The sequence below is a fragment of the Antechinus flavipes genome, chromosome 4 (assembly GCF_016432865.1).
Source record: "Antechinus flavipes isolate AdamAnt ecotype Samford, QLD, Australia chromosome 4, AdamAnt_v2, whole genome shotgun sequence".
Classification (NCBI taxonomy): Eukaryota; Metazoa; Chordata; class Mammalia; order Dasyuromorphia; family Dasyuridae; genus Antechinus; species Antechinus flavipes.
The window spans coordinates 377570105-377632804 of NC_067401.1; the positions used below are offsets into that span (position 1 = coordinate 377570105).

General features: G+C 37.0%; 2 protein-coding genes across 2 annotated transcripts; one reads left to right on the forward strand and one right to left on the reverse strand.

Annotated features, from left to right (window-relative positions):
• The first annotated feature begins 11223 nt into the window (after window positions 1-11223).
• On the forward strand, window positions 11224-16542 carry C4H1orf74 (chromosome 4 C1orf74 homolog). Its single transcript, XM_051998457.1, has 2 exons — window positions 11224-11274; window positions 14950-16542. The coding sequence occupies exon 2, from the start codon at window positions 15046-15048 to the stop codon at window positions 15841-15843; it is 798 nt and encodes a 265-aa protein (XP_051854417.1). The 5' UTR covers window positions 11224-11274; window positions 14950-15045; the 3' UTR covers window positions 15844-16542.
• Window positions 16543-17144: 602 nt separating this feature from the next.
• Window positions 17145-53887, reverse strand: TRAF3IP3 (TRAF3 interacting protein 3). The gene is made up of 16 exons (XM_051998453.1): window positions 53666-53887; window positions 49244-49641; window positions 46364-46505; window positions 46102-46165; window positions 45720-45744; window positions 45146-45175; window positions 44963-45058; window positions 33106-33177; window positions 30525-30665; window positions 30298-30435; window positions 28814-28949; window positions 27400-27462; window positions 22083-22142; window positions 20386-20522; window positions 18770-18883; window positions 17145-17415 (listed from the first exon to the last, which is right to left on the reverse strand). Exons 2-16 carry the CDS (start codon window positions 49583-49585, stop codon window positions 17323-17325), a joined length of 1653 nt encoding a protein of 550 aa, XP_051854413.1. The 5' UTR covers window positions 49586-49641; window positions 53666-53887; the 3' UTR covers window positions 17145-17322.
• Between the last annotated feature and the right edge of the window lie 8813 nt (window positions 53888-62700).

Genomic DNA, 62700 nt, shown 5'->3' on the forward strand with positions numbered 1-62700 from the left:
TGTGTGAAGAATGGATTGGAATGGAAAGAGATTTAAGGCAGGAAAACCAATTAGGAAACTGTTGCCCTAGTAAAGATGAGGGATAAGAGCCTGAATGAGTGTGGTGGCTTTGTGAATAGCCTCAGGGACTTTAGAGATCATCTAATCCAACTGCTTCATTTTATTTTCTTTCTTTTTTTTTAATTTGAAGCATAAGACTTTAATCAAATAGAATAGCAAATTCCGAAATAAGAAAAGATCATCCCCCCCTTTCTCCTATACTTACGGGGTACAGTTTCTCATAGGTTTTTCCCACTACCTGTTGCAACTGTCTGTACACAATAAACACAAGTAAGGACAGCAAGATGGTGCAGTGGTCAGAGTGCCTGATTTGGAGTCAGACAACTCTTCCTGAATACAAATCTGGCCTTAGACACTTACTGGCTTTGTGATCCTGGGTAAATCACTTAACCCAGTTTGCCTCAGTTGCCCCATCTGTAAAATGAGCTGGAGAAGGAAATGGCAAACAACTTTAGTATTCCTGCTAAGAAAACCTCAAATGAATCACAAAAAGTTGGACATGACTAAAAAACGACTGAACAACAACCAAAAAAACACGGATAAAAGGGATAGACAGGGCACAAATGTAAGGAACAAGGGTAGCCAAGAGCACATATCTGTCTGGGGCATTTGCAGAGCTGCTGACTTTCTTTGGTGGTATTAACATGCTGCTCCCTTCTGCATACCAAGCCATTGTATCCCTGTCGGGGCACTACATCCAGGACATTTCCAGTCGCTCTGATCTATGGATGGCCACTGGACCCAGATGGCTCTGGAGGAGAAAGTGAGCAGGTGATCTTGCACAGCCCTCCCTCCCTTAAATCCACTTGCACATCATGGCATCACCTCCCTGAAGTCAAGGTCCTCTTCGAGAAGAAAGGACAAATAATCACTGTTGGGCATCTTGGCTACTCTCTGCTGCCCTCTGCTGTGGTGCAGCTGCTGCTAAGTCACTCCCTTGTGAAGGAGTTTTAATTTCATTTTGTCCATATCGCAGCTGGGCATGTTTGGTAAGTCAACAAAAGCCAAAAGAAGCCTGGAGGCTAATATATATATATATTCTTGACTGCCTCTTCTCTAGCAATTGTTTAATCCCAAGACCACCATCTAATTTGGAGCTCCTTGAATTTAGAATTGAGGAAACTGATGGTGAACATTATTAAATGACTTAATATTACCCAGGTGTTACGGATTTGAAATAGGGTACCAATTCTAAGGTCAATGACCTTTATACTATGTCTCCTGTATTCTCAGTTTCTTAGAATAGATGTTACTTTTTTATTTTTTTGCATCATTGATACAATACAATATAATATTCAATTCAAATATTCCTTGCCCTTACAATTTTAGTAAGATGGAACCTTGCTTCAAATCCCAGAGAGAGGTTTATTTGCTCAAAAAACAATTTTTAAGTACTTATGGTATAAAGAGAATTTCTAGGCACTAGGAAAGGGAATCAGTTATTGCTTCTGGGATAAAATATTAATATTATTGCTTGACACAAAAAAACTTTGTGCAATTTGGCTCCAAACTACTCTTATTATTTTCCTTTATATACTAAGATCCAGCTACATACATGTGATTCCCCAAACACAGTGTAGACCATGTATGAGACTACTCATTCTTAATCTTTGGGCTAGTTCATTCATCTAGCTAAAGTTCATGTCAGCAGGTTTGGGGTTCTCAGAGAAGAAAAAACACGGGACTCAAACTTTCTCAAAGGAACTCTGTTGACCAGAGGTGCAAGAAAAGGGGAAGTGTTGGAATACATTCATACTACCTGCTGCTGTAGCTAGTGAGTCTCTATCAATGCACTTCCATTTTCATAAAATCAGTCATTCACAGTGACACCATTAACCTTTACTTAATGATAAGGTAAAAGCAAGAATAATCATAATATCATAGTTATTCAAGATAAAACAAATATAAGAATAACTAAAACATAACCAATAATCTGGGTCACGCTTTTCTACCCACATGCACAGTGTTCATGGGAGAGACTGGGCACACCCTTATTGGAACCTAAGAGGATGATATATGAATGGAACACACCTGTACCTTGGCACAACTCACAAATTTGCGGTACAAGGCCTTGATTTTCTTGGGCTTTTCAGGAACAATATGCACCAAACATAACTACTCTTCTGCTAACTGCTCCTCCTTTGGTTCTCAACCTCTCTACTTTTGCACAAATCTGAACATTTTTTGCCCTAAAACTGAGGAAGCAGTGTATGGTAGAAGGACTATCCTAACTCTTGCTCTCATCCAAGATAGGCTAGTCTTTCCTTACATGGTATTGAAACAATTATTGCGACTTGATTGGCTCAGGGCACTGACAACTAGCTGCTACAGATGGTCAGAATACTGGATTTGGAGTCAGGAAAAACTGGGTTCTGACTCCTCTATTCTGACTCTTCTTAGCCATATGACTCTGAACAAACCATTTAATCTTTCTCAGCCTCAGCTTCCTCCACTGTAAATAGAGATAATATTATTTGCTTCATGGTGTTGTGAGTGTGAAATGAGATAACATTATCTCAAAATAAGAGCACTTTGCAAACCATAACTCACTATATAAAGGCTAGCCATTATTATTATTATTACTATTCATCATAATTTACCAAAGTACAAAACAGTTATCAGGAGCTTAAGGATTTCTCTCAGATGCTTGGCTAGAGGAAAAAAAAAGACAACTCAGGCAAGCAGCTTCAATCAACTGAGTCAGTTCAATGTCACTCAAGGTTGATTGATACTTGTTCCTAAATATCTTTCTCCTTCTATGGCTAAGGGGATTTCTTTTATTATTATTATTATTAACCACTGAATGACCTATGAGTGTCTCATTTTGTTACAAATATCCAAAATAAAATACCTCTTTTATACCCATCAGGTGTGTCTTCCTGGGTCTTCAAGCTTGATAACTTTGGTCTTTTCCAAGTTCTATTAGAGGTTTGGATTCTCCTTAGAACTTGATTTACTTTCATCGAATTTAGGAGGAATTTAATTTTAATTTTTTTTTTAGAATTTAAAGTAATTTTTCCATAATAGAAAAGGATAAATACAGAAGAATAAATTGTGTGCTGCCTTTGTCTTGTTAATGGTCATCATTTAATTACCTTTAGAAGACTCTGTGGAAAGAATGCCCCTCCCAATTTCAAGGGAGTTTAGTCATCTTTTATGTGTGAATGAGGAAATAACTGTTTGGTTTTGAAAGGCTTTTTGGAAATGACAATACAGAAGAACAAGCAATCTTCAGTCCAATCATCACATACAGACATGTACTGCCTTTGAACAGTGCCATAATGTACCTGACAGGAAAAGAATTCAAACAAAGGCAGATCCCTGGAATTTTGTCTAACTACTGTGCTAAAGGAACTGTTTGAACTTTCTTTCTTTCTTTCTTGAACTCTCTGTCTCTGTCTCTCCCTCTCTCCCCTCCCTGAGCTCAGGCTACTATGGCAGAATTGGGTATTATTTGTATAATGTAATTAGGACTCTAGCAGCGTTTTGCTATTGAGCACTCCCTTGTCCACTATGCCCTCTCTTTTAATCACCTTTCCCCCTTTCCCATATTCTATTCCTCTCCTATTTTCCTGCAGGGTAAGATAAATTTCTATACCCCTATTTATCATGTAGTTCCTATTTGAGCCAGTTCTGATGAGAGTAAGGTTCACTTACTCCCCCTTGTAAAAGCTTTTTCTTGCCTCTTTTTTTAATAGCAGATAATTTGCAGCATTCCATTTCTCCTTTTCCCTTTCTCTCAGTACATTCCTCTCATCCTTTAATTTCATCATTAAAAAAAAAAAAAGATATCACTTCATATTCAACTCACACATGTGCCCTCTGTCTATATATATTTCTAACTACCATAATAATGAGAATGTTCTGAGTTACAAGTATCATTTTCCCATGTAGGAATGTAAACAGATAAACCTTATTAAGTCCCTTATGATATCACTTTCCTAAATCCCTCCTTATGCTTCTCCAGAGTCCTGTATTTGAAAATCAAATTTTCCATTCTGCTCTGGTCTTTTCATCATGAATGCTTGAAAATCCTGTTTAATTGAATGACCACCTTTTCCTCAGAAGAATTATACTCAATTTGGTTGAATAGGTGATTCTTGGTTGAAATTCTAGCTCTATTGCTCTCCGGAATATCCTATTCCAATCCCATTTATCCTTTAATGTAGAAGCTGCTGAATCTTGTGTTATCCTGACTGTGGCTCCATTTTACTTGAATTGCTTCTTTCTGGATGCTTGCAATATCTTCTCCCTGATGGGAGTTCTGGAATTTGGCTATAATATTTCTGAGAGTTTTCATTTTGGGATCTCTTTCAGGAGGTGATCTGTGGGTTCTTGCAGTTTCTATTTTATCCTCTGGTTCTAGAATATCAGGACAGTTTTCCTTGATAATTTCCTGAAAGATGATGTCCAAGATCTTTTCTTTTTTTGATCATGACTTTCATGTAGATCATTAAATTTTAAATTATCTCTCCTGGATCTATTTTCCAGGTCAATTGTTTTTTCAATGAGATGTTTCACATTTTTCCTTTTTTTTTTTTTTTTTTTTTTTTTTTTGGTTTTGCTTTATTGTATCTTGATTTCTCACAAAGTTATTAGCTTTCATTTGCTCAATTCTATTTTTCAAGGAATTATTTTCCTCAGTGAGTTTTTGTACCTCCTTTCCCAATTGGCAAAATTTGCTTTTTAAGGCATTTTTCTCATTAGCTTTTTTGTAATTCTTTTTTCATCTCTCTTAATTCTTTTTCTAATTTTTCTTTTATCTTTCTTACTTGATTTTTTATTATAGCTTTTTATTTACAAGTTATATGCATGAGTAATTTTACAGCATTGACAATTGCCAAACCTTTTGTTCCAATTTTTCCCCTCCTTCCCGCTCCTCCCTCCCCCAGATGGCAGGTTGACCAATACATGTTAAATATGTTAAAGTATAAATTAAATACAATACATGTATACATATCTCATTACTGGAGATGGCCACGTCCATCAGAGTTGATCATCATATAGTATTGTTGTTGAAGTATATAATGATCTCCTGGTCCTGCTCATTTCACTCAGCATCAGTTCATATAAGTCTCTCCAGGCCTTTCTGAAATCCTCCTGCTGGTCATTTCTTACAGAACAATAATATTCTGTAACATTCATATACCACAATTTATTCAGCCATTCTCCAATTGATGGGAATCCATTCAATTTCCAATTTCTGGCCACTACAAAGAGGGCTGCCACAAACATTCTTGCACATACGGGTCCCTTTCCCCTTTTTAAGATCTCTTTGGGTTATAAGCCCAGTAGAAACACTGCTGGGTCAAAGAGTATGCACGGTTTGATAACTTTTTGAGCATTGTTCCAAATTGCTCTCCAGAATGGCTGAATGTGTTCACAATTCCACCAACAATGTATTAGTGTCCCTGTTTTCCCACATCCCCTGCAACATTCCGCATTATCCTTCCCTGTCATTCTAGCCAATCTGACAGGTCTTACTTGATTTTTCAAAGTTCCTTTTGAGCTCTTCCAAGGCCTAAGCCCAATTCTTATTTTTCTTGGAGGCTTTGGATATAGGATCTTTGATTTTATTCTGAGTGTATGTTTTGATCTTCCTTGCCACCATAATAACTTTCAATGATCAGAAACTTTTTTTTTTTCCTGCTCATTTTTTTAGCCTATTACTCTGCTCTTAACATTTTGTTAAAGTAGGGCTCTGTTTCTGGGGTGGAGGGTGCCCTCTTCCAACACTCAAGGGTTTTGTGCTGCTGTTTTCAGAAATCCTTCTAGGAATCTGATTACAAGCACTCTTTTTTTTTTTTTAATATTATTATTATTATTATAGCTTTTTAGTTACAAGACATATACATAAGTAATTTTTCAGCATTGACCCTTGCAAAACCTTCTGTTCCAACTTTTCCCTTCCTTCCCCTCACCCCCTCCCCTAGATGGCAGGTAGACCAATACATGTTAAATATGTTAAAGTATATGTTAAACACTATATATATATATATATATACACACACACACACATATCTATATAGTTATTTTGCTACACAAGAAAAATCAGACTTAGAAATAAGGTAAAAATAACCTGAGAAGGAAAACAAAAAATGCAAGCACACAAAAACGGAAGGGTCAGGGCTGGGGCTGGGCCTGTTCTGGGATGGGCTTCCCTTTTTAGGGTTCTGCTCAGGTTCCAAAGACCTTTTCTGCTGACGTTCCAAATTCTCTTGGATGTCTCTGAGTTGAGAGATCTCAAAGTCACCAGTACTGCTGCTGATTCAGAGGTCAGGCCCAAATCTCTAACTTTTTAAACTAACACTTGTAGTAAAATTTTTTGCTATCCATTTTATTTCCAGTTTCTTTCATTGCTTTAAATAAATGTGAAACCATTACGAATGGCTGCCTATCAGAATATTCTGCTAAGAGTAATGCATATTGAATTGCCTTCAATTTAGATAGTTAAAAGATTGGTCATTTCTATTACTGTAACATGTCCATTCCTTGTAGTTGTTTGCAATCACAAAAAAACGGACACAACTTTTTATTTCATTTATGTATCTTATAATATTGTACCCTAGATTCAGATTCTCTGACATTTCAGTCTACTTTTGAATTAATAATAACAATAATAATAAAAACAGAAACTAGAATTATTTAACAGCTACTATGTGCCAGGTACTGTGCTAATTGCTTTATAAAATATCTCATTTGATCCTTACTGTGTGGGAAAAGATGAAGATCTTACAGATTAAGCACATATTGATCAGAGACTGATAGCTAAAGTAGATCAAGCCTCTAGGCCTCAGTTTCAGCTTCTCTGGAGTAAGATGATTTTAGATAAGGCCTGGACTACATTCCATTGTTCAATGAAGGGATTATGTGGCCAAAGAAGCTGTATATCACCTTGTCTACTATATTCCACTGACCAACTAGGGAAATAGTAGACTTATGTGACTAATCACAATATATAGAAGGTGGGATTTTGGAGGTTCTTTGTCTGAAATGTATAAAAACTGTAAGCATTTTCAAGGCTCTGGCCCTATCCTGCCATGAAATTTGGCTCACAGACCAGGATGGGATCCGCTTCTCGAGATTCTAATAAATAATTCTGCTTTTATGAGTGATCTCTGAGTAGTCAATTTGGGTAGATCTTTTTGTCCCAAACTTTACCATCATTGCAAGTAGGTGCTAATATTAGAGCTGTGGAAATGAAGGTAAGTAGAGACTAAGGGATTTGGCCAAGAACACACAGCTAATTAGTGTGTGAGGTCACATTTGAACTCAGGTCTTCTGGACTTCAGGCTCAGTACTCTATCTACTTCACCACTTAGCAACCCACAGAGTTACTGTGACCATGTTCATGTTTTTCAGTTACAACAGATTTTTATTCTAATGTAATATTTTTTCATTGTGGTATTGTTTCTACCTTAAATATTCTTGCTTTGTTCATTTTGTTTTTATTGTTGTTCACTCATTTAGTCATCTTTGATTTTTGTGATTCCATGCATAGCATACCAGGCCTTCAATCCTATACCATCTCCTGAAGTCTTTCCAAACTCATGTTCCTTCCACGACAGTATCCATCCATCTTATCCTCTGCAGTCTCCTTTTCCCTTTGCCTTCAATATTTACCCAAATCAGAGTCTTTTCTAATGAGTCTTGACTTCTCATTAGGTGGTCAAAGTATTTAAGTTTCAATTTCAGTATTTAACCTTCCAGTAAATGGTTTAATTAATTTCTTTAAATTTTCTCTTTATTGTCCAAGGGAATCTCAAAAGTCTTCTTTAGTGATACAATTTAAAAGCCTCAATTCTGGGGTGCTCAGATTTCTATAGTGCAACTCTCATAGTTATATATAATAAGAATTAGGCTCAGGCCTTGGAAGATAAAAGATAAAAATTATTTTAATCTTTCTTGTCACCAGAAACTTTTTTTGTTTTCTGCTCATTTTCTTACCCTATGCTTTTAACATTTGTGGATATTTCTAGTTTTTAGTATCCAGTCAGTCTCTTAAAAAACATGATACAACTGTTGGTAATATTGTATGCAGGAGCACATCACAATCACACACACAATAAACAAGTGCAGACCTTCAACATAGCATGTTAAAATCTTGACTGTCTTGCATGCTTCACGTTAATTTAATGTTGGCTGTATTAAATGCAACCTGATATCTTCTTATAAATCTACACTAAATCAAATTTCACATTATTGGAACTTACACTGAGACCTCTCAGCAAATCTCCTTTTTTTTTTTTTTTTTAAACTGCTGAGTGACTTATCTTATTTTTTTCAGCGTTAACCCCAAACTACTGAGATATTGGCCTGACTCAGGCATAGTAAGAAAACAGTGACAAGCTCTTTTTCTCATCATTTTTCTGTGTACCAAAATTCTTTTTCTATCCCTTTCAGCAGCTAAACTGTTCATAGAGGAAAATGCTAAAGTTAGTAGTAGCTCATTTCCTGATTCAGTGTCTTTGCATATATTATCTATGTTTAGAAAATACCTTCTTTTCACTTCTGTCTCTTAGAATCCTCTGTTTCTTTCAAAAACCAGCTTACTAACCACATCCTCTGTGAGGCTCTACTTTTTAAACCTCTCTCCTTCTTTAAATTGCTTTGTGTTTATTTACATATCTAGTAACTATATTTTGTATGCCTTAGTAGAATGTAAGCTCTTTGATGGCACAGCCTGAAATCTTCCCTCCTACCCCCTTTTGTATTACCAGCTGCTATCACAATGTCTTGTTCATAGTAGGTGCTTAATTGAATAAATCATAGATTATAGTGAGGTTATAAAAGAAATCCTTGTTGCTTTTCTTTTCAAAGACACTTCTTGATATGCTCCTGAGTCAATAGAAATAGCTGCATCTCAGTAACATTGGGACAGTCAGGGGTTGATAGCCTCTAGCCCACAACATCATTAATTTGTAAGTTTAAACAAACATTTTAGTTCCCTTCCAGCAACAAGTTCCTTAATGGTAGGAGGCTTTTTCAGCTCCTTTGTTCAGCATCTTGAATATATCTAAGAAGAGAGGGTTGTTAGAGTTAAGCAACAAAATTACCCCATCCTACTTAACCCAAATAATAAAATAGCATGCCCCAGTATCTTGAACAAGTGGGAATTCAGCTTGATTGATCAGAGCAAAGGCATTCCAACTAAGTGTGCAAAGGCTTTAACAAATTTAGATGTTTTCAGCCATTATATAAGCAGGAAGTGATGTTGCATGGGGAGAGTTCAATTTGGTTAAGGAAATTTTCTAATCACACTTTAGGAGAGTCTTCTATAAAATATCAAAATAGTTTAAGACAAAGGAAAATTTGACAGACAGCAAAAAGTAGAGATGTGAAAGTGCCACTTCCAGGAAGAAATTTTTTTTGGGGGGGTGAGGAGGAAAACATCTCAGGCTTTAGTCTTAACCTTCTTCCTTCATTCCTTCAACATTCTTGGTCAGAAGAAAACTTTGCGAACTTTGGAGGTCTGAAGGAATTCTCATCTTTCCATCAGCATCCTAGCAGCATCTCTGTTAGAATTTGGCACTGAAAGCCAAGGACAAACTGGACAAAGATTTGCAACTCAATAAGGAGGCCTATCAGGCCTAAAGAGAACTTCTTGAGCATTCTGTAAAAGAGAGGATTCTCACCCTCCTTTTCAGTTTAGTAACATTGGTTTCCTCACTGTTTCGTTGGCCATTTTTTCCTGGCTGTGTCTCATGCCTGGAACTCTCTCATCTCAGCCTCCTGCCTTCCCATAAATCTTAACTAAAATCCTACCTTTTACAGGAAATCTTTCCTGATATCCTTTAATTCTAATACCTTTCTTTATTCATTATCCTAAGTCCTATTTATACTATCTTTATTTTGTTCTAATATTACTGTTTACATGTTGTCTCCCCCATTAAACTGAGAGGTCCTTGAAAATAGGGACTTTTTTACCTTTTTTTGTGGTTGTTGATTGGTTGGTTGTCCTTTGTTCTCCAAGAGGACCAAAATATCACCATGTTAGAATTGAGTTACAATGTGTCTATAGTTGAAACAGACCAATGTGAGCTCTGCCACAGGTCCAACACAAAAAGTACCAATGAACATTTGAGGTGGATTCTTTAACTTTGTTTCTTTTGAGCTAATTCAATTCTGCTTTGCTCACAGCATCTCCTCTGACAAGGACAGGCCACACCTAGACCATCCTGTGCCCCCCTCTCGCAAAGCATACAATCAATTCTAAAGGTCTTAAGAGACACATTAAGAGTGTTCTTTTCAGAGATATCCAAGGTAAATGAACTTATCCACCTTTCCTGTAAATATTGAGGCAGTTAGGGGGTACAGTAGATACATTGTCTGGCCTGTAGTCAGGAAAATGTGAGTTCAAATCCAGTCTTAGATTCTGACTAGCTGTATGTCCCTGGGCAATTCACTTTACCTGTTTATCTCAGATTACTCTTGTATAAAATGGGAATAATAGCATGTACCTCTTAGAGTTATTGTGATTATCAAATGAGATAGTATTGTAAAGTACTTAGCACAGTGCCTAGTACATGGTAAGTGCTATGTTTCCTATTTTATATGGAAAAATATCTTGCATGACTTTACATGTTTAAATAATATTATATTACTTGCTTTCTCAGTGGCTGAAGAAGAGGGAGCAGGGAAAGTATTTGGAATATAAAAAATGTTTTAAATGAATGTTAAAAATAAATAATAAAAATTTTAAGTCAGAAAATTTTAAAAAATGCATTAGCTATTATTATTTAGTACCTAATAAAACTTGATTGGTTTTCTTGAAGCAATCATCGCCAATCTAATGCAAATTTCCTCCTTCTTAATCTTTCATAAAATGGAGAAATAAAGGCTTCTAGAATAAAAATAAAAATAATGAAAATAGCCTTTTTGTAGGTTCGCAAAGCGCTTTGTAAATATTATTAAATTATTTTATATCCATTTTGTACCACGTTAATCACACCTCTCCAAAAAAAAAGAGGGGGGAAGCTTCGTAGTTCTACAGGAACTTAATAAAGATAAGCTTCATTTCCTCAATGTTTTGCTTTAATCATTTTCATTTGGAGGAAAAACAGAGAGAAGGTTGGACGGCATTTTAAAGGCCGAAGGAGTGGCAGTAGGCAAGACGGCGCGGAGGCGGGGGCGGGGCCCTGGACGGGGAGGAAGGGGCGGGATCACGCGGCCGCTAGTACTTCCGGTGAGCCGAGCTTGATGCTCCGGTACCAGGTGTGTGAGCTGGGAGAGTGGGGGAAGGGCGCGGGAAGGAGAAGCGGGTAGCCCGTTCGTACCCGCGCGTTGGCCTGTGTGCGCATGCGCGCTGCAGGGCTCCGGCACCCCGGTGGGGGTGGGGGTGGGGGTAGTGCCGCCCATCCTGGGAGCCTGGCTTGATTCGGGAGGCTAGGGGTGGGGGAGGAGAATAGTTACAGTGATCACGGGCTTAGAGGTCTTAAAGAGGCTTCTACAATTCTAGTACTCGGTGTAAGTTAGACTGGATTCTAACTTCATAGTTTTCAGTCGTTTTTCGTGAGCCCATTTGGCGTTTTCTTGGCAAAGATTCTGGGGGTGATTTGCCATTTCCTTCCAGCCCATTTAACAGATGAGGAAACTGAGGCAAACATAGTTACGTGACTTAGGCAGGGTCACACAGGAAGTATCTCAAGGAATATGAGCTCTGTAATTCCACATCTGATGTTATTCAGCCATTTTTCAGTTGTACCTGACCTTTGGTGATCCCATTTGGGTTTTCTTTCCAAAGGCACTAATGGTTTGCCATTTCCTTCTCCAGCTCATTTTACAGAGAAGAAACTGAGGCATATGGGGTTAAGTGACTTGCCCAGGGTCATCCAGCTAATAAATATCTGGGCTGTATTTGAACATAGGAAAATGAGTCTCTCTGATTCCAGGCTCTGCCTGTATTCACTGAAGTACCTAGCTGTCCCCTATTATAGTTTCCAACGAATAAATTTAACCAGATTATCTCCTGATACCTGGCTGAAACCTCAATTTTGATCTGGGAGAAGGAAATTTGGGTATAATGACTAGAGAGTTGGTTTTGTTAGTTTAGAAGTCCTGGGACAAAGGAGTCCCTTCTTTGACAATAAGTCACTAGCCATGACCTCTGGTCTGTTACTTCTCAGTTTCCCCAAACCATTCTCTAAAACTGTAAATTACATAGAAGTGGCCAATCTACATTACCTGAGAAAAATCTAAGTAGGAATGTTAGCAATGAAACCCCAGGCTAGTGTACACAAGTGTGTGTGTGTGTGTGTGTGTGTGTGTGTGTGTGTGTTCCTTTGCATTATTATTATTATAGCTTTTTATTAACAAGTTATGTGCATGGATAATTTTTTAGCATTGACAATTGCAAAACCTTTTGATTTTTCCCCTCCTTCTCCCCACACCCTCCCCCAGATGGCAGGTTAACCAATACATGTTAAATATGTTAAAGTATATGTTAAATACAATATATGTATGTATGTCCATACAGTTATTTTGCTGTACAAAAAGAATTGGACTTTGAAATAGTGTACAATTAACCTATGAAGGAAATCAAAAATGCAGGAAGACAAAAATAGAGAGATTGAGAATTCTATGTGGTGGTTCATACTCATTTCCCAGAGTTCTTTCGCTGGGTGTAGCTGGTTCAATTCATTACTGCTCTATTGGAGCTGATTTGTTTATCTCATTGAAGAGGGCCACATGCGTCAGAATTGATCATCATATAGTGTTGTTTTATATATATATTATATATAGTGAAGTATATAATGATCTCCTGCTCATTTTGCTCAGCATCAGTTCATGTAAGTCTCGCCAGTCCTCTCTGTATTCATCCTGTTGGTCATTTCTTATGGAACAATAATATTCCATAATACTCATATACCACAATTTATTCAGCCATTCTCCAATTGATGGGCATCCACTCAGTTTCCAGATTCTGGCTACTACAAACAGGGCTGCCACAAACATTCTTGCACATACAAGTCTTTTTCCCTTCTTTAAAATCTCTTTGGGATATAAACCCAGTAGTAGCACTGCTGGATCAAAGGGTAGGCACAGTTTGACAACATTTTGAGCATAGCTCCAAATTGCTCTCCAGAATGGCTGGATGTGTTCACAATTCCACCAACAATGTATCAGTGTCCCTGTTTTCCCACATCCTCGCCAACATTCCACATTATCTTTCCCTGTTATTCTAGCCAATCTGACAGGTGTGTAGTGGTACCTTAGAGTTGTCTTAATTTGCATTTCTCTGACTAATAATAACTTGGAGCATCTCTTCATATGGCTAGAAATAGTTTCAATTTCTTTTTCTGAGAATCGTCTGTTCATATCCTTTGACCATTTATCAATTGGAGAATGGCTTGATTTCTTATAAATTAGAGTCAATTCTCTATATATTTTGGAAATGAGGCCTTTATCAGAACCTTTGACTGTAAAAATGTTTTCCCAGTTTATTGCTTCCCTTCTAATCTTGTCTGCATTAGTTTTGTTTGTACAAAAACTTTTCAATTTGATATAATCAAAATTTTCTATTTTGTGATCAATAATGATCTCTAGTTCTTTTTGGTCATAAATTCCTTCCTCTTCCATAGGTCTGAGAAGTAAACTATCCTATGTTCTTCTAATTTATTTATATTCTCATTCTTTATGCCTAGGTCATGAACCCATTTTGACCTTATCTTGGTGTACGGTGTTAAGTGTGGGTCAGTGCCTAGTTTCTGCCATACTAATTTCCAATTTTCCCAGCAGTATTTGTCAAACAGTAAATTCTTATCCCAAAAGCTGGGGTCATGTGTGTATATTTTTAAGAATCATGGCAAAGGTAAAGGGTAAATTCTGAGTTTGGTCTGTTTTGGAGATTTAGCTTGGGGTGGTTGGCCCAAGTGGAGAGCAGCTCAGAGGGCATCTTGGTAGCTAGCAGAATAGGTTGAGAAAGGGACATTAGTATACAAGATAACAGCACCTTTGAGGCATCTAGTACACCTTTCATTTTATAGATGATAAAACTAAAGCCAGTGAGATCAGGTAATTTCCTTAGGGTCACCTAAGTCATATTGTCAGTAGAATACATTAGGGAATGGTTGAACAAGTTGTGGCATGTGATTGTGATGGATCACAATTGTTCTGAAAGCACATGGAAAGACTTACATGAAACTATGCAAAGTGAAGTGAGCAGACCCAGGAGAAGAAATAGATGTGAAAATTAGATAAAAGCTGAATCCTTCTAGCCCTCTGACATTGGGACTTTTAATTCAATCTTCCTGTGTACTCTCTCCTATCTGAGTTTTTAGTACACAGTTCTTTCCTTGTTCTCCTTTTCCATTTCAGTCTCCTTTGTTTTGTCTTTATCTGCGTTCTGCCTCCTATGGAGCAGATGTGTCTCAGGGCTCCATTTTGGTCTTTCTCTTTACAGTTTTTCTCAGATGTTTTATCAGAAATTCTGAATCTAGTTATCATTTAAATATGTAGAAAAATAACATACACACATCCAGTCCCATTTTCTCTCATAAGCTCCATTTCCCCAATCACTATTTACCCAGGACATATCTCCATTACATAGGTCTTTTGCCTATTTATTTTTTTCTTTAAACCCACCCCTCTTTCCTTGACATCTTGGTTTCCAACAAGGGCAACTCTTTCTCCCTTTGGTGCTACTCAGTCAGTTGCCTAATCTTGTCATTGTTTCCACAGCATATCTAGTATCTGTTTTTCTCTACTCATATGGCCTAGAAAACTGAAATATCCTTCTTAATAAATTTTTCTGCTGTTATTTTCACCCTTCCTAAATACATCTTCTATAAAGCTATCAAAATAATGTTAAGCCAATGAGAAGATTATTAGAACAGTGCTCAAGTGTTTCATTGGTTCTCCTTAATTATCTTCTGTTCATTTGTTTTTCAGGTACTTCCTCCAGTGCCCAAAGCAGATAAATTGAATTGTTAGAGCTTGGCCCAGGGAAATTATTTCAAATCATTTTAGATTTTGTCCAAGGCCCTGATGTCAGCACTGAATCCTCAAGCTTTGGTGTCAATAGCTCAGAAGACCCTGAGTGTGGGGAAAAAAAGAGGTCCACCTCGAACAGTCTGCCTACACCTAGCTGGAGAAGTCAGAGCTGTGGCTGGGGGACTGAAGCCAGCAGTATTATATGATTGCAATGCTGCAGAGGCTGACCAGGTTCAGAGATATGTGGGAGAGCTACAGACACTGGGTCTCTTACCGCAGACACTGCACATTCTGGAGCTGGGGGAAAACATCCTGATTGTCAATCCTAGGCAAGTGTGTCAGCATATACAGCACGTGCTGCTCAGCCCTATGACCTTCGTGGATATTTCAAGCTTCAGATCTCACCCTGCACTCTGCCTACTCGATGAGCTTGGAGATTTGAAGGACCACTTGGTTGAGATCTTGATCCACTTACAGAGTCTGGATGGGAATCCCCACTTGCCCATCTCTCGAAGTGAACTCTCTTCTGATGGCTGGAATCTTTGCACAGTATTTGGGATTCTCCTGGGCTATCCTGTTCCCTATTTTTTCCATCCAGCCCAAGGGGACAGCAACTGCTTGGCCCTGATCCCACTGCATGTATTTACTGCTAAGACTTCATGCTGTTGGCTCACAGGCCTTCCCCGGATTCAGCTCTATTCTTTCAGCGTCCCAGAGAGCTTGTACCCAGCCTTGAAAGACATACTGGACATGTGGGGGGAGGACCTCAGGGCCCGATGTGGGGCTCAGAGTGACTTTACTGACCTTACCATTTCTACTGACGTTGTCACATTGCCTTCAGTGGTACTGTGAAGGCACTTTCACTTTCACTTTCACTTAGTGGGCACTCAGTAAATGGTGATGATTAGCTGTGGGATCATAGACAAGTTATCATTTCAAAATGTTAGTTCTTATGTGTAAAATGGGAATAATAATACTTGTGCTTCCTACCTCACAAAGTAGTTGTAGGGGAAAATGTGGTGGTATGATTATGAAGTATAGACATTTTAAGGGGACCAGGTGAGATGGCAGGTACTGTCTTTCCTTTGGTGACTTGTTTCTTGTCCAATAGAAAGAAGGCAGGAGTGATGAGATTGTGGGGAGAACAGTTTTTGACCCAAAATATTTTGCTCTTTTTTTATAGTAACTTGGCAAAATAAGCTACAAATTCCATCTTCTTTTTGGTGTAATCTTCGGGGCAAAATGGCATAAATCTATATAGAGGGCTGAAACTATTGGGTTGATACATTGAGGTCAGGACTGCTGAGCGCTTGAGGCTAACTACTGATTGGACAATGCTCTATGGGCATAGGCTTGGAAAATGGTCCTTTCCTCTATCCATACTGGCTCAATGATTGGTGTATAGAAGTTGGAAGAGGGATGAGGAAGTAGAGTAAGATGAGCTAGATACACTCTTGGAGGTAGATGAGAGGGAAGGTGGTCACAGGGATTCTGCTTCTATCCTGTTGAATCCTGTGTCTAAGACCAAGAATAAAGACGGACTTTTGCTTATCCTGACTCTGGCTGATTCTGGGGTGTCTTGGGTGCTAGCGCAGTCATTACAAATCTAAATTTTTTTTTTTTTTTTTTTTTGGCTAAGGCAATTGGGATTAAGTGACTTGCCCATAAGTGTTAAATGTCTTGAGGTCAGATTTGAACTCAGGTCCTCCTGACTTCAGGGCTGGTCCTCTATCCACTATACCACCTAGCTGCCCCTTAATCTAAATTTTTTTTAACTATGGAACAGCTGCAATGTCTACCCATACTCATCTCTCCCTTTCCTTCTTTCTTTCCCTCCCCCCTTATCACTCCAGTATTTTCTTCTCTCTCTTTTTTTTTTTTTTCTATTTTATTCTTTATTTTTTTGGGGGGGTATTTTTTTTAGGGTAAATATCTCCAGTTCTTTTGACTAATTCTTATTTGGTATAAATCCAAGGACCGTCACCATCCTAGTATCCTTTTGGATACTTTCCAGCTCATCAGTATCCTTAAAATGTGGTTCCCCGTCATGAACACAATACCACAGATGTGGTCTGACCACATCTAGTGAAGTTATTGGTTGAATGTCATGTGAGAGTCAGCAGTACATATCGGACACCCAAAAAGCGAGCATATACAATCTGGCTGGATTTATTGATATATCCCACAATGAGCCCCCAAAGTAAAACAAATCAGGATCTTGCCCTCAGCAGCATGAAAAGGAACAATAACAAAAAAAACCTCTTTGAATCTTCTGATGCTTCAATGTCTCTCATCTCAAGGCATTTCTCCTTTCCAGATGTTTCAGGTCACTCAAACCACTGGGGGGTTTGTGTTAATCAGAAATGCTGCTAGTGCTATAGCAATCATTGCTGTTAGCACAGGGAGCCAACAACCACATTGTCTCTGAAATGAGGAAAAGAGATGAATTAGCTGGAACTCAGATCTTCCTCTCCTTTGGCACAAGGCAATCTTGGCCCCATCCTGTTACCCGACACATTGCAGTCTGGCTTGCATTTAAAAAAGAAAGTCTTGCAGATGGCCACCAGCCCACAGGTCTGGGAAGGAGCAGAGCTGGGCTCAGTTGATAGAATACTCATGTGATTTATCTCATTACAGCTATGCAACATTTTATAAAAAAAAAAAGACCAGTAGCATTTACTTCATTCTCATTCACATTTCCCACTTTTTTTTACTTCTTCTATTCATTTTCATCTCCTTCTGGTTCCCACTTCCTGTAGAGGACCACAGATATTGGGGAACTCTGGGTAAGGTATACTTGAAGCAAAGATACTTAGAGCAGAGTGTTAACTCAGTGGGATTGATGGTATAATGGATTTCTAGTTCACATATACTTAGTTCTTAGTGTGATATAATGGTTCTACAGCTGGCACATGCTCGGTGTGCTGTAGTGATGTAATTGTACTAAGGTATTTAAGGGCCGAGAGGACTAGAAATAAGCAGACTCGGGAGTGATTCGAGTGAGAGTGTGCTGGAGCTTGATCTCAGAGTCTGCTTATTTCAAGTCCTCTCGGCCCTTATATACCTTAGTACAATTACATCACTACAGCACACCGAGCATGTGACAGCTGTAGAACCATTACATCACCATACTGAGTATATGTGAACTAGAGAACCGTTATCTTATCAATAAACACCCTGTTGTAAGTATCCTTGTTTCAAGTATACTTCTCCAGAGATCCAGCCCTCTACAACTTCTCATGTTACTGGTCTCAGAATATGAACTTATGTCTGCTGTGGGTAGGGCCTGAGCCTATGATCTGACTGATAGAGGCAACTCATAGGTGAAGAAACTCCTTTGACCAATGCAGTTTGGCCCCTTCAATGCATTTTGGAATCTGAGAGTGTTGCTTAGAACACCGAGACATTTAGCAACTTGCTGACAGTCACACAGCCACTGTATTAGTGGTAGAACTAGAACTCGGGTTATAACTTCAAAGCCAGGAGATATGATGGCTTTCATGACTGTAATCTTTTCTTTTCTTCTAGTTTTAGAGTCTCAAGAAATTTAAATGCAGAAGAAACAGAAAGTTCCAGTCAGTGAGATTTTAAACTTAATTTATTATCTAATTCTTTTAGTCTCTTGGTACCTGGGCCAGCCTTACTCTTTATGTAGCATGTGGTAGAGATAGTGGGGCAAAGTAGTTAGATAGTGTGGGCTGCTAAGTTCTATCTGCAGGGGGTTACAGCAGACATACTAGGGCTGGAGGGTCAGTGGGAGAGGGGTCCTTAGGCTTACTCTGTGGGGTGGCTGTTGTCCCCGGCTCAGCTCCTCCCGACATTGCTGGAGCTTCCGCTGGCAGGAAAAGTACTCATCACTCAGGCTGTCCAGCTCCAAATGTAACTCTCCACACTGAAGGTAATAACATGACTATAGTCATTGTTACTTCCTTTGCCACCCTCCCATACATAATTCACAGTCTTTCTAAGCATTTCTAGTTTTCCTCATAAGATGGCAGCTACTTCATGACTTTAAAAAAGGATCTGTCTACAATTTGAGTCTGGTAATAATGAGAAGCCTTAAGACCTGTGCGTTAGACATTACTTTTAAGATTTATTATTTTCTCTAGTTGTGAGGGGTATGTGTGTGTGTGTGTACACATATACATATGTGAGAAACACACTATGGCATCGCAGCATAGGGAAAGAAAACTGGACTTGGTGTTCTAATATAGAGGTTTATGTTCCAGCTTTGCCACATAGTACCTATGTGACCTTTGATTCAATTCAGCAAGAACTTATTAGATGCTTGTTGTGTACTATGATTAAAGGATACAGATAGGACCAGAATCTGCAATTTCATAGCTATAGGGACTTCCCAGTGATGAACCTGTAATATTACAATATCAGGTTAAGTGAGCTGTCTGTGGTCATTCAGCCAGTCTGTATCAGAGGGGCAGATCTTGAACTCGGGTCTTCTTGGCTCCAAGTATATACTATCAGGTTGCCTGGTGTCGGGATGCAAAAACAAAACAAATTCCAGTTTCTGCTCTTAAGGAGCTTATGTTCAACTGGAGGGAGTTGCTTAATCTCATTGACCTTGTTTTTTCCTTGGTAAAATGAGGATAATACTCATTTTGCCTACCTCATAAAGTTGCTGTGAGAATCAAAAAGAAAATTAAAATCAATAACTAATTTATATAGAGACTTATAATTTATAAAGTGTTTTCCTCACTGGCAGGTGATTAGGGCAAGGAATATTACCAGCATCATTTCAAACATCTAAGAAAAGTGGCCCTCATTAAAATAACTTACCATGATCACAGTTAGCAAGGGTCAGAGTAAGAACTAACCATATTCTTTCCAGGACACCATAACTGCCTCTTAATGGCTCTGGAAGCTTCTTGGAAAACTGTTACTATGCAAATGTGAGGCATTCAGTGACTTAAAGCAAAGGTGTCCAAATTTATTAACAAAATAAATAAAAATACAATAAAACGTGGGTAACATTACATCAAAAAAACTAAGTCAAGATAAGGCCTGCAGGGATCATTATGTATGATTTAGTGGTCTTTGTTTTTATTAGAAATTAAAGAACCACCCATGCAATATAGAGACTTTTATTAAATTAAGACATATATTTTTGGTCAAGTGGGAAGTTAACCTATTTCTGAATTGTGCTGTGAAAAGCCAAAAGTTATTGTTGAGAAAAGTCTGAGTAATATGTCTTGTGTCCTGACAAGGATTTGATTCAGGAAAATGTTAAGATGTTCATAATCCAAGCAAAATATGTCTTAAATGACCACCTTTGGGAAGATGTGTGCATAATATCTGAGTTTGAGAATTGTTCTTTTGACTTACATTGTTACAGAATTAGCTGAATCTCCTCCCACACAATTGGAACCCTCTTCTCACCTCCTCCTCTTTGGCTTGGAGCTGCAAAGTCTTCTCTTGCAGCTGGTCCCTGAGATTCTTTTCTCTCTCCTCCCCTGAACCCTTGGATTTCTCTTCCAGATGGGTGGGAGTTGAATTCCAAGGAGGACAAGTCTGACCTAAAAAATCAGCCAGACTATCTATGAACATGCAGTTCATGCCTTAGAGAAGGAGAGGGCTTATTTGGGGGGCAAGAAGAGCCACAAATATTGTGGATTGTTCTTATCAGGATTCATCTAATAGACATTTCTATATTCAAAGGTATTCTACTAAGGAGACACCACATCCTTTATGATCCCGTTTTTTTTGGTTGGTTGAGGGAATCTCTAGATCGGAGTTGCTTTTGCTTGAACCCATTCTTTTTTGTTCTAACTTTAGCAGTGATGGCAAATAGCCTCTAAGAGGCAATAACTAGCTGCCAAGTCATTTGTGCTCCTTGGGCTTGTGGTTTCTCAGGAGATAGCTAAGATAATTTATAAAATCTTTTCTAGTTCTGGCTCTCATGGTTCTCAAAACAAATCTCCACATATAGGAAGATAGTTATTCTAACATCTCTCTGCCTTCTCTTTAATTAATTAAAAAAAAACCCAACTCTCAAGATTACAGCATAACATGGTAGAAAGAAGTTTCAGTATCTGGTTGATTTCTTATATACAGGTTTTGCCACCAATAATCACTTGATTAGAAACAAGTTATTCTTTTCTTCAGTTTCCTAATTTGTAAAATGGCATCATAATCCTTGCTGCTTCTGAAGGTGTACTTCCTAGCTGTCTGCCTTTACACAGGTCATTTAACCTTTTATGTCACTGAGATAGGAAAGCAACTGGAAAAAAAGTTAGTGCCATATAGATTTAGAGAAAGGTCCTATGACTTTCTTGGTTTAGAGATTCCCTCAACCAATGCACTTGGATACTTTCTCTGCAAACATAGAGTCTTAAAGTAGCTTAGAGCATTGAGAGAAAAGTTAAATGATTTGCACAGGATCACACAAACTAGGATATGTGAGAGGCAGAACTTGAACCAAAATCTTCATGACTGAGGACAATTTGCTCTCTACTATACCACACCATCTTGGATATCTGGCTGTGAGACCCAGTAATTGATTTCCACTCCTTTCCTTTCTTATCTTTGCCAAAGAACACATATTTCACTTTCCAGCTAAGTGGTAACAGGCAACAGAGTACACAGATTAGTCTAGGAGGATTCTGTTGTCGATCCTGAGAAGCAAATATCAGCAAATCCTTTACGATAAGGGAAGAATTGTTGTGGAGGGTTTCCTGGTGTTGCTTGGTGGTATGGGGGCAAAGAGGCAGAATTGTGGAATGGTTTAAGGAATCACAATCACAACTTTGGTCAAGGGAATAAGAACTGACATAGGAATCCTGAGTTCAAAATCAATTTATTTTGCATGTTCACCATCACAGATACAAGTTTTTTGTTTTTGTTTTTGTTTTTTTACAGAGAACGGATATATCATTTCACATTCTCATTTAGCAACAAAAAGACTTCCTGAAGAGCAAACTAGCTCACTGATGCACAAGTATAATTTGGAAATTCTGTTTGTTTAGAATCCCAGGGGTGGGTAGGGACCTTAAGTAGTCTTCTAGTCCAGCCCTCTGTCTCTAAACAAACAAGACAAGTGCAGAAGTCTTAGACTTGGGTGTAAGAAATTGGCTGACCTTTCTTTAGCATAAGTTCCTCTTGGGTGTGAAGCTGGGTGGATTGGCTCTGGAGAAGACCTGTAAAAAAATCAGGATGCTCTGAAATTTCCTACACTGAGTATGCTTGCCCCACTGAGTTTCATTCAAGCATTTTCCTTTGTCATGAATAAAATTCTTTTATTTCTAAATGAGATCTCTAGAAGAAGCTAGAAATCATCTTGTCCAACCTCTTCTCTTTATGAATGAGAAAGTAATCATCCAGATCTGGTCTTCTGGCCTTGCAGAAAACTACAAGGTCCTGTTCCTAAAATGTTTATAATTAATAGCTCCGCTCTTTGCAAGTGATGCATTTGATCATGCTCCTTTTAAGCATCCTGACCTTTTTTTCTTTTTTAAAATCTTTTTTTCTTTTTATCTTTTTTCATCGCATCCTCAGCTGAACATATTACCTGTATAGTTTCTTCTAGATGAGTAGTCTTCTGCCTCTATTCCCAAGGAAGCCTCTAAATATCTCCCATCTTTTTTCTTGTGTCAGACCTATTTCTATTTGATTCATTGGAAATGGGATTAAAAAATGGTAATGGGGGAGGAGTACTGATTTACACATGTTCTCCAGCGGCTGCTCAGGGACATCTTGTACCCACAGCCTTAGAAAAGTACTTCATATGGGAAAATATGCATATGTAATTAATCAGTAAGAGAAATCTATTTCATCCAACAGGGAAGAAAAAAAGGAAGGTGATAAAAGAAAGGGGGAAGTGATAACAGGGAAAACAGATAAAAGAAGGCAGTGATCAGAAGCAAAACAGACCTTAGAGAAGGGATAGGACAAAAAGAGAGAGAAGGATAAGCAGAAGATGGATAAAAATGAACAATTAGTAATTGTAACTATGAATGTGAATGGATGAATTCACCCATTAAATGGAAGCAGCTAGAATGTATTAGAAACCAAAATCTAACAATTTGCTGTTTACAAAAAATAAAAATGAAACAGAGACACACACAGAGTTAAAATAAGGGGCTGGAGTAGAATCTATTACTCTTCAGCTGAAGTAAAAAGGCAGGTATGGTGATTGTGATCTCAGACAAAGTAAAAGCAAAACAGACCAGGAATAAGCAGGGAAACTACATCTTGCTAAAAGGAACAATAGACAGTGAAATAATATCAATATTAAACTAATATGCACAAGATTACCTAGCATTCACATTATTAAAGGAAAAGAAAAATGAATCACAAGAGAAAATAGTAAAACTGTACTAGTGGGGAGCAAGATAATTCTAAGTAAAATAAATAAGAAGTTAAGGAAATAAGTTGAATTTTAGAAAAGTTAGATATGATAGACCTCTGGAGAAAAGAAGGGGGTATATCTTTTTCCCAGTTGTACATGGTACCTTCACAAAAAAACTGATTGTGTATCAGTGCATAAAAACCTTACAATTAAATGCAGAAAAGCAGAACCATTAAATAGACCCTTTTCACCCTTTCACACTCTTTTAAAAAAATAATAATAAAACTTAACATTTAACAAAGTGTCATTGAAACATAGATTAAAAATTAATTGGAAACTAAACAATCCTAAAGAATGAATGGGTCAAAGAACAAATCATAGGAACAATCAATAATTTGTTGAGACAGACAACATTCCAAAATTTGTGGGATATGGTAAAAATAGAACTTAGGGAAAAAATTGTATTTCTAAATGTATACATCAGTAAAGAAGAAAAAGAACAGATCAATGAATTGGGCATGCAACTAAAAAAATTAGAAAAAGAACAAATTTAAAAACCCCAATTCAAAACCAAAGTAGAAATTCTGAAAATCAAAGGAGAGATTATTAATAAAACTGAAAGAAAAAAACAAATTATTGGATTAATAAAATTAAGATATAATTTTATGGAAAAACAACAGCAAACCAATAAAATAGATAAACCATTGGTTAGTTCGACTGAAAAAAAGAAAACTAATTTACTAATATCAAAAAATGAAAAGGGTAAACACAACACCAATGGAAATGAAAGTAGAGCAATTAATTAGGGGTTATTTTGCCCAATTACATGACAGTAAAACTGTCAATCTAAGTAAAATAGATATTTACAAAAACATTAACTTTCCAGATAAATAGAAGAGGAAATAGAGTTAATAAATAATCCTATTTTAGAAACAGTATCAATTAGCTCCCTAACAACCACTACCCCAAAATCCAACAGAAAAAGATAGAAAAATGAATTTCATTTAAAATAACTACAGACAATATAAAATACTTGTGAGTCAAAGCAAATCCTGGAATTATATAAATTCAACTTCAAAACACTTTTCACACAAAGACAAATCTAAACCATTATAGAAATATGAATTACTTAGAGGTAGACAAACCAATATAATAAATATGACAATCCTACTTAAGTTAATTTACTTATTCAGGGCAATACCAATCACACTACCAAAGAATGATTTTATGGAGCTAGAAAAACAAAATTCATCTGGAAGGACAAAAAGTCAAGAATGTCAAGGGAATCAATGAAAAAAATTGTGAAGGAAGACAGCCTAACAGTTCCAGATTTTAAAACAATCATGTACTGGCTAAGAAATAGTGTGGTGGATTAGTGGAATAGATTAGGTACATAATACATAGTAGTAAATAACCACAGTAATCTAGAATTTGAAAAACCCAAAGACTCCAGCTTTTGGGGTAAAAGGTCATCATTTGTCAAAAATTTCTGGGAAAACTGGAAAGCAGTTGACAGAAACTAGATATAGTCCAATATTCACACACATATACTAGATAAGGTCAAAATGGATAAATGATTTAGATAAGGGGTAACATAGGAGAGTGTGGAAAACTGTTATCTATCAGATCTATTGACAAGGGAAAAGTTCAATACCAAAGAATAGATAATTTTGATTACATGAAATATAAAGTTTTTACACAAAGCTAATGCAGCCAAAATTAGAAGGAAAACGGGACACTGGAGAAATTTTTTTTTTTTTTACAGGAAATTTCTCTGATAAAAGCTTTAATTCTCAAATATATAAGGAACTGAGCCAAATTTATAAAAATGAGAGCCATTATTGAGTTGACAAGTGGTTAAAGGATACAAAAAGTTACTTTTCAGAAGAAGAAATTAAGGCTATCAATAGTCACATAAAATTCTCTAAATCTGATTAGAAGAAATCCAAATGAAAGCAATTTGGATACTACTTCACACCTGTTAGATTGGATAACTATAGAAAATGCTGAAGGGGATGTGGAGAAATTGAGATATTAATACACTCTTAGTAGAGTTGTAAATTAGTACAAGCATTCTGGAAAACAATTTGGAACTGTATCCAAAGGGCTATAAAATTGTGCATACCATTTGACTCATACTACTAGATCTATATCCCAAAGAAAAGAGAAAAAAGACTTATTTGTACAAAAATATTTATAACAGCTCTTTTTGTGATGATGAAGAATTGGAAATGGAGAGGAAGCCCATAAATTGTGGAATGGCTGAACAAGTTATGATATGATTGTGATGGAATACTATTGCACTGTAAAGAATGACAAAGAGGATAGTTCCAGAAAAACCTGGGAAGATGTCTAAGAACTCATGCAAAATAAAATATGCAGAACTAGGATGACATTGTATATAATAACAGCAATATTGTAATAATAATCAACTGTGAAAGATTCAACTGCTCCCATCAGATAATGATCTAAGATAATTCCAAAGGTCCCATGATAAAAAAATGTTATCACCTACAGAGAAAAAACTGATAAACTCTGAATGCAGAGTAAAGCATACTTAAAAAAACCTTTATTTTTATTGTTTTATTTTATTTGTGTTTTCTTTTGCAAAATGAATAATATGGAAATGTATTTTGTACTTTACATGTATAATCATACATGTATGATCACTATTGAGTTGCTTAGCTTCTCAAGGAAGGGAGTGGGGCAGAAGGGAAAAAGAGAATTTGGTACTCAAAATTAAAAAAAAAAAGATTGTTAAATTTTTTTCATTTAATTGGGTAATATTTAATGAAATAAATCAAAACTTTTTTTTTTTTTTAAAAGAAAAGTACTCTCCAGATGTGAAGTTATCAGGAGAAGCAAAAAAATTGAACTCATTTTTTTTTTCCTCTGAGATTTCAGGAGAATGCAAGTGAGGCAATGAGGTGAATAGAATGCCAGGCCTGGAGTCAGGAAGACTCATCTTCCTGAGTTAAAATTTGGCCTCAGACATTTACTAGTTGTATGATCTTGGATAAATCACGCAATCCTATTTGTCTCAGTTTTCCTCATCAGTAAAATGAAGTGGAGAAGGAAATAGCAAACTACTACAGGATCTTTGCCAAGAAAATCTCAAATAGGATCATGAAGAGTCAGAACTGAAAAATGAATGAACCACAACAAAGGGAGAGTATGGGAGAGAAACTGGATAAGGACAGGGACTGGATCTGTGATTTCTTTGGTCTGAAGAATTGAAATCTAGGATGAAGAAATGTCTTCTCTGCAATTTGCCTGAATACTTAGAAGTGAAACTACTTGTAGGTGTCAGAGATAGCGCTTAAACCGGGGTTTTTCTAGTGGGAAGGCTAGCTCTCTACTAATGGTCTTGAGCAGTAGACTTAAAAAGCAGCCAAATGCATCACTTGTGAAAACTTCTGCCATTAATTATAGGGAAAGGATCTGGCAGCTTTCTGTTATGACAGAAGGCCTAATTCTTGAGCTCAACTTTTTCTCTTTAGAGCTAGGAGGCTGAACTAGAGCTGAGCTTTTTTTTTTTTTTTCCTACTCAGGATTCCTTTTTGCCCGAGAAATTTTTATGCAACCCCAAGTATACAGGCATATAAAATAGTATGCAAACTAAACACTTGCTGATTATAAACCATACTTTTGCAAAAGCCCAGGTGAAGTTGCCACCCACAGAAGCTTTGTACTAAAGGACCTCCGTTAGATGGTATCTCTTATCCCAGCATGAGGTTTGGGGAGTCTATAAGCCTCTTAGTATTTGGGGCTGCCCCTACCTTATCAATAGTAAATCTTCCAACTCAGTTGTCATTCCCCTGCATCCCTAGTTTCTTATTCCTGTCCACCAATACCTGCCCAAGCACAAAATACTATTTTCTAGTTACTTCTCCCAAGCATGATCCCGCCCATGCTATTCCTTTTCTCCTAGTTGTCTTTTGTCTCCTTTTTTATTAAGGCCACAAACTCTCTCCTACCCTCAGGGAAGCTCCTGATTACTTTCCAGATTGCTCCAGCTTGCATGGGTTCCCATCAAGGAAAACCAGTTGAAGCCTTGCTTTAAAGGAAATTATTTTGTACAGGAAGGGGAATCAGAGAGGACTTACTCTGTAAGTGCTCAATTGTTGCCTTCAGGGCAAGTTTTTCCTCTTCTGACCTTTGTAGTTGACCTGGAAGTAGAAAAGCATAAGCAGAAAGAGAAAAATCTCCAGGGCCAATATATTCAGTTTATGAAGTTAGATTTGCTAGAGTATAACCTTCTTGTGAGCAGGGACCAAAGCCTTTTTTCCCCAATCTTCCCCAAAAGTTGAGCACCATGTACATGTATTAGGTACTTAGTAAATATCTGATGAATTGAATTGGGAATTTACATCAGTATCTTTCCTGTCTGGGAAGTGTTGCACTAACTAAATTTATAGATGCTGGCTTTCTCATTCTCTTGTCACAACATTAGGGATAAAAGAATCTGAATAACTCAGATTTAATAAATAATAACTAACATTTATGTAGAATTTAAGATTTTCAAAGTGCTAGTGTTTTCTTATTTATTTTAGCAGCTTCACACAGGGCTAGTTATATGAACTACTATATATATATCTCAGAGTTTGGTTCTCACAGCTAGCATAGCTGGAGTGGGGTTCTGAAACTTCATGGTAAGGACTTTAAAGGACATTTTATTCAACTTCTCCATCAATATAGAAATCTCTTCTAGACTGAGGACCCTTATATCTTCTATGTCTTACTCTTTCCTTTTTATGCTGAGAATATAGGTATTCGTAGGAGGTCATGACAACTTAAGCAAGCTACTACAACAGGGCATCCAAAAAAGTGATTGGGAAATGGGTGGAGAAGAGTGAGGGGAGCAAAAGTGAGAACTATGGGGAGAGAAGGCAAAAGAAGGGTAAGACTTCAAAATTCTTTAATACAGTGAAACTGCTTTTAAAACTGAAAAAAATGGCCCCACTGTTTTTCCCTAATAAAGTTCTGGAACAATAACAATTTAGATTTATATAGCAGCAGTGACATAATGAATAGAGTGCTGTTCTGGTGACAATGAGTTTAAGATCTGAGTTCAAATCCTGCCTCTGACATGTAGTTACTCTGCTTACATTAAGTAACTTGACCTCTCTGAGCCTCAGTATCATCTGTGAAATGCGGGAGAATGATAACTGTAGTATCTGCCTTACAAAGTTTTTGTGAGGGTCAAATGACATAATACAGTTTTACAGACTTTATAATCATACATAAATCTCATAACTATTCACAATGACTTTCTGAAGTAGATAGTATAAGTATTATTATCCAACTGCACACATGGAAAAACTGAACCTTAGAGAAGTGATCTGTCCATCATTAAAGTGTCAGAGATAGGATTTCAATGCAGCTTATGTAATTTCCAATATTAGAGTTCAAATGTTATAGTGGAGTTCAAATGTTATAGTATGTTGCCCTCTTATCACAAAGTACACAAAACTAATAAGTGGTAAATATCAGTCATGACTCTCTGGACTGGAATGGTACCTTGTAGGTCACTGATGTTAGAACAGCCCAGTTCTTTGTCCCCCTGCAGTCGGTCAATCTGCGTCTGGAGGTCTTGGTGTTCACGCTCCAAAAGATGCAGGGCCTGATTTAGTTGAAAATCTCTGCTGTCTGCTCCCTGCAAGGAGGAGGGACCCCCTCCCAGAGATGATGGTCAGTTCTGGGAGAGGATGAAAAGCTCTGCCTTAACCTGTTCTCATGTTAGATAATCAAAGATTCTTACAGATGGAAGAAGTTTTAGCAAAATTAACAATTCTTATACCTAGAGCAAAGATAAAATCTTTTGAGAGTGGTGTGGAGAGACTAATGAAAAGATATTGTACTTCAGTTTATAAGGGTCTTTGAAAGAGAGATTCTGGATGCGGAGGAGGAGACACACTTCAACACACTACAAAGCTATAGGCCTATGACTATGGGGAATGAGAAGGATGGGGTACAGCTCTAAGGCTAAATATATTTACTAACTTGGTACTAAAGTGGATGATTTTTACCTCCTGTAGGATTATAAGTGCTGCCCTCCAAATTTTGGTACTTTAGAGCAAATTTTCACTTGCTCTGCCCAAGTTTTAGAAAGCTAGGTTTATGGGAAAGAGTAAAACATTTCCCTATATTACTAGGAAAATAATCCATGTCACATTGGAGAGAATTAGTTGTTATACATTCCTTGTTTTCCTTACTTTGCAACCACTACTATTCTGCCTTAAAAAAATTAGCACAATTTTAAGGTTATATAGAGTTAACATTTGTTGAGTATGAACTATGTGTATAGTATTGTCTGTACTAGATTTTGTGTGAGATAGAGTGAGAAAAATACAAAAGAGATAACAAATTTTTCTCTGCCTTTGAGGTATCAGTTCTCAAAGACAAAGACTATGTAGGTAGAGAGATAGGGCATGCACATAAAATAAATGAAAACTTATAAGGAAATCTATCAATAATAGAAACAATATTTGTGGAAAAGTTGTATAAACACAAAATGCTATTTGAACACACTTCTAAGATCTGTGATTTTGTTGTTGTATTACTCCCTTCATTAAGGCTGTATCTAGGTCAAGATGGATGGGATTTTGTTCCAGGATACTGAAATTTAGAGGGCACAACACTTACACTTAGAAAGCACAGGACCAACTGAGATCAGCATCCAGTTAGTTAAAATAGGAAACTACCAGATGGCAAATGTATCCCCTCTCTGATCATTGCACAGCTCCACATTCTCTGATAACTTCATTTCTTGGCAATAAAGAACTGTTCATATATATCCTTATATGAAATGACAACAGAATCTTATATTTATATAGTGCTTTATAATTTTTCCTCTCAGCAGTCCTATGAAAAAGGCTAAGTGGAAAGCATAAGAACCTAATTGTGGGATTGAGAACAAAATTCACTTAGTTCAGATCTGTGGTCCCTAGTTTGGGTCCTCCTCTTTTCCTCCAGTCCTTTCCCCTGCCATCCCTGGACTGTACCTGCAATTTGGATTGTAGAACATAGAGCTGGTTCTCCAGTTCACTGTGCTTGGCCCCTAGATCTCTCCAGTCTTTCTTTAATGTCTCGTACTGTTCCCTCCACTGCTCACACTTGAGCTCAGCCATGGCCAGGGACCTCTGGGGGGATGCAAAGACAGAAAGGATGATACCTCGAGATGGTTGCCTCGCTTCCTGTCCTGTGCCTCAAGCCAAGTCCTGCTCCATACCTGAGTGCTCTCTAGCTGCTGCTCCACTGCTGTTTTTTCCTCCAGCAGTTTCTGAAGGGTCTCTTTTGCCTTTTGTTCATAAGTCTGCTTCTGGTCCTCCATTTCCAGAAGGACCTTTTTTGCACCCTCTTTGGAGTATTTCTGCAAGGGGGAGAGCAAGGGGGAGAGCCATTGGTCAGATATATATATATATATATATTTTTTTTTTTTTTTTTCCCCTCCTAGGTGGTGACAGCTGGAGTGAGTCTGGGAAAGACTAGTTTAAATTAAAGTTTTTAAAATTTAGATCATGATCCCAGATGGGTTCATATAATTGAATGTGGGGGTGACAAAAAAATTAACAACAGTAAAAGATACCAAATATTTCACCAAGATTTAATTCTTTATGTAAGAATAAACATTTATCTCATTAGTATGCAAGTTTGCTTTCATCTTTAAAAATGGTAAATTTATTTTTTACAAACAAAAAGTTGTTTTAAAATAAATTTATGATTTTTTTTATCAGTAAATGTTTGATTTGTATACCTCTTTTATGTACCTATATACCAGAGATCACATAAAAATTTCTCAGGCAAAAAAGGGTCACAGGTGGAAAAAGTTTAAGAAGTCCTGCTTTAGCTGGTTAGGAGATGGTGAATGACAGAGAGAAAGCCTTTTTTATCTGACATCTCAGTAAAGGCATAAGAAAAAAGAAATTTGAGTCAAATCAGTTTTACAAATCTATGACTCACATGTAGTAGTCATAGTATACACCATGAATAAAGAAGATGAATTGCTTTTAGGTCAGTTTTTTGTTATTTGCCTTAATTGGGTAGTATAGTTATATATAATTTAAAATGCAAGATGGGATTTTGTGGCAGGATGGCTGGGATTTTGTTCCAGGATGCTGAATTCTTTTTTCCCCCAACTTTGAGCACTTACATTAAAAACTGGGTGTGTCTAAGACATAGCATATCAGATCAAATGACGAAATCTCATTGTGAAAAAGCCTTCAGGAAGAATTGTTGAGTTGTCTGTTTTTTTCCTTTCTTACCTTTTTCCTCCTTCCTCACACCTCACTTATGCCTACTCCATGTGACTCCTGTCAAGTACCAGTGTGAACAGAGTTTGACCACCCCTTTCTAGCTTGCTTGTTATATGATGATTTAAGTACTTTGTTGTATATGAGGGAAACTTCAATTCTCCTTCTCTTGTACATAAGTCAAGGAGATACTAATGCTGAGTTGATTGTGTCACAAAAGAGTTGAAAGAAAGATTAGCCATAGATACATTGAATCATATGAGTAATTAGGAATTAACAGTATTTTATTTCCTTCCAGGAGGTAGGGCTGGTAACAGCATCCTAGTGAGCCAGATATCAGTTTGTCAGATTTCATTAAGAAGACCTAAACAATATAACCCTGACTTGTCAAAGCTCAGGGCACAAAAATTGTCTAGTTAGGATCTGTGTTTACCAAGCACCTCTTTTTGCATTTCCAGTTAGAGTTAAATTTCTCTTGGGTCCATAATATGGTGAATATGAGGCTCAATGGGAAAAAAAGAGGGAAAGAATAAAGAGTGAAGCTGGTAGAATGACAGGGAAAGATAATGGGGAATGTTGGAGGGGATGTGGGAAAACAGGGACACTGATACATTGTTGGTGGAACTGTGAACACATCCAGCCATTCTGGAGAGCAATTTGGAACTATGCTCAAAAAGTTATCAAGCTGTGCATACCCTTTGATCCAGCAGTGTTTCTACTGGGCTTATACCCCAAAGAGATACTAAAGAAAGGAAAGGGACCTGTATGTGCCAAAATGTTTGTGGCAGCCCTGTTTGTAGTGGCTAGAAGCTGGAAAATGAAAGGATGTCCATCAATTGGAGAATGGCTGGGTAAATTGTGGTATATGAATGTTATGGAATATTATTGTTCTGTAAGGAACGACCAGCAGGATGAATACAGAGAGGACTGGCGAGACTTACATGAACTGATGCTGAGTGAAATGAGCAGAACCAGGAGATCATTATATACCTCAACAATGATACTGTTTGAGGATGTATTCTGATGGAAGTGGACCTCTTTGATAAAGAGAGCCTTAATTGATCAAAAATGGACAGAAGCAGCTACACCCAGAGAAAGAACACTGGAAATGAATATAAACTGCTTGCATTTATGTTTTTCCTCCCGGGTTATTTATACCTTCTGAATTCAATTCTCCCTGTGCAACAAGAAAACTGTTCAATTCTGCACACATATATTGTATCTAGGATATACTGCAACCCATTCAACATGTAAAGGACTCTTGCCATCTGGGGGAAGGGGTGGAGGGAGGGAGGGGAAAAATCGGAACAGAAATGAATGCAAGGGATAATGCTGTAAAAAATTACCCTGGCATGTGTTCTATCAATAAAAAAATTATTAAAAAAAAAAAAAGAGTGAAGCTGGAGGAGATGAAAACTACAGTAGAAAAATGCCATCACAGAGCTAGGAGAGCTGGAATGAGTGTATTTCTATTACATTGGCCCTTCTGGGACACAGCTCTGAGCTTCCAGGCAGGCTTCTTCTTTTACCTGTACTTAAAAGGTTCTTCAAGCTCATTACCTGGGTACAGGTGTGTAGCTGGTTTTCCAGGGATCTCAGTTTGCACTTCAGCTTGTCCTCATTCAGCTGTCCCTGGAGAGAGTGTGGAATGAATAAATGTGAGCTTGAGTTAACCTAAAACCAGCAAAGAGCTTTTTACCACTTAGTCATAGCCTGGGAGGATAAGGGACAAACCTGCAGGATCAAGGGATCACAGGAATTAAGTGGATAGTTACTTAATTTTGAAGGCATTAGAGTTGAAGGAAATGTTTAGTGAGAAATGACTAGTGTCAAGCATATTAATAAAAATAAAAAACATGTTTTTAAAAGAGATCTTAGAAATTAGAATGATCCAAAGAGCCTTTCCTAATGGCACATAGGATCCCAAACCTAGAACTGGAAGGGAGCTCAGAAACCATCTACTTTACAGAGGAAATGACCAAAGTACATTTTACGCAGGTAGTAAGCAGTCATAGGTTAGATTTGAACCCATGCCTTTGAATTTTAGATCCAAAACCAGGATAATGCCACCTGAAAGGCAGTAAAATTGTAAATTAGGAACCTAGAAGTTTGTCTGTGGGGGATGATCCTGCTCCCTCTTTCCATACACTTTTTCCCACTTCTGATCTGTTGCTCTTTCCCACAGGGCAAACTGAATTTCATCTGTAACTTCTGAGGATTTAATCTTTAGCTAATGTATGAGCTATTAACTTCAGTTAATGCTGAAGATATTATTCTTCCTAAAACAATTTCAATTTTATTAGGCAGTTCTTAAGAGGGCAGCTAGGTACAGCAGCTATTAGGATAGGGAGTGAATAAGTTCCCAGCAAAAGGCCATTTCCCTGCTAGAAACCCAGTGTCTAGGTGGGCCCTAGAAAAGGGTAAGTGACAGAAGAAGACTTTTGTTGAATTTAAATGAGTCTTTGTTGCAATGGGCCCTGAGGCAAGTTGAGAGTAACATTGACAGGATTACTTTGTAACTCCCTGTCAAATTTCTAACCTTGACAAAAGTATCATGACCCTATAGTTACTGTATCCAATCAGAAGGCCAAATTATGATGTCAACCCCTGAGGTTATTTTTCTCTTATTAAAAAAAAAAAAAAAGCTACTGGTATCTTACTTCTTCCTTAGCTCCTTTTAGCTTGCTTACTAAGCGTCACCTTGGCTAGTTCATTAGGAATTTATGCTATCTTAATAGCATCTTACCCCTGGTTAATTGTGAGTTCCCTAGCTTCATAGTATTTCCTCTTGTTAATTGTTAAAAGTTTCTTTTGAAAATTAGCCTGCTGTCAGCAATATAATAAAAATCTTTGCCTCTTGATTTGGAGATGGTTTAAACCTATATATTCTTTTATTTTTTATTATAGCTTTTTATTGACAAAACATATGCATGGGTAATTTTTCAACAATGACCCTTGCAAAAACTTCTGTTCCAACTTTACCCCTCCTTTCCTCCACTCCCCTTCCACCCCCCCCCCCAGGTGGCAGGTAGTTCCATACATGTTAAATATGTTAAAGCTATACATTCTTTTTATACACCTTGCAACACCAGTCAGAAACCCCAATATATATTTGGAGTCAAACCCCTGCTCCCCAACATTTGGTGGGCTGTATGGGGAAAATCCTGGAATTCTAATATATTGGGGGGGGGGGGAGTTGGCACTTCTCTTCTCCTGTACTCCATCAGATAGAGGATTCAGTCTGGAGCCTGAGTTCAAATCTAGCCTCAGACACTCATTAGTTATGTGATTCTGGGCAAGTAATTTAATTCTGCCTCAGTCTCCTCATCTGTAAAATAAGAAAAGGAATTGGCAACCTACTCCAAAATCTTTGCCAAGAAAACTGTAAATGGGGTCATGAAAAACTGAACACAAATGAAAAAACAACTGATCACTATCACCAGATAGCTCTTAGATTTTAAGTCTTTATGAACTTTCTAAATAAATTTTTTATCACTGGGGGAGACACAGATTTGGGACATCTCTGAAATACATTACATTAGAGCAATAGTGTCAAACTTAAATAGAAATGGAGCTACGCAAGCCACATACGTATTTAGAAAACAACAAATCAACATTATCCATGTTTTGTCATATTTTCAATTATTTTGTTAAATATTTCCCAGATTCATTTTAATCTGGTTCTGGCTGCACTTGAGAATTTTGCAGGTTTCAGGGAATTTGGCACGTCTGTATTAGAGGTCTCCTATCCCATCTGTTTATAGAGTGGCAGATCTGACAATTCATTAGAAATTCAATAAAAAAGTTACTTGCCAAGATGGAAATAGAAATGAGGGGAATGTATATCCATTTCATGAGAACTATTTTTATCTAGCATCCCTTAATGTTATTGAATACGATTTTTAGAATTTTCACAACTAAATTATGAATCGAGAGCTATATGGGACTTTTAAAGATAATTTAATCTAACCCCCATATTTTATAGGTGAGGATATTGAAGCCCATTGAGGCAGAGAGACCTATGTATGGTCACATAGATGGCCCTAGAAGTGGGATTCTAATTCGAGTCCTCTGACTTTAAAGCCAGCACTAGTGTACCACATTGCCTCTCTCATGATTCCTATTTTGGACTCTAATGAAGTAGTAACCTTTTTGGTAACTTAGTTTTTGGTCCTGTAGATTTCCCTACATCTTGTGATTTATTAGTTTTATCCCTACTAAGAATTTTTTTTTCTTTTTTAGCATTGGATGTTGTCTCTGGAAGGCTCTGAGATTGGAAAGACTAATGTAGATTAATAATAAGACATTGTGGATAGGGTGTCAGTCTTGTAGCAAAAAACCTGGGTTCAAAACCTGACATAACCAACCTGACAAAATATGACCTGGACAAGACAAAACCTTTCTCTAAAACCATAAACCTGTTAATTGAAGAGCAATTTGGTTAGTTCCATCATCAGGGGAAAAAAAAAAAAAAACAAATCCCCAAACCCAACAAAATTTGATTTTTCTTAGAAAAGGCTATCTGTGTTATACATGTATAATCTGTATCAGATTGTTTGCTGTCTTGTGGAGGGGAGAGGTAAGGGAGGGAGGGGAAAAACAAGTTGGAACTCAAAATCTTACAAAAATGAATATTAAAAGCTATCTTTACATGTAATTGGAAGAATAAAATACTATGGGGGGGGGGAAAGAAAAGGTTATCTGTGGTAATTACTAATTTACTGGTCAAGGTTTCCTGCTCTAGCCTTTCCTAGCCTACTCTCAACTATACTTCTAAAGAGCCCATGGGACTATCCATCATATTTTCAACCTTGACTCCTGCAGTTAATTTCTCCAAATAATCTAGGTTTATTTATTATTCATAACTCATCTGGCTTTCCTAGTTTAGTCCTAGGCTGGGGGTGTGCTAGGAAAGGGCTAGGAAATGGGGATCTCTTTTCAGTCTTAGACACTCCTCTCCACTCCTCTTCTCCATCTCTACTTTCATCCAAAATCAGAACACCAAAGCATCAGTGAAATATTTCATATTTCAGTTGAGATGTTCTTCTCCTTTCTACTCTACTTCTGGGGATAGAGAAAGCAGCATCATTCATCTTCCATTTTGATCTTAGCTAGTGGCCCCTCTTTTAACCAAAAGGGACTCCACCCTCTGTCCTTCCTGTCTTACATTTGTAATTTTCAACAACAAAAAATGAGTTGTTGAAACAAAGTAAAATAAAAATCTCACTTCTGTTTTTTTTTTTTTTTTTTTTTTTTCTTCTAAAAGATTCATCTAGACAGGGATAGATAAAAGAATGAGCAAGGAATTTTTACTGTTTCAGACATTTTAGGCTTCTCCAAGAGTAACCCATCAGTAGAGTCTAAGTCTTTTGAGAATTCTTTTGTCTTTTGTAGAATCAAATGCATTTATGGAATCATAGGTTATTAGTCCCAGAAGAGAAGGCAAATATCATGTGGTTCAAGCCCCTCATTTTATGGATGAAGAAACCAAATCTCAGGGAACGGAGTCCAAAGGCACACAGCTTGTTAGAGACAGAGCTAGGCTTTATTTTTTTGCAGTCTTGGATTTTTTTCTACTATTCTCTAGTTGTTCTATTTCTGACCATGTAAGATATTCTCAAACTGGACCAAAGTATAAAGTTTATCAGGAAAACAAAGTTGGGATAGACAAATTAGAAATAGATAGAGAGAGTGATAGACAAAACAGAAAACAAAGTGAGGAAAAAGGAGCACAGAAGTGAGCCTCTCTACTCTCTTTGATCCTTGCCATGTACCAATTCAAACAGAGCACTTATTCTGGTGCTCTATCCCTCACTATTTCTTTAAAAAAATAAAAATTTTTTTATAGTTTTATCTTTATATATATGTGTATATTTATATATATCTGTAGGTATATTTTGTTTTACATTGTCTAAATATGACTCACTGATAGCAAATCTTTGCCTCTTGATTTGGAGATGGTCTAAGCCTACAAATACTTTTGAGACAATTCATCTAGGACACTGACCCAAGACCCCAATATAATTTTGGGTCCAACTCCATCCCCAACAAATGCATTTGGAAGAAACATTCTTATAAAAAATTCCTTGCATCAAATATTTCTGATAAAAGTCTGATATTCAAGATATATAGGTGATTAACAGACACATATAAGGTCAAAATCATTCCTTAATAGATAAGTAGTAAAAAATATAGTTTAAAAATAAAAAAGGAATGAAATCTATCAATAATATATGAAAGAATTTTCCAAATCAGAAGTGTCAAACTCCCACCCCATAAGTTGCTGCTTTCAAAACTCTCAAGTATTGCTTGAATCATATTAAAATGTTATTGGGACATGTTTAACAACATAAATAAAATACAATACAATAACAGAGATAATGTTAATTTGAGATTTTCTCAGGCATGATATTGCCAGCAGGGATCCATTTTTACCACTCCTCTAAACCACCAATGAAAGAAAAGCAAATTAAAACAAGCTTGATATTTTACCTTACACCAGCAAATTGGTAAAAACAATTTAAAAAAACAAACCCCAGAAATAGTCAATATTGGAGAAACTATGGAAAGATAGGCATACTTATTAATTGTTGGTAGAAAATTATTTGGAATCATGAAAGAAAAATTATTTAAATATTTTTATCTTTTGATCTATCAAAATTCATACCCTTTAACCAAGGAGGCCAAAGACAAAAGGAAAGGTCATATATATATACTAAACTATTCATCCTTGCAAAAAACTATGCATTCTTTTGACAAAGAGAAAAATTAAACAAAAAGCAGCTCCTCATGGATTGGGTAATATGGAAATAAATGTAGTATAGGAATGCAATGATATATGTCCTTGCACTGTAAGAAACAATGAATATGGAAAAATTTATAGGAACATGAAAGACGTGCATGAATTGATGCAACTAAAAAGATAGAATCAAGAGAACCATATATCCTGTGACTATGATAAGTTAAATAACAAAGTTAAAAGGCATCTGAACTCAATTAAATGCAAAGACTAATTTTACTTTGTTTACAGAGAACAGCTAATAAAACTTATCTCATACCTCAGTGTGGGGATGGAATGGAGAAATAAGGGAAATTGAGGCTATGGGTGTAAAATGTTGCCTATAATGTCAAATGGGTTAATTTTTTCTTTTGTTAAAGGAAAGGTTTGGTGGGAGGTGAGAAGAAGTTGTCCTAAAAAATGTTTTCCTAAAAGTTGTCTCCTTAACTATTCTAAGGAAAAGTATATAATATTAATTACTTATGCTGAATCTGAATTTAAGTTAATGCATTAACTCTTCCACTCTTTATTTTCATTTAAAAATCTTATCTCTCTTTTATAGGATTTGTATAGGATTATAAAATTTAGTACTAGCAGGTACCATCTTAGAAACTGAAGCCCAAGGAGGTAAAAATGTTCAAAGACCACATAAGTGATAAATAGGTGTGCTATCATTCAAACTTAGATTCTGTCCCTCCAGGTTCAGTGTTCATTTTGCACTGATGTTGGGGCTAGAAGAGATTGCAGAATTCAGCTTGTCTAATTTCCTTTTTTTTATAGCCAAGAGGACAAGGGCTCATGTACTATAATTCAGTGTCCTCACTCCCAAGTCTTTGCATTCCTTAACTCACAATTCAAAGCAAATCAGGACATTAAATGGTAGTCACACTTCAGACATGGTTTAGGAAGTCACACTTCAACACATGGTTTAGGAAGATCTCAGACCCAAAAGTACCTGGGAAAGGGACTGATAGGACTTTATGTCCCACACACCTGCCAGTCATTTACGGCAGGAAGATGAAAAATAGAAGCAAATTATAAGGAAAAAAGTACAAGCCAAAAACCAAAACAAGACAAAACAAAAATCTGTGGCTTTTAAATAGATTTCCTGAAAAGAGTGTTTTGAAGGGTCTCAAAAAGTATATGAGCCTAACAGGCTTGTGAAAAAGGAATAATTATTGAAGTGCATTTGATTGAATCTGTGGAACTAAAACGCAAATTGAAGTTTGACATCTTTCTACCTAAAGGTGGAAACTTCACAGTGCCCTGGATTGTCTGGCTTAACTTGCTCAGAATAAAATGTTATTTAAAAAATGGGTTGTTTTTAAAAGGCTGTAAAACATAACCTCATTGTCATTGCTCCAGATACAAATCCATGTGACTGCAATATTAAAGAAGAAGATGGCAAGTAGGATTTTAGTATTGGTGCTGGCTTCTATGTGAATGCTACTGAAAAACTTTGAAAAACCAACTGCAGAATGCATTCATGTAAATAAATGAGCTGTTCTAGACAACAAAACACTAATTTTCTAGCTTGGTCAAGAAAGAATGCTTGTTTTTTTGGCCATTAAAATTTTTAAAAATTACATTTTGTGTTAGTATTCTTTTCAATCTGTTAAGTCCTTAGTGGGGAGAGGAGGGAGGAAGGTTTTTACCACAACTGGTAACTGGTCAAAAGGTATGAACAGCAGGTTTTTAAAGGAAAAAATCCAAGTCTTAATAGCTACATGAAAAATTACTATTAGAGAAATTCAAACTGTTGCAACTCTGAGTTTCCACCTTATTCTCATCTGATTGGCAAAGTTGACAAAAAGAAAATTGACAGACTTTTGGAGGATCTTTGAGAAAACAACATTAAAATGCACAACTGGTGAAATTGTGAATTTGGAACTATCCTCAAAAAGTTAACTAAATTGTTTATATTCTTTGATTCAAAGATGCCATTCAGTCTATACACCAAAAAGATCAAAGAAAGAAGGAAAGAATATATACCAAAATATTTATAACAGTTCTTTTTATAGTGGCAGCAAAGTAGAAACTAGGGGGTTCTTGTGAATTGAAAAAAGGCTGAACAAATTATAGCATATGATTATAATGGAATGCTATTGAACTATAAGAAATACTCAGAGAGACAATTTCACCAACACCTGGGAAAGCTTGTAGGAATTTATGCAAAGCAAAGTAAGCAGAACTAAAAGAACAGTTTATGCACATAACAAAATCAAACAGCTATGAAAGAATTAAGAACTCATATCAATGCAATGATCAACTATATTTCTAGAGTATAGTTATGAAGAACATTATTATGTCCTGTCAAAGAGATAATGGACTCAAGATACAAATTAAGACATCTTTTCAGACATGGCTAACGTGAAAATTTGTTTTTCTTGATGATCTATATTTGTTGCAAGGTTTCCCTGTCCCTAATCCCTGTCCCCCAATCCATCCAAGATAGGAGGAGGTGGGAGGGAGAAAAAATGACTGCTTGTTATTGAATAAAATAATTTTTTATACAAGGCCTCAATAGGTATTTAGGAAGCTCATGCTGCATTCTTCTTGTAAAGACCTTTTTAAATTCTTAGTTGGATTTAATAGTTGATCAAGGCAAAGATGACCAATTAGTTCCTTATAGCAACACAGTTAACTACTTTATAGCTGCTTGAGCAGAACAAAAAAATTCAGATTGGATTCAGATTGCAAAGCTGTCTACTACTTCACTGCAACTTTTGTTAATGATCACATCAGACATCACCCCAAATACCTGATTGCCTAAAAAGTTCATTTATGAGAAATCTCATACTGATAATAGTTAACATGTAAACAAAATATTTTTGAAAAGAGAGGATTATGTATTAAAAATTATTGTCTGTGAAAAATCCCTTTCAATTTTGACCAGAAGGCCCATAACCTTCTGAATGAATGAATGAATAAATAAATAATTTTTTTTTTCAAGAGACAGTGACCCACGAGGAGAGCTATTTTATATGAAATGACTTTCTTTCTGGGTTAAATTGTGCTGAACATCAAAACTTCAATGTTTTCACAACAACTTCTAGTATTCCCACAGGGCTCTCTTCCCACAAACCCTTCACAACCTACCAGTGTTCAGCCTCGTGGATGTCAGTTATTCAGGATGAAATGGGCACTTCATGGCAGAGGGGCAAAATCATACACACTTGATATGGTTGTTGTTGAGGAGTATGGGCTTCACGGCACCCGATTCTTGAAAACGTTTCAATTTTTTCCCCACCTTTGTCCTTGTTCTGTTCACCAGAAACACCACCACTTCACCTCACGGAAGTGTCAAACCACAGCTCATTTCCTCACATCAGTGAGCCTGTGCCAGGGCAGCCAATCCCCTGCTTCCCCACTGGCTTCAGTTCTGTACTCATCAGCATCTGGAGATCTCAGCTCATGGCCATTTGGAGATACCACCAAAGAAAAAGCTCAGCTCACTCTTTCTTTCTTCAGCTTCATATTCTCTGTCCTTTCCACTCTCATAAGTGGGTTCGACTTCAGGAGTACCAAGGAACTTTCCAGATGAGCGCAGCTTGCAAGGGTCCTCATTAAGAAAAAACTAATTAGATTTTGGCTTCCTCTGATAGCTAGATCATGGGAAGGTATTTTGTATGTATGAGGGGACTTACCTCACCCAGTAAAAGATGATAAAACAAACAGCTTGGAGTTTGAGGATAGATCAGACTCTTAAAATTATTGTTTCTTTCCAAGCCATGGAGACCTCTTGATAGATTACTCATTTTCAGTTAAGCTGAGACCTCTGGGGTAAAAGTCAGTTGAGTGGGAGAGCAAGTACTCTCAGAAGCCTAATAGACGAATCTGAGAATGTTGTACTAAAAAACAGGAAGTTGGAGGAGGGGTGTTATGGGGACTCAGAGGAACCACTGCTCCCCCTTCTTGAGTCTGGAGTGAAAGCTTTTTCTTTTCTTCCTTTCTGGATAATATTGATAGCTTGTCCAGGGTCACAAGATTTCTGCTCCCCCTTCTTGAGTCTGAAGTGAGAGCTTTTTCTTCTCTTCTTTAGTGGATAATATTGAGGGTCACAGATCTTGTGAATGACTAAGGCTGGGTATGAATTCTCATCTTCCTGACTTCAGGGCCAGCATTCCATCTGCTTTGCCATCTACCTGCAAGTAGGCTGACTCCTACTCATCCTTTAAAACTCAGCTCATCACTTCCTATAGGAGGCCTTCCCAAATCTTGGTAATGATGACATTTTTCTTCTTGGACTTCACACATCCCTTTGCTTATCACTATCTTCTTAATAAATGTTAAATGTTTTTATATTTTTCAATACATATCCAGCACTATCCAGGTCTTTTTCTTTTTCTTTTTAGGCATTTATCTCTCTCCTCTCTTGTAATTAACCTCAGGGAAGATCAGAACTACATCTTGTTCACTCTTTATATCTCCTCCTGTATCTAGTATATAGCCACAAGGATGCTGCCTAAAGGAGTTGAATTGAATTTGTCTATTCCAGCTCAATCCAGGAATTTAGGAATCTAATGTGTGTATTATTTTACAAATGTTGTCTCATTCAGTAAAGAGCCTCAGGGGGTAATAGGACTGCTTTAGCTTTAGCTTTACATTTCGAGAAAAAAAATGGTTTCATTTCAATCCAACTAAATAAAGATGACCTCGCAATGTAGTTTATGGTCAAGGGGACACAGAATGAGGGGGTAGCCTAAGCAGAAAGCCTGTGACCCTTCCCCTAGGCTTGGTGCAATTGTACTCTTTTACAACAAATTTAACTATTCAGATGTCTCATCAGCAGGAGAGTCAACTCTTTTTGAGGTGACATATTGTGGAGTCAGAGGAAGTTGATTATAACTTGCTTCTGATACTAGCTATGTTACTTTAGCTAAATCACTTAACCTTGCCTTTGTCACTAACTCCTTGTGTGGCCTTGTTGGGTAAGCACAACTTCTGGCCACAAGTATGGTGGTTGTTTGTCCTTCATTCTGGAACTGTGATCAAGGAGGTGATGCCATGAAATGCAAGTGAATTGGCTTTCAGCGAGAGAGGCTGTGCAAGGTCATTGCCTCACTTTCCCCTCCAGAACTATCTGGGTCCAGGAGTCAGATACAAATCGGAATGTGTGCAGATGGCCCTGGTTGCAATGGGAGATCTTTGCCTAAGGTAAAAACCTTAGCTTAAAAAAATCTCAGTTTGACTGAGGTTATACTCAGTCAGTGATTAAGGCTAGGTAGCAATTGAAGCAAAAAATGGCCTCTTTCACCCCCCCAAAAAAAATCAGAATAAATGACCTCTGTAAAATGAAAGCGATGGACTAGGACTGTAAATTTTACCTTCTGTCCCAGACAATCTATGCTCTTCTAAATGTTTGAGTAGGAGGACGAGGGATGGAACTAATCTATGGTAATTTTGACTTTGTCTGAGCTGGAAATGAGACTCATTGTTCCATATGGGGATACTTGAAATTTAATTGCATTCAATGTTTAGAAAACTTAATTCATTTGTTTTTCTGAAAGAAAAAAAAGGGGGAGATTCTTTTTTTTCCCCTTTATTTTTGAGATTCTTGCTCTTAATAGAGCCTCAAACTTCTTTTTCCATGACAATATTACCTTGAGTTGGGACTGAAGAGGAGGATTCTGTTCCCACTAATTGTGGGGGATGGTGTTGCTTTACCATCTGAAAAGCTATTTAGCATCTCTGGATCTTAGCTATGACTTGGGAGATGCTGTGATAGGACCACCCATCATGGCATCCCCTCATCAGAGAAGATGCTGTACTTTATGAACAAAGCAGAATTGACTTAGTCCAAAGAAAATGTGAGATGTGAAAAATTAGAGAAGTTACTCCAAAAGTTCTTACGGATTATTGTGTCTGACCTGTGGCAGAGCATTTTGGAGCTAGTATTGGTTTGATCAGCCACAGCTGGATACACTGTAACTGGACTCTAACGTACCCATAACTCATAACATTTTGATCCTTTTCAAGAACAAAGGACAACAATCAACCAGCCAACCAACCAACTAACCAACCAATCAATCAATTCCCTACCCCTACACTTGTCTCTTTCTTTTCTTTTTTCTACAATAGCATTTTATTTTTTCAAATACATGTAAAAATCGTTTTCAACTTTCATTTTTGTAAGATTTTGTATTCCAAATTTTTTCTCCCCCACTTTACTCCCCTAAGACAGCAAGCAGTCTGATATGGGTTATACATGTACAATACTTTTGAACTGATTTCCATATTTGTCATGTGTACCTGCCTTTTCCAAAAATGGTCTTAAACTTCTTAGCTTGACTTACAATATCCTTTAAGGTCAGTCTTGAGCCTAGCTTATCATTTCAGATATTTCGCATTAATCTCTGTCACATACCTTTTTAGAATCCTTATTTGCTTTCATGGTTCAGATCAGGTGTCACCACAAAACTTTTAGTTCTTTTAATTATTGTTCTTTTCCTCTTCAAGGTTTTTTTTTAGACTTATCTGTGTACATGTTGGATGACTCAGTAGAATGTAATCCCTTTGTAGGCAGAGACTGTTTCCTACTTTGTCTTGCATCTATCACAATGCTTCACATATAATAGCTGTCTAATAAATACTTATTGAATTGAATGGGTCATGTATGTGGAAAGGACTTGTCCTTACCTTCCAGGACCTGTCAGAAGCTTGAAGCAATGTAGACAAGAGCTCTTGTAGAAGTACCATTTTATGCTTCAGAACCAACTCTCTCTGTAGGGCTTCCTGGAAGTGAAATGAAGCAAGGGTAAATTAAACTAAAAGGGACAATAGGTCTGACTGGAAGGTATAGACTGGAAGGTACCTACTTACTTTGAGGTAGTCAGAAAGTTGGATAATTTCCTATGGAGAAAGAGAAAGATATTAAAAAGAACTTAATACCCATGACTATGTATGTCACTAGGATGGTGGAAGTATATATATATATATATATATATATATAATTTGTACATGTACCTAGCACATAGTAGATAGTTAATAGATTATTTGTTGATTATGTGTGACCTTAGACAAGTGACACAGCAGGAAGGTTATTGGATTTGAATGTAAGTTGGGGGGAAAATATTAAATAAATAAATAAAATTCAAAAAAAGGAAAGACAGAAACTTCAGCCTGCTAAAATCCTGGAACTACATTTTGATCAAAGTCCTAATTCAGTTCTTCATGGCAGATTAGAAAGTCTCCTGAGGTTTGGAAATTGATCTTTATCATCACTTGATTTTGATACAAATTGGATTGGAACATAATAAAAGCTTTTTCAATCACTCATTCATTAATTTGGATCCTGACTTTATTTTTTACTTCTAGGTTGTATTTTATCTAACTCCCTCATCAATTCCTCTGCTCTGTAAGGACTGTCTCCTATTCCAGCTTGGGTCTCTCTTACCTTATCCAGGACTGCAATTCCGCAACTGAGAAAAGAAAAAGTAATAGGAGATAGCTATTGGATTTGGTTAAAGTTCTATGCATCAATGAATTAACCCCTTCCATTCTATTCCCATAGCCTATGGTTCCCTCCTCTTCTAATACTAAAGGAAAGGAATATTACACATATACACACACCCACCCACACCCACACACACGTATATGTGTGTGTATATATACACACACACACACACACAAATAGACACATAACTCACATATAAATACACATACACACATAATCCCTATCCTCTCCTTTGGGAGCATATATGGTATAGAAGGAGTCTGATGAGGGGAATAGGAAAGTGAGAACTTTGGGATCAGGAAATAACCACTGAAATACTCACTCAGTTTGCTGACTGGCATCATTCTTAATTGTCAGTTGTATTCCTAATGATTTTGTCTGTGTACCTGAGGAAAAGAGAAGAGTAGGGGAGAAGACTTGTCGAAGTGAAGCTCTGACTCTGAATCTATCAGAGGAATAGGAGAGAATAGTCTTGGAGAAAAATCAGTTGGGATATAGAAGTATCTGTTTCTAGTAAGTTGGGGTTATTGCTGGATGTCTCTCTGCATGGCCCGATACCAATGGGGGAAAGGATCTCTTCATACCTTGATGAAGTGTAAGTGGCTTTTTGATTAGCACTTTCTCTGGTAAGAGTTTTGAAGTAGAAGTGTTGTCGGAGGGATCCCTGAAGTTTTCTGGGAGAGGATGATGTTGGACTGAAAGGACTTTGGTGCTGTTCTCAGATTCCTGCAAAGAAATCAAGTGATGATAAAGATCAATTTCCAAACCTCAGGAGACTTTCTAATCTGCCATGAAGAACTGAATTAGGACTTTGATCAAAATGTAGTTCCAGGATTTTAGCAGGCTGAAGTTTCTGTCTTTCCTTTTTTTGAATTTTATTTATTTATTTAATATTTTCCCCCCAACTTACATTCAAAACAAAAAAATTTTTTTACATTTACATTTTAAAATTTTTTTGAGTTTTAGGTTCTCTCTTTTATTCATACCCAAAATTAAGAAACTACATATGAATTATGCAAAACATTTCCATAAAAGTCAAGTTGTGATAGAAAACATTGATCTCCCATCTTTAATGAAAATTAAAAACCCTCAAGAAAAATTAAGTTAAAAAGAAAGAGAGAGACAGAGACAGAGAAAATGCTTCAATCTGTAGTCAAACACAATCAGTTCCTTCTCTGGGTATGGATAGGATTTGTCATCATAAGTCCTTCAAACTAGTCATGGAGAATACAGGCTGAAGTTTCAATAAGAATTAACAATGTGCTAGGACAAAAAGAAAAGAAGCTAACAAAATCTTAAATTGCAATTAACAATGGAGGTATAGCATTCAAAATTAGGGCTTATATATTATATTCTGGCCAGACCAAATTGGAAGAATATGTCCAATTCTATGTTCCACATTTTAGGAGGAACATTGACAAGTCTTTTATTCAGGGAAGGGTGACAAGATGACAAGGAGCTTCCAAACCATGTTACGTAAGCATCAGTGAAAAGAACTGGAGATATTTAATCTAATGAAAACTAAATGCAGGTGGGAGTGGAGGAAGGGGGAGAGGCCTTTTTCAAATATTGGGAGTGCTATCTTTTCGACAAACTCAAGAGGACAGAGGTAGAATCAATAGATGGGAGTTATCTTCTTCCAGAGGCTTACCATTTTAGTACTGGACTTAATATGGACACATGATTGGTTTCTCTATTTCAGTTCAAACTTTTGAACTCAAGTGATGCAGCAGCCTCAGCCTCCCTGATAGCAGAGCTTACAAGTGTGTACCAACATGTCTGTCTAATCCTGTTTATTTAAAAATTTCCCAAAGGTCTTCCTTGAGAAGGACAATATAGGATGAAATATTATATTATTTCTAATAATCTGGTGAAAGTATTTTCATTTTTTTCTTGTTTGTTAGACAATTTCATGGTTTCCTAGGGCTATCATTCTGAACTATATAGAGCACCAGCCCTGAAGTCAGGAGGACCTAAGTTCAAATCTGCCCTCAGACACTTAACATTTCCTAGCTGTGTGACCATGGGCAAGTCACTTAACCCCAGCTGCCTCAGCAAAAAAAAAAAAAAGAAAAAAGAAAAAAAAGTACTGATATAGAGAAAGTTTGTAACCTGGATTCAATGCTTTTCTAGCCATAGTGGGGATGCCTGAGAAAATAGAAAACATTTTTCGTGCCTTCTCTAACCTCATAGGATTTACAGTCTATTTGGGAAGGCAAGATTAACACAAATGAAATAAGGAGAGAATGATACAAGGATTAACCTGTAATACCAATTCTAAATACAAGAGAGAAGAACTTGAACTAGGTCTTTAATGGTGGATAGGATTGGAATACGTAGAGGAAAAGAGGGGCTGAGGGAGAAGTTCGCAGCTTTGGAGGGGGCAATGAACATTCTATGTTTAGGGGATATCAAGCAGGCTAATTTGACTAATATGAGGGTTTGTATGGTGGAGTAATGTAGATGTAAAAGGTGTGGTTGATTAGATGGACTATCTACTATAGGAATAGTTTTATTGAGTTTGAACATCAACGTAATACAGTGGAAGGAGGACCAGTGTTCATATCTCACCTATGACACAACGTTGTGACTTTGTACAAGCCACTTAATATTCCTGAACTGCTTTTCTCATTTGACGTCTGAGTTGTCTTTCAACTCTAGATCTATTATTAGCCACCTTCCCCTTGCTTTTCCTAATTCTCTTAGCTAGAAGTGATGGCTTCTTCCATGGAATGCTTATTTCTCCTTTCTCTTCCCACCTTTCTTATTTACTTGTTGTGTTCTCACTTATAGTTACTATAGCTCTCATCCCTCTAGTAGGTTGTTAGTTCCTTATAGGGCAGACACAACCTCATTTTTCATCTTTGCATCCTTTGTGCCTATTATAATGCACTATATGTAGCATATGTTGAAATGAATAGGAAAGTGGAAGGAAAAAAAATCTTATGTTCAAAATGATAGTCCTAAGGACCCACAAGTTCCTCAGTCTAAACAACAATAACAGTAACTACAACAAAACCCTTCCACCTGTATTATTGATATGATCTTTCACTCTATGTTATCCTTCCCAAGAAAAATATGTATTTGATATATTTTAGGAAGATCTTCAAGACATTTTGAAATTTAAAAAAAGATTGGCCAGCCATGCCAATGTACACATCCTGAAATGAGCTCTGCTATCTGAGGCTCCTGAATGGCTTGAAGTCAGGAATTCTGAAGTGCAATAGATGTAAAGCCAATTAATGTCTGTATTGAGTCCAACACCAAAACAGAGAGCCCCCAGAAGCAGAAAGTTGATTGAGGACTCTGATAAGATTAGTCATGTTAAAATGCAGCTTTACAATAATGCTGAAGGAAAGGGATTGATTTAAAAATCACTTTTAAGGGAATTTATTCTCTTTTCTTTCTCCCCTAACCCCAGACAAGTGCAAGTAATGTGGAGAACATCCCTCTGTAGTGGCTACCTGTTGTTCAAATGATGACTCCATGACACTGCACTGGTTAGATACTTTGAGGTCATCTTCCTGGTCTTCCTTTCTTAAGAATTCCTGAATCTTGGGGAATGAGCTTTTCACTTTCCTTTCTTCTACTTCCAAGTTCCTTCTCTTAAAAAATTGCTGTTGACGAGGGCTCTGGGTTTGCTCATTGTGGAGTCTTCTTCTGGTCCTCCTCATCTGGCGGCATGCAGTCACGTTGGGGCGACGGCGAAGGCTCTCTCGGGTCTCCTGTCGACGCTCGCATTTGGCCTCATAGGTCTCAGCACCCCGGCCCAGTCTAGATGATGGCTTGGAGACTGGGTAGATCATGATGCTTTAGTGTTTTGTCCAGCTAGGCTCTTGACTTCTAGGACAGCTCTTTTATCCTAGGATCAGAAAAGAAGCAGAAAGAGGGACAAAGATTTTGTATGACTGGAGCAGAAAAATCAACCCAATCTAATCCCCCAAATCCTTTTCTTGTAAGGAAGAGGGACAAACATGGAGAGAGTGGAGTGCTGTTCAGGAGCCTGACCTCTTGAGTCCATTGACAATTTCTTTCTCTGAGGCAAGCTCCTATTCTCTCTTACCTTTAGTCTGTTCTTGCAAAATGGGAAGTCTTATCTTCCCCTTTGCATTATTTTTAGTCAATGCCATGAACATGGATTAAATAAAAATTCTCATGAGTTTTCATATTTTGGACACTATGAATCTTTAGTTGAGGCCAAATTTCATTTTAAAAAATAAATTTTTATTCATATCATTAGTTTTATATCTCTTAGATTTCTTAACATGTCTCTGCTTCCCAAAGTCATTTCTCATAACAAATAAAAAAGAGGATAGAAATTCTGGAAAAAAAAAACCCTAACTTTAAAAAAGTACCATTATATGCAATGTTCCAAATTCAGAGTTCCTCACTTCTGCCATGAAGGAGAAGAAAGACGAGAAGAAGCTTTTATTAAACACCTACTATATGCCAGTCACTGTGCTAAGCAGTTTACATTTGATTCTCACAACAACTCAGAAAACAACCCAGATAATGTTTTATATTTTATAGTTGAAGAGAATGAGGCAAACAGAAATTCTCAGTTAATAATTGTCCTAAGTCACATTTAAACTCTTCCTGAGTCTTCCTGATTCCAGACCCAGTATTTTATCCATTTTGTCCATATGCATTTAACTGTAGTCGTCAAGTTTCATTTTTCAGAACTTTCATAAGATTTACTTGAAGTTTTTCTTTTTTATTCTCGGGACTACATAGCATTCTGACTTGAAAAGGGAGTTAATACCTTCACTTATCTCTAGAATAAAAGTGTCATTAGAGACTGTCAAGGACCATTCTTAAGGCAAGTAAGCCTTGTTTGAGCCAAAGTTCTAGAAGGAACTAGACTGCTGTCCCACTGTTGTCCCTCCATGGTTGAATCTAAATCAGTGTTCCTCTTATATCCCAAACTCCAGTCTCAGTTCACGAGGCAGCAACTGACTTTTAGCCACATTTCAAGTAATCATTAAGCTTTAAGATTACTGCTATATGAGCAGAAGGGTATAATTCAAGCTTTGGATTTCAGTTTCTGGCTCAATAACTCTAGAAAGTGGACTTTTTTTTTTTTTAAAGGCAATTTGCTAACTAAGGCTGTGCCTATTTCCTAAATCTGTATTAGAACTGCCTATAGATTCTGGATTGAACACCCTTAGCATCACCAAATTTCATCAGATTACATAATATAGATATGGAACTAACTTTGGATTTTTGCCAGAGGCAATGGTCAAACTTCTGCACCTCTGCATAGTCTCACTTCTGACCTACTGTCTAGCACCCAGACTTAAGGCTCTTGGTTTTTTATTTTCTTTTTCTCCCCTCCTATTTCCCTTCCTGCACCCCCACCCCTTGCCCCACCTACCTTCCCTCTACATCCTGCCTGCGGTTATTATACAGGCCTTTCATTTCCCTCTCTGGCAGCTGCTGAAATAGAAATAGATAGACCCCCAATAAATTAAGCCTTCTGTGGATTAGGGGAAATTGTATATTTTGTCCTTTCCCCTCATTGGCTACCATAGGATGTGGTATTCACTAGGCTGGGTAGGGAGTGGATACTTGTCCAAAGTTTGGGGTGGCCTGTAATCTTAGGTCAGGGTGAAGAATAGGGAATGTTTCTCTTTAGTCTGGATATAGCTGCTGTCCAGACTAGCACAGACAGGACTGGGATAGGAAGAAGAGGATTGGGAGGTGGGGGACAGGCCACCTGATATCTATTTTGTTTGAGGTGGTATTCTATACCATCACCTTATTCTGCTTCTGACTGTTATCAATTCTTTTGCCAGTTGACTCCCAGGCTCTGTAACTAGAATAAATGAGCTGATCAATTGAAAAGATTCCCCTTCCTCCAACTATGGAGATTATAGCGGTATGGTGGGACAGGGGGAGATGACACAATACTGGAACTCACTTGCCTACATTGAGCCAATTAATTACTCAGTTCTCTACTTCCCAATGGGAATGTTAAGAGAGGGGAACCTGGTAGGATAATATTCCTCTAAATAGAGAAATTCTTAGATTTCTATAATCTCAGAACTTTTTCTAGCTTAGCCCTGTTTCCATATCATCATTGTTTACATATAAGTAATATCATCATAACTAACATTTATATAGGCTGACTCTGTGCCAGGCAGATGTACTTCTGATAAAATATAAACTCTGACTCATTGAGGATAGAGACTTTTTATCTTTTTTTGCTTGTTTTCCTAGTGCCTGTCACAGGGCATGTCATATTAGAGGAGCTTGTGGATTGATTGATTGATATATCCAGCCTCTCAGTTGGATTCTTTTAGACAATAATAAACAGAGTTATCTTTGGCCCTAGAAAGATACTTCTGGCCCTGTAGTGCAAACAATAGGATGACCCAAGTCTTGGGGTTTCCCAAGAACAAGAAGCCTGCTAGTCTAGGAACTGGAGACATAGGCAAGGGAAGAGAAAGAAAATTGAAAGCTTATGGTACTCTGTATTCTGACTGGTTCGCAGAAGGATCGGACTGAGAAGATATTCACTCTTGGTTAAATGGCTAGTTTGTGGCTCCTAGAAGGAATACCTGATGCTTAGTTACTAGTGTGGGCTACAGTGAGCCCAGGAAGGGAAGCTGTGGTATTGTTATTTCCCTTCTTCCTAAGAAGAACTGGGTCAAGAGGAGGTGCTCTTAGAGGGTGGGGAAGTTTGTATCTTTAGGTTGACTAGCATCTGCTCCCTCACCTGGGTCACTCTACTGATTTTGCTTTTTCCCTGGGTTGGCACTTCCAATTCCTAAGGGATTTTATATTAACAAGCAGTTTGCTGAATCATCAAGGCTTCCTGAATGAGTAAGAGTTAGAGATAGGCAAACATGGAATGAAAAATAGAATGCCCAAATTGGAGTCAGAAAGTTATTATTATTACTGTTATTGACAGTTATTTTAGTACTGCCCAACTCTTTATGATCTCGTTTATATTTTTTTTTGGGGGAAAGATTCTGGAATCGTTTGTCATTTCCTTCTCCAGCTCATTTTACAGATGAGGCAAATAGATCAATTGACCTGCTCAGTGTTACAGTTATTAAGTGTCTGAGGGCAAATTTGAAATCAGGAAGATGAATCTTCCTGATTCTTAGCCATTGTGCAATCTAGCTATCCAAAGTCAGGAAGGTTAGGGTTCAAATATTGTCTTAAACACTTACAAACTGTATGATCCTGAATAAATCTATTAATCTTTCTGGGTTTTAGTACCTTACCTATAAAAATGAAGAGATGAACTAAATGGTCTCTGGGATCACTTTTAGCTCTAAATAGGAATTTCCATGATTCCTCCACGAGGATATATGGAATTCAGGCTAGAAAGAGGGCCTTTAGAGAGCACCTACTTTATTTACATGGCTTCAAATAACCTGATCCCTAAACCTTTCTTGAAGGATGACTGTATTTCATTCATTCATTCATTCATTCATCAAAACTGAGTGCTAAATTTATAATCAGAAGACTTAAGTTCTTGTCTCTTCCATTTATTACTTATTACTCATTGAGCAAGTTACTTAATCTCTCTAAGTTTTAACTGCCTTATCTTTAAAATGAGAGGGTTGGACTAGATGCCCTTTAACATCCTTTTCAGCTTTAAATCTGGGATCCTATGAGGTTCTGTAAACATATATTTGTTACCTTTCTTACATATCATTTTAAGGAGGGATGGAAATAACCTTTGCTCCTACTGACTGGAGCTTTTGGAATTTAACTCTTTTTAAAATTCTTCAGGTCACCCAGCAATATTCATTTTAGTGTTTCTTGCTTCTGCGCCAGGCAAATTAAACATGAAAGCTTCCTGTGACCCACCCCAAAGTCAGAGGCCAAAATACAGATATGGGCAAAAATACACCAGCTTCTTCCCCAGTTACCTTTTGTCCCAGATGCTTTCAGGCCAGCAGCAGGAGGAAGTATTCTTAGGAGCGGCAGTGTTGGGGCCTTAACATTCCTGTTTTCTAGGGGATAAAGTTTGATTCTGGTCTCAGATGGGGCAAGAGAAATGGTTGAAGTTGAGGTTTTCAATCCGCCGTTTCAATCCTTGCTGACATTTTCCCTCCTCCACCGACCTTTCTTTTTTCACCAGTCCTGTTGAAACAGGAAACAGATGAAGTCACAGCACTTACAAACCCCAGTTCCTCTCTTACTTATATTGGTATGTACTGCAAGGGGGAACCCTCAGCACTTGAAGCCTTGAGACTGAATTTAGGAGTCTCTCATTTTCAGTTGTTGGGTCTGGGATTGTCCTTTCACTGTCTATCCTTCTCTTCGAGGTGCAGGGAATTTTCATTCTGGGAATGGAAGAGGATTATTCTTTAGGTATGGATTAAACCTTGTGTTTCTGAAAAAAGCCAGATGATTTAAAATGTTTTAATGGAAATCTTTTGGTGTTGAATCGTCATTTTATATATAACCCTTTTTTTCCTCCTCATCACAGAGAATAAAAAATAAAGCTAAAAAAGCAGCTGAGCAAAACTAGTGAATAACTGAATCTGACAGCATGTGAATTGTTCCATTATCCACAGTATCCCTCCCCTTCTAAGAAGTGGGAGAGGCCCCCTTTCTCATTTTCTGGAACCCACACTTGGTCATTATCATTATACAACATTCAGAGTTGTTTTTTTTTTTTTTTCCTTTGTAGTAGTTATTAAGTAACTCGTTTCCCCCATTCTTCTTGATTCCTGTTTTCCCATGCTTTTCTGGATTCTTTATATTCATTGTTTCTTATGATGCAGTACTATTGCCAGGATTATTTTGGCTAGGAATTATTCCCAGTGCAGGTCCCTGTTGAGCAACATATTCAGATATGTTAGGAAAAAATTAAATAGGAGATACATTGAAATCGACAAAGGACTAGCCTCCCCTCTCCTCCCTCAGTCTTAGGTTAAAGGGCCTGGGGCTCACAGAGAAGGGTCTGCTCAGCTAGATTAGGGGATTTCTTTTGCACTTCAAAGTGCCAGATCAACAATGCTCCCAAGGATATCTGTTCCATGAGGGTGGTCAACTAACTCTGATCCCTAGCTATGTTAAAACATCTACCTTTGTATCTTTTGTCCTGTAAAGTGGAGTCACTGTTTAATGTCAAAATGTGCCAGCAAGGGTGAACAAGAATGCTTATAAGGTTGTCCCTACTTCAGTTGGGCACGGAACCATGCCAGAATCCTACTGGAAGTCTGTCCTGGCCATGCACACCATCTAGGCCAGTTACAAATAAATTATTTCTAAATTATGAATTACTATGGCTGTCTTGAATTTTATTGCCTGGGCTATTTCTACCTCACTCACACAAAAAAATATATCCTCTATTAGACTGTGAGCTCATTGAGATCAGGGACTACTTTTTACCATTTTTTGGTATCTTCAACACTCATCATAATGTCTGGCACACAGTAGGCAGCTTATAATTATTTATTGACTACACTCACACAATTGTTGTAAGGATTTAATAATATATGTAAAACATTATATCATTTTGTCAATAAAAGCTATTATTACATTTAGAACTGCACATACAAACACACATTCTATTTGGCCATCATTAGTCAAGACTTGAAACATGAATTTATTCATGTAAGAAACATATGAACGTACCTTGAACAAGGCACATTCTTGCACCTTTAGCTCACCATACAGTCTTATGACTTGATTGAGGTGCTTGATTGATTGAACTCTTGATTTTCAAGAATTGACTTGTAAAAGTTTGAGTATAAAATAAAGAGGTTGCTTTTCTTGAAGGATGGATAAATAACCCTGCAGGGGGCACATAACAGGGAATCCTAAAAATGCTTGGACAGTGGGAAGAAGACAAAATTTGAAGTCAAAGATTGTAGGTCTAGATCTATGTGACCTTGGGAAATTATTGACTTTTGTGCCTCAGTTCCTCAATTATAAAATAAGAGGATTAGACTAAATGGCTTCTAAAGTCTCTTTTAGTTCTAGATCTAGGGCAATATGATCTAAATGGAAGAAAGCATTGATTGCCTCACTTAAAGGGGACAACACTCATGTAAAAGCTCAGGCCTATTAAGGAAATACTCTCTTTTAGGCAATGAATTCTAGAATTTCAAAGTTGAAAATTGAACTAGAGGGTCATCTAGTCCATCTCTTCCCAAACTCCTGACCCAAGTTTTCTATAACATTTTCAATCAAATTAAATAATTAAATGTAATGATATTTGTAAAGCACTTATCATAGTTCCTGGCGTATTCATGTGTGTGTGTGTGTGTGTGTGTTTCAGTCATTTGTTATGTCTGACTTTTTGTGGTTCTATTTGGGTTTGCTATTACCTTTTCCAATTCATTTTCATAGATAAGGAAACTGAAACTGAGGCTCACAGGGTTAAATGACTTATTCAGGGTCACACAGCTAATAGGAGGCTAGATTTGAATTTAGGAAGATGAGGCTCCTTGACTCCAGGCCCACCACACTATCCTCTCTACTACCTAGCTACCCATCTGGAATACAATAGATGTTTGTGCCCTTCCCAACAGGAAGTCATTCAGCCTTTACGGAATGTCCTCTCTTACTTATATTGGTATGTACTGCAAGGGGGAACCCTCAGCTCTTGAAGTCCTGAGACTGAATTTAGGAGTCTCTCATTTTCAGTTGTTGGGTCTGGGATTGTCCTTTTACTGTCTATCCTTCTCTTCGAGGTGCAGGGAATTTTCATTCTGGGAATGGAAGAGGGTGATTCTTTAGGTATGGATTAAACCTTGTGTTTCTGAAAAAAGATGACTTAAAATGTTTTAATGGAAATCTTTTGTTTTTGAATCATCATTTTATATACAACCCTTTTTTCCTCCTCATCACAAAGAATAAAAAATAAAGCTAAAAAAGCAGCTGAGCAAAACTAGTGAATAATTGAATCTGACAGCATGTGAATTGTTCCATTATCCACAGTATCCTTCCCCTTCTAAGAAGTGGGAGAGGCCCCCTTTCTCATTGTCTGGAACCCACACTTGGTCATTATCATTATACAACATTCAGAGTTGTTTTTTCTTATTAAGTAAACAAACAGGACACCTTTTGGATGATACTAATCATTAAGAAGTTTTCCCTTCTGTTACCTGAAATCTGCCTTTGTGCAGCTGTTTCTAGATCTGCCTTCTGGTGACAAGCTGAATAAGTTTTACCCCTTTTTCATGTGCCAGTCTTTCAGATTTTTGAAGACTGTAATGTTTCTCAAACAAATCTTCTCTAGGTTAACTGTATCTGATTCTCACACCCAACCAAGTGACAGTGTTCCAAGGCTCCTCATTACCATCTTGATTGTCTCTTTCTGGACATGCACTAACTTGTCAATGATCCTCTTAAAATATGACACTAAGAACCAGAGAAAATATTACACGTAAGCTTAATAACCTATTTTGAGCTTAAGATTCAGCTCAACCATTCCCTATGACATAGAGTCTTTTCTGGTCCCTCCCCACTATTATCTACTCAAACTACCTTATATTCATTCTATATATTTTTTTTAGGTGCACATGGGGTCTCCCCTTTTATAATGTAAGCTCCTTCACTTCAATGCTTCATTTTAGATTCCTCTATCTCATACCCCTCCTCCTCATATCCAATCTGTTGCCAAGATGTGTCGATTTCTCATTTCCAACATCTTTCCAAGGCACCCTATGCTTCCTCCATACTATCACCTTGTTGGAGACTCATATCACCTCTCTTTGGAGCTAGAAAAAGCCTATTTTCTTCATTACCAACCTTTCCCTCTGTCTTCTGATCACCATCCAACCCACAGCTCATCTGGAATAGTCTGAAACTATCCCACTTGTTTCTCTGTCACTGCTTCTTTGACTCTTGGTCTTTGAAACTGACCTTCCACAAAAAAGGACTTTCACCCTCTAGCCGATAAGTATTGAAAAACTGCTCTAGGTTTTCCCATTTCCTCCAAGTCATAGAATCACCTTTCTGGTCTTCACAAATATCACTACCCTGTGATCTCAGGATCCCTTGATTTCAAGGCTTTATATGATATCAGATACAAGTCTCTGTGTCCTGTTATTCAAGCCAATGCCCTGCTACTGTTATAGTATGTGGGGGCATGTTCTACCTAGTTTACAAATACTTCATCCAAGGCAGAGCATGGATAGTATCCCGAGAAGCTTTTTAACTTGGGTATAGAGAGTTCTGCAAATATGTGCTGACAACTGTGAAAGTTATTCATTATTTTTTTCTATTTCTTCCATATGTGCCATAGTGGCTTTTAAAATAGTATTATATTTTTTCCAGTTACATGTAAAGATAGTTTTCAGCACTCATTTTTATAAGATTTTGAATTCCATATTTTTTCTCTACCTTCCTCTCCTTCTCCCTCTCTAAGATGGCAAGCAATCTGATATAGCAAAAGGGAAAAATCATGAGAAAGAAAAACAAGTGAAAATAGTACAACTTGCATTCAGACTCCATAGTTCTTTCTCTGGATGTGGAAAGCATTTTCCATTATGGGTCTTTTGGAATTGTCTTTTATCACTGCATTGCTGAGGACGGCTAAATCTATCAAAGTTTATCATTGCTATTATTTGTATAATGTTCTCCTGGTTCTGTTCACTTCACTTGGTAATCAGTTCATGTAGGTCTTTCAAGGTTTTTCTGAATTCCATCAGCACATCATCTTCAATAGTATTCCATCACATTCATATGCCACAGATTGTTTAGCCATTCTCCAATTGATGGGCATTCCCTCAATTTCCAATTCTTTGCCATCACAAAAAGAGCTGCTACAAATATTTTTGTACATGTGGGTCCTTTATCCCTTTTTATGATCTCTTTAGGATACCGACTTACTAGTGGTATTGCTGGATCAAAGGGTATGCAGTTTTATGGCCCTTTGAGCATAGTTCCAAATTGCTCTCCAGAGTGACTTGTATCAGAAACTCAACTAACAATGCATTAGTGTCCTAGTTTTTCCACATCCCTGCCAATATTTATCATTTTCTTTTTCTGTCATATTAGCCAACTTTATAGGTGTAAAGGTGATACTTCAGAGTTATTTTAATTTTCATTTCTCTAATTAATAGTGATTTAGGGTGTTTTAAAATATGGTTATAGATAATTTTTTTCATCTGAAAACTGCCTATTCATATTCTTTGACCATTTATCAATTGGGGCATGACTTGTATTCTTTTACATTTTACATTTGACTCAGTTTTCTATATATTTGAGAAATGAGGACTTTATCAGAAACATTGCCTGCCATAATATTTTAATGCCATAAATATAGAGACAGAAAGGACCATGTTGTCCACATTTCTAGTTTTTCAGATGAAGAAACTAAGGGTTAGTAGGTTGAGTGACTTCCCTAATTTTCTCTCTACCTTACTGCTCACAATGCATATATCTTATGGCATTTCTAGACAATCTCTCCTTTTCCAATAAAGTCTTGGCTTTTATTTTTATTTTTTCATATTTGGTACTGAGTAACCAGATTGTAAGTACTCTCTCTCATGTTAGTCCCAACTTATCACAAACTAACCCTATCAAAATGTCTGGCTTGCTTTGTCTAGAAACATTCAAGTCTAATTTTTTTCCTTTACTCTGGGAAATGTAAGACTTGAGTAAAGATTTTATTATCAATAACTCTGATCCCTCAGTCATGATAATTGCCTTGTGAGATATTACTATAATTGAAGAAATTTCTGTCACTTTGTTTCTTTCTGTCTCCCCGTCTCTGTCTTTCTGATTCTCTGTATGTGTGTCTCTCATGAATTTTATTATTTTTGTGGCATTTAAATAATGAAATACGTAGACTGGTAATGAATAGTTAACCACATTTATCATATATAAAATACAAAAGGAAAGAAAGCAAATCAATTCATTCAGAGAACAGAGCACTTCTCTTTTAGAATGAGAGAGGCAGGTTTCCAGGGAGAGGGACACAAGGAATCATCAGCCTTGAACTAGACAGCTGCAACAGTTTCAATAAATCCAGTCTGTTATGTGCTTTTGCAGCAGTTACTGCCCATAGATAAGTTGTAGCTGAAAGTTTCATTCCTAGTTCTCTGTCTTCACAGCTCTGGGGACACACCTCCTGATTCCTGGAGCAGCTGGCTGATCAAGAAATCACTTCTTCCTACCTCTGCTACTGACATGGGCACAACCCTGCCCTCTTTGCCCCCACCTCCCCATTCTCTTTTTGCTCACATTCAGCAGCACCTTTCCTCTCTTATCATTAGAGTAATCGATAGATCAGTCAAAGTCTGGATGCAGCAGTCCAGTCAGGGATAAATGCCTAAAGGTTGAGGAGAGGAAATGCTGAAGGATTTCCACTCTGACCAACAGACCATTCAAGTAGGGTGCATGTCTCCTTGGCAACATCAAAAGCTGCTGTCCCAACTAAGTTCCAGCCCTTGGGCCATCTCTACAACCTTTCAGGTGAGGTCTTTTGAAAATATATCACTATATTATTTTATAGTCCAGATCTGAGATTCCAGTGAAAAAACTCTGGTAATGCAGATCAGCAACTCTTCTGCAACTTATATAAATATGCATACCTACCTACATATATATTATATACATGTAAATATATAATATATATACACATACATATATATGTACAGAATTATATGGAGTACTGACAAGTTAACTAATTCAGGATCATAAAAATATTTCTAAGACGTTTTCATGAGCTAGAGACTAGATTTGTTGGTTTGTACTGTCATAATGTTTCTCAATCACAATTTAAGAATGAATAAAAAACATCATATTGCTTGCTTTCTTAATGGCTAAGAGGGAGAAGGAGGGAAGAAGAGAATTTGGAATTCAAAATTTTAAAAAAGAACGTTAAAATAAATTTTAAAAAAATTAAAAGAATTTTATATACATATACATATACATACATATATATATATATAATATATATATATATTATATATATATATATATATATATATATATATAATACACACACACACACACACTCAATATGGACGTCTTTTAGCCCATGTGATCCTTTTCTTCAGACCCAATCTTTTTTTATGTAAAGAAACTAAAAATATTGAAATTCAATTTTTCCTCTCAGTTGCTTTCACAGAGAGCTAGACCAGTCAAGGAAGGTGACCTCAGGAACTCAGGGATCTTTTGTAGCTTTCCTCCTCTCTTGATACAGCTCAGGTCTATCTAGATAGTCCAGTACTTTTCTCATTTATTCATTTGCATCTCTTCCTCTTTCACACTGGCAAATATGAGAGAAGATATTTTTGCAGTCTAGAAACAACTTAAGTCTCAGTCCTGTTCAAGTGGCTAGAAAAGAAAGAAAAACAGAATGCTCAGAGATTTCCTCAGGTTTCTTTCCTGTTTAATTCAGCCCTCCTTTTAAACTTAATCCTTCAAGTTTTTATCTTTCAACTTTATTAATCTCTTTTGCTTTTCAGGATTTCCATTTTGGTGTTTAATTGGGGATTTTAAATTTGGTCTTTTTTATTTTTTTATTTTCATGCTAAATTCATTGATTTGCTTTTTTTGTCTTTTATTGATTATATCTATACATATACATATACATATATATGTATATGTATATATATTTAGGCATATAAAATTCCCCTTAAGTATTGCTTTGATTGCATCCCACAAATTTTGGTACTATGTCTCATTGTGAAATGATTTTTTTCTATAGTGAAATGATTATTGTTATAACTCGTTTTTTGATCTACTCATTCCTTAGGATTTGATCATTTAATTTCCAATTAATTTTTGATGTATTTCCATGAATCTTTATTAAATATAATTTTACAGAATTATGGTTTGAAAAGGCTTAATTTAATAATTCTGCTTTTGGTTATGAGACTCTTAGAACTTGACATCTGCCCTCCTGATGTACCCAAGGCCTATGGGACTTGCAGGTCTTTCCATTCATTGTGAACATAAATTTTGAGAGATATTGAGGTAGCTAGATAGTGGAGTGGGTCCAAATGTAGTTTGAGGTTGATATCTGAATTCTGTGTATTTAGAAAATTGTCTTTGACTATGTTACATACCAATTTATGAGTATTTATGAAGTGTATCTATGAACTTTTCTTCAATCAATCCATAAATGAACACATTTTAATACATTGTTTTGTAGGATTTATTATCTTAAACGGATTCCTATTCCTATCTCCACTGGAGAATATAGGGAAAATAGAAAATTTTATACTGGTAGAAATATAGGTCAAAGATTTCTAGCTTCTGCAGATCCTGATAAGTGAGTCTCCAAAGAAATTTGTGTGGTTCAGTGCTAGTGGCTAGTGGCATGATTGAAATAAAAAGGAGTTTTCTCAATTCAATTTAAATTATATACTGGTCTAGGAGAGATGTCACTGAAATAGGAGTAATGAAATCAAAAGATAGATATGGCAAAAATGTTTGTGGCAGCCCTTTTTGTAGTGGCAAGAAACTGGAAACTGAGTGGATGCCCATCAGTTAGAGAATTGCTGAATAAATTATGGTATACGAATGTTACGGAATATTATTGTTGTGTAAGAAACAACCAGCAGGAAGATTTCAGAGAGGCCTGGGGAAACTTCCATGAACTGATGTTGAGTGAAATGAGCAGAACCAAGAGATCATTGTGCATAGCAACATCAAGATCATACAATGATCAATTCTGTAGGATGTGGCTCTTTCCAACAATGAGATGATTCAGGCTAGTTCCAATAGTCTTGTGATGGAGAAAGCCATCTGCATCCAGAAAGAGGACTGTAGGAACTGAGTGTGGATCACAATATAATATTTTAACTTTTGTTTGCTTACATTTTCTTTTCTTTCATATTTTTTTCCTATTTTGATTTTTCCCCTTTTTGCTCTTAAGTCGCAACTTCCTTCTTATCCTCATAATTGCTAATGTCATCTGCTATTCTGGTAATATAATCTGCTGGACTATTTTGATTTTTCTTATGCAGCATAATTGTGGAAATATGTATAG

Bases quoted from the DNA above. Each gene is read 5' to 3' on its own strand.
- C4H1orf74 (XM_051998457.1), top strand. From the start codon at position 15,046: ATGTCAGCACTGAATCCTCAAGCTTTGGTGTCAATAGCTCAGAAGACC.
- TRAF3IP3 (XM_051998453.1), bottom strand. From the start codon at position 49,585: ATGATCTACCCAGTCTCCAAGCCATCATCTAGACTGGGCCGGGGTGCT. The intron at 45,059-45,145 runs GTAAGTAGGTAC...TTTCACTTCCAG, and splicing joins AACTTTCTGACTACCTCAAA to GAAGCCCTACAGAGAGAGTT. The intron at 30,666-33,105 runs GTAATGAGCTTG...TCCCCCTTGCAG, and splicing joins AGCTACACACCTGTACCCAG to AAATACTCCAAAGAGGGTGC.